We start from the raw sequence: 61,709 nt of genomic DNA, 5'->3' as shown, positions 1-61,709 counted from the left end.
CCACTGCCCTGGATGGTTTGGCTGCATCCCTAAACAATCATATAATGTGATTTGTTTTACAAAATATAATTTTTAAGATGTTAGGTGATTGTTAACACCCCACCCACCACATTTTCTGAATGTCCATGTCCTGAGTGTACATGTTGGCTTTAGGTCAAACTGACAAACCAAGCACAGAAAAAAAAATAACCAAGACATGTGACCCCCGTACAATAAACACCCTTAACTATAATTATGGTGACGGAATTGGATGAAAAATTATTCCTCGTGCCTCCATCAAGAGAATAAGGAATATGTATCCTGTGGTACACAACACATTGCCTGTTTAAGTGTTACGTCCACTGATCTATAATAGAGAACTGAGTAAAGTCAGCAACACATTCAGCAGCACAGCAATGTTTTCATCTTCAACAGAGATTCACACAGAAAACACCTATTTTACACTGTAATAATATTTCACTGTTTGAGCAGAAGTGTCTTCTTTCAAAAATATATTAGCAGTAGTGTACATATGTATTTATCTGTTTAATTTTTTTAATGACGATTAAAATAATAAAAATAGGAGGAGACTAAGATTCTTAAAATTTCTGGATAGCTAGGTTTGCTGTGTCAAGTACAAGGCAGACAGGAAAGTTTATGATAACAAAAAAGAAAATGAAAGACTTTTTTATATTTGTAATATAAAGATACATACGTGATTTTTTTGTATTTGTAACTTATTGCATGTCTGCTATATTTTGCTTGTTCAGTATATTGTTTTTTGGTCCCAAATTGTAAGCAACATCATGACAATCCAATTAGAGACACTTGAAATGTTGTAATCTTGTAGTGAAGCGAGAACTGAAAAGCACTTAATATTAAACTTAACACCTGCAAAGGTGATCAGGGTGTGTACCGTAAATACAACAACAAAAAAATCAGAATCAGAAAGAGCTTTATTGCCAAGTATGCTTGCGCATACAAGGAATTTGTTTTAGTGACATAGGCTTCCAGTACACAGAGACAACAACACACAGACAAAAAAAAAAAAAAAAAAAAAAAATGTAGTCAAATAAATAAGTGTATAAACAATTGTGCTATAAATGATAATGGAATAGGATTGAATAAGATGCAGGGATGTACTAGGATGGAGGGGTAACAAATAAATATAAGGATATTGCACTTTTGTTTGCATAAGCATAAGTGGGGAACATTTAACTGTTCATGAGGTAGATTGCCTGGGGGAAGAAACTGTTTTTGTGCCTTGCTGTTCTGGTGTTTGCGGCTCTGAGACGCCGGCCAGATGGCAAAAGTTCAAAGATGGGGTGACTTGGATGTGAGGGATCCAGAGTGATTTTCTGAGCCTTTTCCTCACTCTGGATGTATGCAGTTCTTGAAGGGTGGGCAGGGGAGCACCAATAATCCTTTCAGCAGTCCGAACAGTTCTCTGTAGTCTTCTGATGTCTGATTTTGTTGCTGAAACAAACCAGACAGTTATAGAAGTACACAGTAAAGACTCAATGACGGCTGAGTAGAACTGTTTCAGCAGCTCCTGTGGCAGGTTAAACTTCCTCAGCTGGCGAAGGAAATACAACCTTTGCTGGGCCTTTTTAACAATGGAGTCAATGTGAATGTCCCACTTCAGGTCCTGAGAGATGGTGGTGCCCAGGAATCTGAATGACTCCACTGCAGTCACAGTGCTGTTCATGATGGTGAGTGGGGGGAGAGCAGGGGGGTTTCTCCTAAAGTCCACGATCATCTCCACTGTTTTGAGCATGTTCAGCTCCAGGTTGTTAAGACTGCACCAGACAGCCATCTGAAAAAAAAAACAAAAAACGATGAGACTCATGGAGGTAGGGGCGGAGAACTCTTGAAGAACACCTGCTTTTCCATCTCTTTATCCTGACAGTTGAGGAAACAGCAGTCAGAACACGGAGCAGAACATCGGTATGACGTTTAAAAGCCCTTTGAGTGTTGCTGGAATCATACTTCTCAGCATAGCAGGTAAGATCTTGCACAAATCTATAAAATTAGGTATAAGTGTAATGTTTAAATGGCTTAAGAGTGACAATCCAATTGAATTTCAGTTGCTGGGGACATTTATAAACACATCAATAAAATAAATATTTGCTACTACAAATACACACTACCAACGTTGCTGAATTTAAGTTTCTCATGATCTCAAAACACTTTTTTGATTTAAAGTCTGATGCTTTAATCCATGGAACCCCATATTAAATCCCATATTGAGGACTAATATACAGTACACATTGTGTTTTTATTTATAATTATAATTTCGTTAAGATTATTAAGATTTATATGATGAGTTAAATGAGTATAAACCTAATCAGTAGCAAAGTGGCTGTAAGACCTGTTTCTCAGCAGCTGCACACGTGAGCAGAGATCATACAGGATGTATTTATTTAAGAACCTGTTAACAGGATGCACATCGTTCACGCAAACATAATGATACACAGTAGGAACAGAGTACACTGAGAAAACAAATGGTGTAGAAACAAATATAACTAGGAACTTGAAAGTAAATGAATTACAAAGAAACAACAAGTAACACTGAATTAAATGTGAAATTTTAAAGCAGAAAGACTGAAATAATATTTTCTTGTAAAACAATCCATTAATATTTGTTTTACTTACAACTTCAAATAAAAAAATTTGAACACGGCTGGTTGCTGATCTCGTGAGTTCCAGGGGTTCAGCTCCTTTAGCCATCCTCCACACATGTGACTGACTGCTTCCACCAACAGGAGAGTGATTACGCTCTCTACACTGCACACAACCTGAGGGATTCCTACACTTCCCATCTTTCACAAGACATGAAAAAGGGTATACATTTTCTGAGATTTTGTAACCATGAATTCTTCTTAATGACACCGGTAATCAACCCATGCCTAATTGAGATGCACCCTAAAACTGAGCTGCACACAGACACTGCACGGATGTCTGTGAACTGATGACGAGCATTACATCATACAGACAGTGTACAGACTATCATTGAATGCAAATGGCTGAAGTATATTTTGGGTTTAAGGTTGCAGTCTAAATCCCTCAGTTATAAAGTTAGGGGAACCCTTAGTGAACCTCAGGTTGCAAGAAAAAAAACAAGGGTCATTAAGTATCCCTTAAGCGTTGCTTCAAAGTCCTAAGAAACTATTTCACTTAAAAAAATTAAAAAAAATAAAAATGAAGGGACCAAAACAGCTCCCTTAAGACATCTTAAACTCAAATGTGATGGCTGATTTTATTTTTATGTTAATTATATTATTATTATCTTACATGTTCATCTAATTGTTTGTTTCCCAGGTTCTCTCTGCCAGTTAGATGGTAAGTTGTCATACTCTTAATGACCATAAAACTCCTGTTCCACAAATCTTTTATGTAACATATCATTTTAATTGGGGATTCCCACAATGTCTTGTCTATCATCAGTATGTGGTCGAGCCCCTCTCAGTAACAGGACTGTTGGAGGAGAGAATGCGACTGCGGGGGCTTGGCCGTGGCAGGTCAGCATTCATGTCTCCTATATGGGCATGGACACAGGCCATTTCTGTGGCGGGACTCTCACCAATAAAGACTGGGTGTTATCTGCAGCACACTGCTTCCAGGAGTATGAAGTTTAATGAATAAATAAAGATTAAGATATACTTGTAGATTGATAAAAGTTGGATTAAAGCAGACTTTCTCTATTTACAGGTTCAATGCATCTTACTTTGTGATGTACTTCGGTCGTCTGAACCAATCCGGCTCAAACCTTTATGAGACAAACAGGACAGCGAGTCAAATCATCAACCATCCTAACTTTAACATGTCTAATTTTGACAATGATATAGCACTGGTCCAGCTCTCCTCCTCTGTGACTTTCTCTGATTACATTAAGCCGGTCTGTCTGGCAGCGGCTGGGAGTGTGTTTGCTGGAGGGACAGAGAGCTGGGTCACTGGATGGGGAACACTGCAATCTAATGGTAAGTGAACATTTGCTTGCCAGTTAACTGAATGCAGATATTACTGTAAACCTCAACAGTTTACCTTGAAATAAAAACCATACAATGTGTCCTCTGATCTGTGTAGCAGGCACCCAGCTTCCTGACATACAGCAGGTGATGATACCAGTTGTGAGTAACAGTGCCTGTGCTAGTGCTTATGGAGGGGTCAACATAAGCATCACAAGCAATATGATTTGTGCTGGATTGTTAAATCAGGGAGGAAAAGGTGCATGTCAGGTAAGATATCACTCATTCATTTGAACCATTTTTAATCCAAATCATTGTAAAAAAAAAAAAAAAAAAAACACTACTCACCAGTTTTGTAACCAGCAAACTTTACACTCCCAACCTACACACTAAAAAATGTTGGGTTAAAAATAACCCAACCTGTAACCCAACTATGGGTTGGTATAGCACCTTCCCATCTATGGGTTATTTCAACCCAACCCATTGGGTTAAAATCCTGTTGGGTTAAAAGTTACCCAACTGTTGAGTTAGTTATTTATATTAATTAACATCAGTATTTTTATTAAAAATGACTTAATACAACCATATTTTGAAACTACTTTGTTGTAAATTACAGGTTTTATTTTAATATGCAAGTAACACATTTACAAATATATTTTAAACCATTTTATTTAAATGTACAAGAATGTGTAAAAATACAACTGACATTTTCAAGATGTACAATTGTGTCCATTCATATTTATATCAAAACACACAAATGTGCAAATACAGTTCACAGCTGTGGCCTAATGGTTAGAGAGTTGGACCTGTAACCTGAAAGTCGCAGGTTTGAGTCTCGGTGCTGGCAGGAGATGTGGGTGGAGGGTGTGAATGAACAGCGCTCTTCTCCATCCACAATACCCATGACTGAAGTGCCCTTGAGCAAGGCACTGAAGCCCCAGTTGCTCTCCGGGCGCTGGATGGACGGGTTATATGCAGAGCACCAATTCTGAGTATGGGTTAACACACTTGGCAAATATTACGACTTTCAAATAAAATGAACCTAAGATATAATAAAACAAACAAAAAAAAAATCATAAAATCAAGTAATAATAAAATATACCAGCTGCTGGACCTACTGATGATTAATAAAAAATAAAATAAAAAAAAAGTTTTTTACTGATTACTAAATACAACGTTTTTAAGGAGGAGACAGTGTGCAGAAGAAACTATTAAAGACTGTGTGTTACAAAAACTCTCAAATAGGAGCAGAGGGCTTTAGGTAGTAGATGTCATATACAAAGAAAAGTTTGAGACACAGATCGACTGTAGTATGGTCTCCTGTTCCATCGCCTCCCCATTTAAAATAAAATCTTGGGAGGTGTTTTCCTTGACACCAAGCACCAGGAAATGTGGATTCTGGATTGTCTCTTGATTCAAGTACAGCACTAATTAGTGCCAACCTTAAAATAATATTAAAAAAAAAAAAAGTTCAGTTAACATGCATTGTGATTATATTTCATTGATACACTCACTTTACAAATGAGTGAATTTAAATGAGTTAAAAGCTAAATATCTTCTTGGAATGATTTGTATTGTACAACGTGTGTCTTATACAAAACAAATAAAGGTGACTTGATTACACAGGGGACTGTAATTTTAAGTGTTGCTTTTACTTACAGATTGAATGTCAATGAAGGACCGCTTCATTTCCGTGTTTGATGTGCACACCATTTTTCCATTTGTGTGGTATGGTGCAGATGGCAGGAAGGGTTTTAAAAACAATTTCTGCACGAAGGCCTTTAAATGACAAAAGTACAGAGAAAGCACAAGTTAAAAAAATAAAAATAAAAAACTAAGCTTAGTTAAAAATGTTTACAGTCTTTGTGGGGATCTACTATCATTTGCACTAAGAGACAGACTAAACCAGTTTTCACTCCCTCCAGAAAATTTGTGGCTATATTTGCGGCTAATGTGATTAAATTTTCCCACCCTTTACCCTTTGACTGATTTGGACTTGTAGGGAGGAACAAAAGTACACTGTAAATGAAAGGAAGCTTTGTTGGATGGAATGCGAACATTAACGTAGCCGCTAAGAGAGATGTTAATAGTAGCAGCTATAAACCAAGCAACATACTAAAAAGTGAAGATAATACAAATTAGAGTCCTGCACGGTCCTGCGGGTCGGGTCGGACACAGGGAAACACGGGTCTAAACACGGGTTCAAAACAGTCACGTACAAACGTAAAAATAGGCCTACGTTCCACTTAAAAAAAAAAAAAAAAAAAATCACCACGGCGCGAACGGCTGCATGATGAGTCATAGTTAACAGACGTTAAGATCAGTTAAGATCAGCCAGTTGGTTTTTTTTTCCCATTGTTTTTGTTTTCCGTTCACACACACACACACACACATATATATATATATATATATATATATACACACATAGAATCTGAATTAAAATGTGTTTGATTTAAGCCTATTTTAACATTTGTGTCATAAAATTATATTGCGCATAACGCGATCGTAATAAAGGTGTTAAAACAACAATACACTTCCACTTGCATGTATTTGACAATCAGAATATCAGATATTTCATTCCATAGCTAACACATTTGTGAATATGGGCCTAATCTAGGCTATCCAGGGTTGTTGTTTTTTTTTACTTTGTGCAGCTCATTTACATGCACACTCTGGCGCAGATCCGCCTCTCGCGATGCTCAGCTGTGAACGATTTAAAAATGGGTGCGTTCGACTTGAAGCACAACCTCAGACGGTGGTATGATTCGCTCTTTTGTTGTTCTGTTTTCTTTCAGGATCAAAAATACAACAAATGAAAGCGTTTATCTGTATTTCCGACTGATGAAAACTATGCATATATTCATAAATCAGTCAATTTTGTATTTTATTATGAGATATTTTATTCTAATGTGATCAGTGACTGATGGACCAAACAGCACGTATTTAGACATTTGCAGTAAAAAAGTGAAATATAAATTCTCAGAAAATGCATTTAATACCAGTATATTGAAACGTCTGTTTATATAGCCTACTCCATTAATAAAGGAGTCCAGACATTGGAAAATATCAGTCCACATGCGTTTTATATTTAATATGAGGGAAATAGACATGCATGCATGCGTGATATAAAAAAATATTTAAATATTAGGTAGCAAAATATTTTTTAGTAATTCTGTCAATAAGGTACACTAAGGTTATTTCATTGTCTGCTATATATTTGCTTCTTATTTATTAAAATATGGGCAATTGATAGATAAAACATTGATCAAAATTAAGATACAATGTATAAAAAACGAATATCTTTTAAAAAGAGTTTTCCATAAATAACTTCTGTATGACCTGGCAATAAAATTCGAAAAAAGTGTGTCTAATGTGATTTGCTTAACTGATTTGATTTCGGGTGCTGGTCGGGTGTCGGTTCTATTTTAAGCGGGTCGGGTGCGGATTTTAATTAGTGCTGCTGTCGGAAAACGGGTCAGATGCGGTTCTAAACACTGCGGGTACGGGCGGGTGCGGATTTACAAAATCGGACCCGTGCAGCTCTCTGATACAAATCTCTTAAACTAAAATAACAAAAGGTAAGTATTAAAGAATATCACAATGAATAAAGAAACAAAACTACTACAGTACCAAAGCAGAACATTAAGCAGCTCAACAACCACCAACTGAGACAACAGGCTGGGCAGAACACAGACAACACTCAGAAAGCTCTTGGGGAAACGTTCTCTCCTCTCTGGTAGCTGGAGCTCTGCTTTTATTCGGACTCGCTCTTGATTGGTAAGCAGGTACAGCTGGAAGCAATCAACTACCTGCCAGGCAGTTTGAGGAGAAACCACGAAAAAACATGGAAAGAAGAAACACACATTAAAAGAAAATTTAAATCATAGACTTCGTCTCCGGATGCAACACTTATTTCACCTCATTTGTCTTTTTTCATAATTTTTGGAAGTCATAGGTCTAAGTAAAATTGAAAACTTATGTATCATTAATTAAAATAGGTTACTTACCTTGAAATGATTCAATTAACAGGCAGAAATTCTATTGTTGCAATTTTTCCTTCACAAAAAAGTCCATTGTCTAAAACATAAGTATAAACACATTTAGTACAACACATTTAAACATGTCAATCAATCTAGCTTCATAAGAGAAATTGCTGTAACTATTCTAATAGATGCATAACAGTATTCAATATGAATAAACCATAAAAACACTTTCACTGTACAATTAATTAGTGCTAGTGCACTGAGACGAATATGGCTTCTGTTTTACGCTCCCCTCTGAAAGGTTGGTTGTAGGAGTAACGTTATGTAAATTTGAGGCACTGGTATAAATTTCCGCTGAAGCAGCGGATTGCCTCACGACTGCGTGCTTTTCTTTCGTCTTCATTTTTAACTCTAACAAAAATTTGCAGGTTCATTCAAACGATTCTCGCGGAGTCTGTTGTCTGCCGCGTGACTGATGTGTTAGCTCAGCTCGAGCAGCTTCTTTCACTGGTCCGATCCGATAAATGGTCCGTGAGGCTTTTCTAGCTTAATTCTAATCATTTCGTCAAACTTTCACATTTCACCAGACACTTTTATCAACTTTAAGTAATACTTGTCTAAAAAGTTTTGCAGCTAATCTTTTAATGTATTAATGCTGGCGAACAAACAGGAATAGGATTCTTCTCTGGGGGAAAAAAACGGACTAAAGGGAATAAAAACTTTTTTAACGTATAAAAAAATTATAATTAAAGTATCAGACACATTACTTAATGTTATAACAGTTATATACATCATACGATTATATTAACAGTTACTTACCCCCTCAATCATGCAGGCTGCCGCTGATGTCCGCTGACTGGACCGTTAAAATTTGAACGGAGTGTAGCGGGAAACATATTTCACCCAACAGTTGGGTTATAACTAAAAATAACCCAACGACGAAAAAAAAAAAAATGACCCAACAAATTTTAAGATAACCAAACACATTGACCCAATATGTGTAACCCAACGGTTGGGTTTAAAAACAACCCAACGTTTTTTACTGTGTAGTTGCTTAAATAGCTTAACTTAATTAACATACTCCACCAATCATAAACTCATTCACTACTACTGCTTTTTGATACTACACCTGTGGCCAGTTGCATAAACAAACTGCTTAACCAACTGCTTAATCAAATACACTCCCAGACGGGACCTGATGGGTTCTGTTCACTCTAAAAATGGCTGGGTTAAAAACAACCCAATTGGCAACCCAGCACTGGGTAAATATTGGACAGAACACGTGCTGGGTTAAAGTAACCCAGCATGCTGGTTTACACATTTTAACCCAGCATGCTGGGTTATTGAGAAAACCCAAGATAGAGTCATTTTTATCATTTGTGGGTTTGCATTTTTATGATTCTGGGTTATTCTTGCTGTGTTATTCTCATAATTTCACTTTTGCTTAACAGAGCAATCATGGATTAGTAAATAATGAAGAATACAGGTTATTTAGACTGTTAAAAAATATTTTTAATGCCATCTGACATTCAAAAATTTGTACCAATGATAAACATGGAATTTTCCCTTTTTTTGTTTCCAGCAGATGCAAAATAAATAAAAATAACAGAATTACAGTTGCAATAAATAAGAAAATTTCTGAATGACATGTCTAGCTGTTTAACTATTACATTTTGACATGTTTAGCTATTTAAATACACAGTGAAATGACATTGACAATTAACATTCTTTAAATTTAAATGTAAAATAATTTAAAGATGTCCTTAAATGTATATCAAGTATATAGAGACTCCTATGTAGGTAGATGTTCACTGCTTAGGGTAGTTCACCCAAAAATGAAAATTCTGTCATTTATTACTCACCCTCATGACGTTACAAACCCGTAAGACCTTCGTTCATCTTCAGAACACAAGTTAAGATATTTTCTATAATATTCGAGAGCTTTCAGACCAGGATGAATAATTAGTGACAATTTTCATTTTTGGGTGAACTATTGTCAAACACTTAGAAAGATTTGAAGCAAAGATCTACACCTGAGAGCAGTGTACTCTGCTATAGAACCTGTCAACGGAAGGACAATTTTCAAAAGGAATTGCAAATTATATTTTCAATTGAGTTTTCCACATGTGACAAAATCCAAACACAATTGCAAATCTTGAACAAAAACACTGTTTCAAAAACACTGAACAAAAACTACCTTTTCAGTTTTCATGAATGCACAGTGACTGCCAAATTTCAAAGGGAAAAGCAGTCCGTTTGCAGCTGTATTTTCCATTTATTATGAGTAATAAGCCTGTCATATTGATCAAATAATGCATCATAGCAGCTTTACAGTATTAAATAGGAAAATAGTGTGTAATAATGCAAAGGGACGTAAACACTCAGTTTTCAGTTATAATCAGTTCATCATTGATTCAGTGATGTATCGTCCCTCTGTGCAATTAAGTCGATGATATCGCTTGATATTAATTGTCTCCAACTAAGGAAAACCAAGGAACCGAAACTCCATCGGTGACAGAATGGAGAAAAAAACCATGGGAGAAACCAGGCTCAGTTGGGGGGTCAGTTCTCCTCTGACCAGACGAAACCAGTAGTTCAATTCCAGGCTGCAGCAAAGTCAGATTGTGCAGAAGAATCATCTGTTTCCTGTGGTCTTGTCCTGGTGCTCCTCTGAGACAAGGTCTTTACAGGGGATCTGTATCTGGGGCTCTAGTTGTCCTGGTCTCCGCTGTCTTTCAGGGATGTAGAGGTCCTTTCTAGGTGCTGATCCATGTCTGGATACATACTGGATCCGGGCGACTGCAGTGACCCTCTGATCTGGATACGTACTGGATACGGGTGGCCACGGTGACCTCGGAATAAGAGAGAAACAGACTAATGTTAGCATAGAATGCAACATAAGAACAAGTACATGAGGTGTTATTAATTACCATGTCTGTTTTTCACTGTGTCGCACATGTTACCTGCCAAAACTCAATTGGAATCGCAATTACTTTAGCATCTGAAATTCCAATGCCTCACATTGAAAGCTGCCAGGGGCAATGCCTTCAGAACTTCACAGAGGCACGACTAAACATTTCAGAGCGCTTTCATTTTTGCACGTTTATTTTGTCGGCGGAACAGATCGATACGGATCTACGAATACGCAAAAGAAAAGGAAGAAAGTAAAGCAATGCAAAAACATAAGGAGAAAGAAAGGGGACCTTACAGGAACAAGCTCACACCAAGCGCAAAACAGCGGTGTTTGGAGAAGCTCTCGGGCAGTTCCCTGCAGCGGCACAGAGACCTGGACCATTTACCTCATATGGACATTGGGAATTATATTGTTTACGATGTAAGTCACCTTGCATTCACGCTGTTAATGGCTTTAATCTAACCCGGACATTTACATCTCGCAATCACACATTTAACTACCCTAGCTAACCCAGAACTGGTTTGTCCACTTTGCAGCCCCCAACAAAAAAAAAAACCTGGTACAGTATGTGTCATTGTGTTAAAATCAAATTATAACTAAACATACACAGCTTTAGCCTACATCAAAATATGTTGGAAACGTTCGTTTACATTGAACATCTCGTTACAATCTAGTGTTCAGTCGCAGTTAATTACTTGTCATTTTGGTCAAGAAGTGCATTCTAAATGCAATGTAATTACAATACGCTAAAACGCATGTGAATAAACTTACTTTGGCCAGTACAACACTGTTTTCATCACCTGCTGTAGATGGACCCAGCCACAGCAGAAATCCTTGTAACTTTCCAAAGACTTGTGGCTTTTAAACTACTCCATTGTGTAGTAACTTAAACAATAAAATATATAATTCCCAATGTCCATATGTGTGCATGGAGGTAAATGGTCCAGGTCTCTGTGCCGCTTGAGAGCTTCTCCAAATACCGCTGTTTTGCGCTTGGTGTAACCTAAAAAAACTGTATTCCATTGTTCCTATGTTTTCCATATGTATCGTGTGTGGTACTGGAGCAGTTTTTAACGCAGCAGTAACTTCCAGACATGGTAAAACAGTGCAGAATTGCGAGAACCTCCTCTTAACAACACATGTAAACAATCCTGTTTCGCCGCCGGTATCCTGCCAACATGGTGGAGACCGTGATATCAAGGGAGGGGCTTTGTGCTATGACGACAACTTCTCATTCTCAATAGTGATTGGCTGAAAGGTGTGCTTTCAAACGGTCTAATCAATGGGATGTTCCAGTCACTATAAATCACAGTTTTATGTTAATATATCAAAACAAACACAGTCACTGGTACAGATAAGGGAGATCACACTGCATGGGCGCACAGACATTTCTATGACAAGTCACGTTGATCCGGAGCTTTAAAACAGTCCATATATAAACACTTATAAATGTACCAAAGTGATAAGGACAAGTCAAAAACACGATCTGGAAAATTGGTATATGATGTTTACGCTCCTAAATTAGGTACATTCTGAACACAAAGTTACAAAGTGCAGCTTTAACTATAGCACAAAATAAAAATATATGTGCGTTTAAGTTACTGTACCTGAGGGTTAACGTTAGTTGATTATAACAGACAAACAATTATGTTAAATGTATAATAAACACGTACTTACCGTTAGACGCCTCAATAAGACTGCACTCGACGAGTTTTTCTCTCACAAATGTATCCATGCGCTTTTCTGACAGGAAAAAAACCCATTTTGTATTATAATTTGAATGTAAAAAGACTTTATAAACCACAAAAGCATCAAATCACGACACTAACGCAGCCTACGTCACTCGCTGTGCGTGCGCCACTTTGAACTCCGAGACGTCGATTATTTTCCGGGAATCACTCCCAACGTGGCCTCACCCTCTTGGGCATGAGTGTGAGAAGGCTCCCCCTAGTCTGGTTCTCTGTAAATTTGAAGACTGAGCTCCAGGGGCTTATTCGAGCGACCCAGGCCCAACGTGGCCTCACCCTCTTGGGCATGAGAGTGAGACGGCTCCCTCTAACGTTAGTCTGTTTCTCTGTAAATTTGAAGGCTGAGCTCCAGGGTCTTTTTCGAACGACCCAGGTCCAGCGTGGCCTCCCTCTCCTGGGCATGAGAGTGAGATGGCGCCCCCTAGTCTGGTTCTCTGTAAAATTGAAGGTTGAGCTCCAGGGGCTTTTTCGAGCACTTTGTTCGAAAATTACTGAACCGGTTTATTTGAACTGGATCGTCGGTTCTTTTAGCCCTTTGGTCCGACTATATTGTACGTTATTTATAGACGGTTTCATCTGGCGCACGCGCCTGGACCTAAGTTAACTTCCGGTCTGTGTTGTGTATATCGGTCTGGCTGTGGTGCCTTCTACAAACGCAGTTAAAGTCAAGGTGATGAGTAGACTGAAGTTGGGCTCAGGTGGTTGTGCTGTGGGATGTGTTTCCCATACATTTATTTATTTTTGGAGACTCGCCACAATTTTAAAACTGATCGATTTTCAAAAAGCTTTGTTGAATAAACATGAGTAATGTTACGTACTGCACATTTAATAATAATAATTCCTTACATTTATATGCTTAAATAACAAAACGAGGCACGGGTGTTTTTATATCGCTGTATTTCTGAAAGAAGACTTGCATGTTATATGCCTGATAAAGCAGCGTGTGAGGTACCAGCTCTGCTTTGTTTACAGCTGTTACTGGGGAAACCTCTATTTCTCGCGCTTTATGTCTATGCTTTAAAACATCTCCTGTTGGCAAAGAATGAATTAGCATTTTCATTAAGTCCGCCTGATCCACGCAGCAAACATATATTTTTTTGTTATCAAAAAATATCTACTCTAGAGGGACTTGGCTGTTGTTATTGATTCTATTTGGAAGTCTACCGGAAGTGATGTTGATGCCGTTGAAACCGTCTATATGATTTACATGTCGATATGGACAACTGCAGGTGTTTACATTAGAGCAAAAAGTCGTATTCACCTTTTGAACTCATTTGACTCACTTAAATGTCAAATTCGCTTTTTAGTGTCAGAAACGACTTTTTCCTCTATTTTCAAAGTTATTTGCATATTTCAGCCATCTGTCACTGTCTGAAACTTAATAAAACTGTATTAATCTGTCATCTCAGATATCTTAACACAATTATGCGAGTCACGTAACGTAGGTTGGCCGTTTGAGGTAAACTGTTCATCATTTAACGTAAAATAATGTTGGCCTGTAGAAGTTTAAAAGTATTGTAGCCGCAAAAAAAAGTTATAATTCTGCCAATTGAAAATAATTATTAATGAAAACATTAAATAAACGTACCTTAAAACAGTTGAAAGCCGTGGCTTTGCCCCGTTGTTCTTCCAAAATGACAGTTGGGGAGCGATTTAAACATCTTCAAGGCGCGTTAAATAACCCAGCGCTGGTCTGAAACAACCCAGCGACACAACCCAGCAGGTTTGACCCAACTCCTGGTAAATTGAAACTACCCAAAAGTGTTTAAAAAGAAATAAAATAACCCAACAAAATGACCCAACAGACTCAACCCAGCATTTTGGGTTAAAAAATAACCCAGCCGTTTTTAGAGTGTTGTGTTCAGGCTTAATTTATATCATTTTACACGGGCTCTGGTTTGTGCGTAAATGAGCGGTCATGTGATGCGTTTTGATTAGCACGAAAAAGATGCGAAAATGGATGACGAGGAAGTGAAATGGAGGCTTGTCTCTGGCGATTACGTTTTGGTAGCACCAGCAACTAAAGGAAAGTCTGAGGTGTAGAAAAGTTTTGACCATGTTTATAATGAAAATAATGAGTGAATAAATGACGCACCATCAGTGAGCGCAGGAACGCGCTGAAGACATCTATAGTGGATTCAATCATTTTCCTCCACAAAAACATATAGGCTTAGCCTAATCTCTGTGAGAAAAGGTTTTTCAAATGATAACTAAATATTCATTGAGTCTTAAATGCATAATGTAGACAGAATATATAGGCATTATTCTTTTATTAAATTTCAGCTGCTATTCACCGTCGAGTTGAGGCTGGATTGTGGAAATAAGTGGCGAAGCATATCACGCTGAGATTTTATCTTAATTTTGTTATTGCCAAATACCCATCTTAATTTATAATTGATCTTCATTTAATTTGTTAAGAAAGACTCATTTTCATTGGCACGTTGTGTATGCCTATGCCTATTTAGAGTGCTGAGATGTTTCGTTTTTACCAGAGGACTTATTTTATTTCTTTGTTCCAACTTTCAAGTTGGGCTTGAGTGGGCTGCAGCCCATGGGTCCCGCCTTGTAGGGGCCCCCGCCTTTTCCCGTTTATGTTTGTTTGATTTTCACCAGGGGACCCCTTGAAACGCGATTGGGTTAGTTTTGAGTAGCCTACCAATTGGACGGGTTTTGTCGTAAAAACCTGGCAACCCTGCACACAAGCTTTAAACGGGCCAGCCGAGGCTATAGTTTAAGACTACGACCTTCGAGTTCACAATCAAACAGCATAAATTGGCATTTATGATTATTTCACATAGAAGGACACTGAATCGCATCTGCACCGATTGTTTTATCACATGGCTACTTCAGCTCCATTTAGCCTTTAGCCCCGAAGAGCGCACATTTATAAATATAATCATAAATTGTCAAATGTTCACACCTAATTTCTTTACAGAGAATGATTTTATATTAATATATTAATGTTACACTAAATTATGCGATCATCTGATGAGTTTTGAGCGCTCTTTCTTGTCTTACTGCCATTACACATAGTGGGGAAGATATGTCGTTAAAAAGATTTGAATGAAAAAATAGCCTTTTTTTATATATCTGCAAGATCCCAAATGTACAGTAGGCTAAACAACAACTTACACTATTCTGTTTTGCTATGTCAGAAAGAAAGTAGAACAAACAGCAGAACCGCTGCGTCTCCAAACAAGTGTTTTGTTCCTCAGTGTTACACGGACCAGTAAATGATTAAATCAGGCTATAGGTACAGTTGTTTGCAAAGTTAAATGAATCAGCTTTTTAAAACAAATTGGTTGATTTGACACTCAGTAAGCCACCTACTGGCGGTTGTAGTTTCATATTAAAATAAAATAAACTTATTATATATTTTTTTATATTTCCACATTAAAATGTTATATTTAAACTTAACATTTATGCACAATCCATCTATGAATTTTGTTGACAGTGATTTATTTTGATTGTTAATAGCCAGCATGTCTTTTTATTCTATTTAATTTATTGATTAAATAAGAACCTGACATAAGAGGAAACAGATATGACAATAACTTTTATAATACTGATAAGCCAACATCTTTTTTTTTTGGCTCAAAGTTATTTCAGTGTTTTGATCTCTCAACTGAGAGAACACATCCTGTTTATTATATTATAACGAATATTTAATATTACATTTAAACTTTGAATACAACCTAGACATGTTGTATATTAATTGTACTAAGTCCTGCCCTGCTTATATCATATGTTAGTCATGAATAAATGATGTTAAAACATGTATAAATGACTCAGTCTTGACAAAAGGCAAAAGAGCTGTGTGCGTGTGAACACATTTGAATAATGTGGCTGTAAACGAGTTCAGGCTTTTAAAAAGCTGTCAATCAAAATGTACAGAATTCGGGATCAGGCCAACTTTTAAGTCCTGATTACAGCTCTATACCAATCCCCTTTTTTATACTGTAGCATCGATGGGCCTCTTTGCTTGAAACTGACCACAAAATTTTAAGTCTTGAAATTTCAACATTTCTTACTTATCACGGAATTGGGTGATTTGATGACTTTTGTCGCATTCAGTGTTGGGCAAGTTACTCTGAAGATGTAATTAATCAAATTACTGATTACTGATTACTCCTTTTAAAAGTAATAATGTTACTGTTCTGATTACTTTATTTCAAAATTAATTAGTAATTAGTTACTTTACTAGTTACATTACTTTTTTTCTCTATGAAATTCCAGCATACACGCTCCTGATTAATATTTGTTATTAAATCATCAACATTTACAGAACACTGTTAATTTTAACTAAAGCAAGCGGCTGAATGGAATTTAAAAAATGAACATAACTTTACAAAACAGAAAGTAACTTTTTCAGAAACTATCAAAAATCTGAAATTACAAAAGAAGAAAAACACAATGAAAATGAAAAAAATGAACTCAGTCGCACAAATTTAACAGGCTCTTCAAATATGCTTCATTCTTTGTTAATGTTTTTCAAATATTTGTTTTTGCTAATTGTGATTGATTCTGAATTCATTGCCTCAGGTTTTGCTAATGCTTCGCAGTTTTTCGTTTGGTGTTTTGACACAAACCTCTCATGGGGGCGGGCTTAACAGTAATCTACTCTGATTGGATAGTGAGCTTTGATGGACAGGTGCTCTCTGACCGGGAAGTACAGGCGCCACTTAGTGGCGCGCATATTGGAAAGCTCTCGCTGTGAAAACACAATCAGGATTGCAGAAAAGGCACATTACTAATAATATACAGTTAGTTCTAGGTGTGTTAGATTATTCAGATTTAATAGACAATGATGGTTTCATTTTCTTTTTAGATTATTACAAAGCTTTTGACACATTGGAACATGAATTTTTATTTCAGGCTCTACGAAAAATTGGCTTTGGCAATGCTTTTTGCAGGATGGTCCAAATGTTTTACATAAAATGAAACCGCACTTACCAAATTAAGTAATGGTACTTTACCTAGATTCTCAACTCAACTCAACTCAACTTTTATTTATAAAGCACTTTCAAAACCATTAGAATGGACCAAAGTGCTGTCCAGAAGTAGGCTGATCACTAACTCTAAAATACATACCAACCATAAGTTACATTAAAAACAAGACACAAGAAAATCAAACAACAAATCACTCACAGTTCTCAGACCTAATCAAGCGCCAAAGGCTTGATTAAATAAATAAGTTTTCAATTCCTTCTTAAAAATATCCATGCCTGATGAGGTTTTTAAAGATAGAGGCAACACATTCCAAAGTGCAGGAGCCGCCACAGAAAAAGCGCGGTCTCCACTACGCCTCAAGCGAGACCGTGGGACGGTTAGGAGCATATTCCGAGAAGAGCGAAGGTGACGTTGAGACTGATAAGGAATTAACATGTCTTTTATGTACTCAGGAGCTTGATCATGTAGTGCTTTAAAAACAAACATCAACACCTTATATTGTATTCTGTATCTAACAGGTAGCCAGTGAAGGGATATCAATAAAGGTGTTATGTGATCCCGTTTTCTGGTATTTGTTAAAAATCTCACTGCAGCATTCTGGACACACTGAAGTCGAGTAACCAGTGATTCACTTATGCCCAGATAAAGAGCATTACAATAATCCAGCCGGGTTGAAACAAAGGCATGCACAACAATCTCCAAGTCCTTGTACGAAAGAATTGGTTTCAGTTTAGACAATTTTCTTAAATGAAAGAAAGATGATTTCACAACGCTGTTAACTTGACGATCAAAGCGTAATTCCGAATCGAGAAATACTCCAAGGTTCTTTACATAACTTTGCATATTGTTGGACAGTAGTCTATTATTTCCAGCCGGAGCATTCCCAAACTCCTTGTTCCCAAACATAATAAACTCAGTCTTATCCTCATTTAATTGTAAAAAATTATTAGCTAGCCATCCCTTTACCTCAGTCAAGCACTTATAAAAATTAGTAAAAGATGCACAACCATCACACTCCAAAGGAAGGTACAATTGTAAATCATCAGCATAGAGGTGATAGTTAATATTATGCTGCTTAAAAATAGACCCCAGGGGTAACATATACAGAGAAAACAGAGTCGGACCAAGGATTGATCCCTGAGGAACCCCCCAAGAAATAGCAGCAGATGCAGAGACATAATTTCCAATTTTAACAGAACATGTCCTGTCATGCAAATAAGAAGAAAGCCACTTAAGGGCTACACCATTGATCCCTACATAATCTCTAAGGCGGTCTATTAAAACTGCGTGATCTAAAGTATCAAAGGCTGCACTTAAATCTAGCATCATTAAGGCAACACTTTTCCCGGAGTCAATACTTAACAAAATATCATTTGTAACCTTCAAAAGTGCTGATTCTGTGCTATGTTTGGTCCTAAATCCAGACTGAAAAATATCCATTATGTTATTTACAATCAAGAAATCTGTAAGTTGATTATGGACAACTTTCTCTAAAATCTTATTCATAAAAGGCAATTTCGAAATAGGTCTGAAATTTTTTAACTCATGTGAATCCAAGTTATGTTTTTTTAATACCGGCTCAATAACAGCATGCTTAAACCCTGAAGGTACAATTCCATGATATAAACTACTATTGATAATGAGAAGTATATTAGGACCAATAGTGTCTACAACCTCTTTAAACAATTGCGACGGGAGAACGTCATAAAATGAGGTAGTCGGCTTTAAATGCATTATTATCTTTTCCAACTCAACTAATGTAATAGATGCAAATTTACTTAAACAACGAGAAGGATTAATTATATCAGCTACAACATTGCCTACAGGCACAATATTCGACCGAATAAGAACAACCTTATCAATAAAATATTTTAAAAAACTATCACACAGATCCTTAGACGGGAAAGGAAAATAGTTGATAGAAGGACTCAATACTTTATCTATAGTTGAAAATAGTACCTTTGGATTATTTGCATTATGTGATATAATTCGCGAAAAATATGAAGATCTAGCGGCTCTAACAGCGTTTTGATAATTTGATAGAGATTCTCTAAGAATATCATAAGATATCTGCAATTTATCTTTCAGCCACCTACGCTCTGCAAGCCGACAAACCCGCCTCAAATTACGTGTTACATCATTTAACCACGGTCGTTTTTTAACTTTTTGACATCTCATTTTAAAAGGCGCAACATTATCCAAAATTTCAGAGCAAACATTATTAAAAGAATCCACCAATTCATCAGGTCCTACAGCTGACAATATGGTAGGCTCAATATGAAGGGCTAATTCAGTAAAAGCAGTTGAGAACACACTAGATGTAGAAGTAGTGATAACCCTGGACAAGAATGATGGAGGCTGATGAGAGTCATCTGTTGTAGAGGTAAAATTAAACCTAATAGGCATATGATCCGAGATGGCCATTTCTTCAACACAAATATTTTCTATCGTTATCCCCAAAGAAAAGACCAAGTCAAGTGTGTGGCCACGATCGTGTGTAGGACCGGAAACACATTGAAATAAGTTAAAAGAATCAACTAAATTCAAGAATTCCCTGGTCATGGGTTTACCAGGACAACAAACATGAATGTTAAAATCACCCATAATCAAAATCCTGTCAGCAGATGGAACAACCACGGATAAAAACTCACGAAATTCATCAAGAAAATTCTTATTATAACCAGGAGGCCTATATATCAGGGCACAAATCACTGGCGAGGGCAAGTCAATCTTCATTAATTGAACTTCAAAACTCTTTGAACTTTCAGCAGGCAGTAACTTGCACTTCATCATGTTATTAAAAATAACAGCCAAGCCTCCACCTCGACGATTACTTCTCGAAGTACTTAAATAGCTACATCCACTTGGTAAAAGCTCAACAAGAGGACTCATATCAGCGTCATTTAGCCAAGTTTCAGTGATAAAAAGAAAGTCCAGCCCATACTTTACATAATAGTCATTCAAGATGAATGTTTTGTTGACAACTGAGCGTGCGTTTATCAAAGCCATGAGCACTGTGGTCGACTCAACGGGCCGATTAGAGGAAGAAACAGCACTTAGCTTCACTGCCCCAGCTCGTCTCACGGAGCGCAAATTTGAGTGCACCACACCTCCGCGTCTCGTCTCTCTCCGTGTAGTCCAGCGCAATGATGTTGATGTGGCAGGCAGAACATGTAACAAATAGGAAGGCCGCGACTCCACTGTTGGTCTAGCTCCACTATTCAGGATCCTCAATTTCTTAAGTTTCACCAAGACTCCAGCCCGTATGCCTCGTCTCCTGCGGCGTCTCCTCTTCCAGCACGCACATCCAGTTACCTGACAGACTTTAAACGGCGGCTGGAACATGCATGGCTGTTCAGCAAACAATTTCAAGTTCAAATCACGGCTGCACATATTCAAGGCTGTAGAACGAAGACTTAGCAGCGAAAGGCGATCATAGATCAACTGTGAGCAATCCAAATAATTGATAAAACATAAAAGAAAAATAAATAAACAAAAAACAGACATCCTAAATGTAGAGCGACGGCAAGCCAACACACAACCTGGCGCCATCTTTTTCCCCCGTTAATGTTGGTATGCAGGATTCTTTTTTAAAGAATCGCGTGCGCTCTCTGGCTTAGTCTGCGCAAGCGCGGAAAGCCCCGAAAGTGATCTCTCGTGCATTAACGTCACTCATTGTTTACTTTTTACCACACGATACACCACCAATCTGCACTGTCTGAAATACTTAATTGTAATTGTAATTAATTTGTTTATAATGCACCGTATAATCGTTGCGATTATAATAAAAATACAACACATTACTCACTCTATTGACAGCGTGCCATTGGGTCCCTCTGGCATTGGACGTCGCCTCCAGTTTATACATGGCAAACTAAACACAACGTGCAAAACGCTGCGTCTCAACAGCAGAGAAAACTCAGGATCTTCAGTCAGGCAGGTGTGTGATGCGATACTGTCAATGTCCTCGTTGTCGTCTTGTAGTTGTTCCATTCGTGACAACATATGCTCTCCACTTCTGTTGGCATCTCACAACACTTGCTACTAAAACGCCACCAATTTTGAAGAGATATCTGTCTCTCTGAGGCTTGAAGACGTGCCGCTGCAGCGGATCGCTCCTGATCTTGATCTGTGTATTCTGGTTCAAATAAATATGGTTGTGAAAAAAATGTCAACGTTGTCTGTTGATATATTGAAATCGTCTTCCATTGCAATTTCCTGTATGTCTAAATATGTTTAGATCTTCACAGTGAAAGGTAATACTTCTGAAATCTGTGTAAACCATAGGCAGTAAGTGTAAACAATGAGTGATGTACACGCGCGAGAGAGCACATCCGGGGCTTTCCGCGCTTGCGCAGACTAAGCCAGAGCGCGCACACGCCACATCAGGAAGTACTCGCACCCTCAGATCAGTTGGACGTGGTTGTGTACAAGAGGTAAAAACAATATAAATACTGTTCGTTTTCTTACACAAACCGCTCGTTTCGTGTCTTAGGTCATCAATGTGTACTTACGATGGGGAATTGTTTAATTTGGATTCCTCTGGTGACCATAGACCTCCATTATATGAGTCACAGACAAGAACGGTTTGACCTAAAAATATCAAAATGGGAAATGCTGCGGAAATAAAGACACCTACATCTTGTATGCCCTTGAGGTAAGCTAAAACTTATCAAAATTTAATTTGAAAGTGAACCATCCCTTTAAAGGGTATCACAATTGGTAACACTAAAATTAAAATTAGTCAATTAGCGGATGACACAGCTTTATTCTTGAATGATTCATCACAAATTAAATTGGCTTTGGTATTCTTTTCTTTAGTTCGATTTTATTCTTTTTTGTTGTTGTTGTTGTTGTTTTGTGGTTGATATTATGTGATGTATGTTTATAGTTTTGTATGATTTTGTTCTCAGCATTAAAAAAAAGCCTCTCGCGGTAATTTGTATGCAATACATCGTGCTTTGTATTACTATGTAAATAATATTTGGCCTCCGATCGTCTCAGTCTGTAAAGATGAGCTATTGTCCTTCAAGGCAGCTTGAAGTAAGCTTGTGTTACTGAATGACAACAATAACCCACAACAAACTGTTGCACACTGTAACATGAAAAACTTGTATCGATGTTATTGGTTACTTCAGTAACACAAGCTTACTTCAAGCTGCCTTGAAAGACAAGAACTCATCTTTACAGACTGAGACGATCGAAGGCCAAATATTATTTACATAATTGGTAATACGAGGCACAACGTATTGCATACAAATCACCGCGAGAGCTTTCCAATATGCGCGCCACTGAGTGACGTCTGTACTTCCCGGTCAGAGAGCACCTATCCATCAAAAGCTCACTATCCAATCAGAGTAGATCACTGTTAAGCCCGCCCCCACGAGAGGTTTGTGTCAAAACAAATCTCGCAAATCTTTGTTATAACGCAATAAATATATGCATAATGAATATTTCAAAATGTCTACAATTTGTGTGTTATAATAAGAGGAAAGGTGAGCATGCATATTCCAGCACTGTAGATCGTTTGGTTAAATGATTATGCAGTTTGTTTATTGTGAGCCACCGTACTGTGTCGGGGCATCCAATCAGAATGCCCGGTGGTGCGGGGGATTGGTTCTCTGGAGTCCAGTGAATCATTTTATCCTGCCGAATCCTGCACACACACTCGTCTCTGCACTCGTCTATCAAGTCTTGTCCCGCGGTGTTCTCTGTTGCGTTGGGTCTCGCGGGAGAAGGTCTCTAATCCACTGGCACTTTGAAAATTATAACGCGCTAGATCATTTTGTTACTAAAAAAGTAATCAGATTACTGCCCAACACTGGTCGCATTAGCTGTAAACACAAACACACAAAAACCATGTACATAAATCAAATATGTTAATGAGTCAAACAAATAAAAAAAGTCACACTTGGCTCCTTTGTGGTCAAAAATGACTGGAAATTAATGGGAAATATAAAAACAATATATAACCTCAGATAATATTTTGATGGCACAAACTACAAATCAGCTTTGTTGCAAAAAAAATTAAATAAATATTACACACACACACACACACACATCAATCCTACACCTAAATCTAGATTTAAAAAAAAAAAAAAAAACGGATTTATAAATTTGTTTTTTAATCCCACAATGTCAACATTTACTGGTATTAATATACTAGTGGGAACATTTGGCCACCATAGGACATAGGATTACCAGGTATATACTCTCTCTCATACACACACACACTGGTATTCACAGGTGAGTGTGTTTCTGTACTCTCACACACACACATGTTTGTTTTTGTGTAAATTGGGTTCATCCCATAGGTGTAATGGTTTTTATACTGTACAAACTGTATATTCTATGGCCCTTCACCAACCCTACACCTAACCCTCACAGGAAACTTTGTGCATTTTTACTTTCTCAAAAAAACTCATTCTGTATGATTTATAAGCGTTTTGAAAAATGGGGACATGGGTTATGTCCTCATAAGTCACCCTCTCCTTGTAATACCTGTGTCACACCCATGTCATTATACAGAGTTGTGTCCTGATATGACACAAAAACAAGAGCACACACACACACAAACGTGCACACACACATACACAAACGCACACACACACACACAAACGCGCACACACACACACACACACAAACGCGCACACACACAAACACACACACCCTCCAGGCCAAGTACACATAAATTCTAAGGATTCCTAAAGATTCTCAATGTATTTAAATAAGGAGCTATAGTGGTTATGAAATTACATTTATATTACTTAATGCCTCCAAATGGCAATATTTTCACTTCACAACATTACATTACGACTTTAAAGTAGGGCTTTTAATTTAAGCGATAAATGTTGTCAAATTAATTAATTTCATGCCCCGGCCCAGGCCTAGGCATTCTAAAATTTTAGAATATAGAGTACCTATACTCCTTACTGCAGATGTGATGGATTTTATTCAACAGTTAATGGCGTGTTATATTTGTGATGCATATTGTCTGCTTTTTGCCGAACTGCTGTGTCTCCGAGCAACACACAGTGCTTCATTTCTCAATGAATCTGCTTTTTGAGTGAATCAATTGGGTGTATCAATGATTCAATGGCCCATCCATAAAGAGAGCTATATACTATATTTCTTTAGAGATTTACCACAACCTGCTGGCAGTTTTAGTTTCTTATTTAGAGTAAAATTTCCTTTTTTTTTTAAATTAGGGATGAATTCAGATTGACTGGGAAACTTTTCCCCCACTCATCGCAATGGCAAAACTAATGCTTTTAGAGAAACAAGATACAATAAAAAAAATACTGAGTGACATTAACCAGGGACTCCATGACAATGAAAGAAACATCCTGGGTATATGTAGACAGGTGCAAACAATGTGAGTGGGAACAGCTCTGTGCAATGAAGTGATTAGTACAGATAAAGGCTTGTGTGAAATGCAGGACTGAAGTGGGGTGACAATATGGGGAAGTGAGATCTCTAGTGGATACCCTGGGATACACAAACCAGACACTTCTGACAGGATCTGGAAATGTATGCTTTCACCACTGGGCTACATTATTGCATACTTCTGTCTGTAATAGTTGTTCACTGAATGTTTGTCAATACAGGGAGACTCTGGAGGTCCAATGGTCAGCAAGAACGGCTCCCTGTGGATTCAGTCTGGCGTTGTGAGTTTTGGTCGAGGATGTGCTGACCCCAAATATCCTGGTGTGTACTCCAGAGTATCTCAGTATCAGGACTGGATCAAGTCTTACACGGGCAGCAACCCGCCTGGATTTGTTCAATTCAACACTGACACTGAACATTCAACTATGACGACGAATACAAATACAACTGCAACTACAACTGCAACATCCAACTCCAACTTCAGAAGTGCACGCAAACTCCTCTTATTCAACCTTTCCCTCATTCCTTTCTCCCTCTTTCTCTTTTCTTAAGACTGATTGAACTGTTGTCTTGTTATATTTGTCAGTTATAATCTATCTTTTCAAAAATTTACTTTTCTTTTTAACATTATATAAGCAATATTAATAAAGTTTATTATGTATCTGTCCTCTGTTTTCATATATAGTAGCGGGAATAAATATTTTGACATTATAAGTCTTTACTGTCACTTTTCATCCGTTCAGTGCATACTTGCTGAATACACTTGTTAATGTCCTCGAAATAGATACAAATAAATAAATAAATTGTGTGTGTGTGTGTTCACCCTGTATGTAATACTGTTTCTTACTTAATGCATAACTAATGAGGAATTATTAAAGAACTAACAGGTAATTATTCATTAACACTTAACTCACTACTGTTAACTACTTAGGAAGATGTGTTAGCTGAATAATTACTATTAATTGACAACTAGTTAAGTTTCAAGAAAAATAACTAAGTATATACTAATAAATAGTTATACACAATTACATTGGTTTGTTACGCTTTCATATAAATGTTATTAGCAGTAGTAGTAGTAGTAATATGAAAATGCAATATTAATAAATTCAGTACATTTTATAGAGGTTTTGCGTGTGTAGTGAATCGGTTTGTGAGTGTGTTTTGTGAGAAATCAGCTTCCAATAGGAACCCCACCATGACTCCAGTGCCTTGAGATAACTTACCTTAGTTTTTATATTTTATATACAGTACTGTGTATGTGTGCCTCCTCAGTATATACCACATGATCAATTCATTTAATAATTCATTCCAGTATGTAAGACAATGACTGAGGGAAAGTGAAATTACAGGTAACCAATTATTAATTAATACTAGTAATAATTCTGCAAGACCAGGCCCGGCTGCAGGATGAAATGACTGAGGGGGCATGTGAAATTGTTAAGGGGGCTTAACTTTATTACACCATCAAAATGCTTTGATGGCTGTCATGTTCATCAGCTGTACTCTCAATCACACTTTCAGTGTCCTTTTTGTGGTCTGAAATACGCTGCATATACTTTCTTATGTCCATTTTTGAATATTAATGATATTTCACATTTTAGCTGAAACTTAATTGCTGTTTTTTTTTTCTTTTTGATTTGCTGATAATATCACACGTTCATATATTTGCTCGACGGACACCGAATGGCGCGGGGTTGGATAAAACCACGCCCCTTGCTTTAAATGTAAACAACTGTATTTTCCATGGCTGTGTCCAAATTCAGGGTTACATCCTTCGGAGGACTCATTTGAAGGATGTTACATCACATCGCCACGACGAAGGCTGTCCAAATTCGTAGGATCCTTCAAATGCGGCCCACAAATGCGTCCTCCTTTTCCCCGAATTGGAAGGATGGGTGTGGTGGATCCTTTCGCGTCCTACCTATCCCATAACTCTTTTCGGCAGGACGAAGCGAGGGACAAAAGATAAGCCAGCGTCATTTATTATGAATAATTAACCCTTTCACACTTAATTTTAAAATATTCTAACTGACTCCCGAGAGTAAAATTTTTCAAGGCGACGGTTATTTTAGAACGTTCCCCCTTAATGTTTCAATGCCAACGCGTCATATTTGTCACGTGAAACACCGCAGTCACAATAATAACACTGTATAACAGATGTAGGCTATCCTTCATTTCGTTTTTCCTTTTTTATTCGAAATATTCACAAACTTACTTACCATGTCATCAACTATCCTATATTCAGATTCTCAAATATGTGTAAGTGAGTGTGTTTGGTCGTTTAAAAATCTTTATAACAATAGAGTAAACTTTATAGTTAGCATTCTTCCACTGTGTTTATGTGATATGAAAAACCCACGTCGTCAAATTATATTTGAATATATTGTTTTTGCTGCTTTCACAGACTCCAAATGTAGCCTATTGTTTTACCAGTGCTTATGTGTAGCCTATTTAAATGTCTGAAATCTAAAATAAACATTATGAGGTTGAAAACACTGCATAGTTGTGATATGACAGCGCTGAGCTCGTCCATCTCTGGCTCAGCGCCAACCCACGTGACACTAGCACTTGCTTCCACAGACATCAGTGTGTATTTTACAAACTCCAAATGTAAGCTGTTGTTTTACCAGTTCTTATGTGCATTTAAATGTCTGAAATCTAAAATAAACATTATGAGGTTGAAAACACTGCATAGTTGTGATAAATGACAGCATTGAGCTCGTCCATCTCTGGCTCAGCGCCAACCAACGCGAAAGACGTTTGAATCTGGCAGTAATGTCACGAGTCACAACACTGAACATTCTAAATCCCATGGGGATAAGGTTAAATTATTATTTAACTCAAAGGGTTGACCATTTATTTTTAACCATGAATACAAAAATGAAACAGAGGGGGCACAAGTCAGATCTGAGGGGGCATTGCCCCCTTTTGCCCCCTCGTGGTGCCGGGCCTGACTTACTTCAAACCTGAAACAGAAGGCCTATTCTACAGTTAAAATATTGGGAACCCATTAGTAATTAATAAAGAATTATTAAGTAATTCGGCAGGACTTATTAAGAACCTGAAACAGTAGTCCTATTCTAAAGTGAAAATATTAGGAACCCATTTATCACAAACCATGATGCAGGCAGAGCTGGCAGTTTATTGACAAGTTGCAGTGTGACAATGAAAAGGAAAGTAGATGAATGGAAAAAACCCCGAGCTCTGGAGAGTTAGACAGGGGGAGACATCAGTAGGGAATCATCTGAGATTGTCCATGGAGATTTGAGGGCAAACAGGTTACAGGAGATGGGTCGGCCACCAGTTCAGGGAAGTGAACAGTCGATCAGCGATTGGGATCGGGCATGATTTGGATCAGGTCCGGGAGATGTTTGGAGTTCCTGACACCATTAGTAGTTATTAAAAACGTATCTAATTGTGCAGGAATTACTTAGAACCTGAAACAGTATTCTAAAGTGAACCTTTTAGTAAATAACAATTCCTACATCATTTTTGACTCAAATCAAAAATACACTCAAACAGTACACTGACTGAACTGCTGTGAAGAGAGAACTGAAGATGAACACCGAGCCGAGCCAGATAATGACTCGTTCACGAGTCATGAACCGTTTCCGTCAGACGCGTCCGATTCGTGAACCGAGGAGCTGATGATACTGCACACGTGTGATTCAGTGTGAAGCAAACCGACACACAGAGCGTCTGAACTGAACTGATTCTTTTGGTGATTGATTCTGAACTGATTCTGTGCTAGTGTTATGAGCGCGGGTAAACCGAAGGCTTGCAATCATCGCCATTTTGTTGAGCGCAAAAGAACCGGTGAACCGTTTTCTTCAACCGGTTTATTGAATCGAACTGTCCGAAAGAACTACTGGTGATCCGAAAACTGATGCAACCAGTTCTTGACTCGTGAACAAGTCAATCGTTCGTTCGTTATCTGGCTCGGCTCAGAGTTCATCTTCATCTCTCTCTTCACATCAGTTCAGTCAGTGTACTGTTTGAGTGCATGCATTACTCTGGAATATTGGTTTGTTTGAACTCAGAGGGAGTGTCAGCCACATTAAAAAAGTGAACAGCTTAAGTTATTTGTGGATTAACACTTACTGGAGACGTGAACCGTTTAAAACGATTAATTTGGATTTGGTAAACTGGTTCAAAAAGATTAGGTTACATCGAATGATTCGTTCGCGAACCGGATATCCAGCTGCTTTGATTTGAACTTTCTCACAACAGACACGGAAGAGAAGACAATGCTGAATAAAGTCGTAGTTTTTGCTATTTTTGGATCAAGATGTATTTTCCATGCTTAAAAAAATTCAAACGGACCCTCTGATGTCACATGGACTACTTTGATGATGTTTTTCTTACCTTTCTGGACATGGACAGTATACCGTACACACAGCTTCAATGGAGGGACTGAGAGCTCTCGGACTAAATCTAAAATATCTTAAACTGTGTTCTGAAGATAAACTGAGGTCTCACGGGTGAGGTCTTTTGGGTGAATTATCCCTTTAAGGCTGACAACTGGCACCAATAATAAAACCTGTTTTGGCTCAGTTCAGGGCCAGCTAAGGGTGAAAGGTAACTGGATGAGATTGGAGTCTTTAATCCAGTTCTGGGCCATTTCAGGGCCATCAGTCTTTGCGGTATTTGGGCCGAGGGAAAAGTGATTGTGTGGCCCGGATCTGGGTCAGAAGACATTTGCAATGTGGGTAATTAGAAAATAAACTTTCCTGTTCTGTCAGCCATTTTACTGTTTCTTATGGCACATGCTCTACATCACATCATCATAAATCAAGCGCAAAATAAACATACAACGTCTTAGTTCTGTTGTCAGTTAAGTCATACAATTAACAAAAAGGCGATTAAAGCTGTGAAACTGTGCATGCATGTAGGTACATGCATCATATTGAAGTTCAACTTTCAACTGCATGTTCTAAAATATCCTGCAATTCGAGATCACAATATAAGGTGCAATCTGAATTTTATTTTTTATTCATTTATTTATTTATTATTATCATTGTTATAATTAATATTTTATTTATATGCTTTTTTTTATTTAAAGGGATACTCCACCCCAAAATGAAAATGTTGTCATTAATCACTTACCCTCATATCGTTCCAAACCCGTCAAAGTTTTGTTCGTCTTCTGAACACAATTTAAGATATTTTGAAAGAAAACCAGGAGGCTTGTGACATGCATTAAATAACTCATTTTACAATCTGCCATTTATGTGCTGTGGATTTCCACCATTTTTCACATTCTTGCACATGGAGATTCAAATGGAGATTTTTTTTTTTTTCACCCTTTGTAAATAGTTCAATTAAGGTATGATATAAATGTTGCAATTAATTTATTTTGGTAATTAATAGAATGTTAATTGTCTCATCTGTGAGTATGCAGTGATGTAAACAAGTTTTTGAGAGTGTTAAGAACCAGAAGCAAGTTGACTGAGCGATAAAGCTACAGTGAGCCTTTTTTATTAAAATACCTGGACGAGAGGAATCACACAAAGCTGGTCATATATTCACTCAGTATTACTTGATCTATTTCACAACTATCTCCATTACAATTAAATACAAAATTAACTGTATTTAGTTGTATTTTAGGCACTAAAACAGTCCAGTACATTACGTTTAGTCAAACACATTTCTATATGGAAATAACCCCAGACTGGCTGCTGGCTCCTCCCTGGCCACTCTTTTAGAAACATCCTGGCTCCGCCTCTAACAGGTATCAGGAAGTACAGGTAAAGAAACTGCAGGAGGATTTCACTACAAACAAAGTGAAAGTAAAGCTAAACTCAACGGCTGCTGTTCTCTTAGTTTTTCTTTTGACCAAGTCCAGAACATGTTTCATTTAAAGAGTGTGGTTTATTAATGTTTTGTACTAGTTTGAGGCGTTATACTTGTGGTCTGTCTGGAGTCTGATTCACTAAAGATGGCGGAGGGACCTTCTGCAACTACAGGTAAGAAATATCTTCACGTAGATTTAAAGACTCTATATGTTGCTGTTGCCAAATCAGTTTTATTCCATGATGTATCGAAGTTGTAGTTTTTGCTTAATTTCTTTCTTTTGCTGGGAAAAGTTGTCTTAGTCATATGTCCTTCAGATAATTATATGTTCTTAGTCTCACAGTTCTTTCATACCAAATACGACTATATATATATATATATAAAGTTATAATAATAAATAAATAAATAATCAGACAAATGACAATTTTACACCAAATACACAAGTAATATCCTTTGGACTAAAGGGAAAAAAATGCAGTTTTCGCAGTAACACCGCCCACACCTTTAAACTGATGCCATCAGACGGCCAGAAAAACAAGCAGAACAAGTTTATGATACAGCCATAACATGTACTTAAAGAGAAACTAGTATGCCACTTGTCACAAGATGTAATATAAGTGTGTCTGTGAAGTTTCAGCTCAAAGTAAGTCACAATTGTTTTATTATACCATTTAGAAAATGTTGGGAATAAAATTTAAATTTCAGGTTCGGAATAAAAATTTGCAGTTTTTGTGTGTCCCTTTAAATTCTAATTGCCTAAGTGGCAGGTTTTATTTTTAAATTTCTTATCTCCTACTTTTAATTGGCTAAGAAAGTAAAAACATCCCCAGTGTATTCTACGCCCATGGCCTTATATGTGTATGTATGAACCAGAGTCAGACACTCATAAAGGAGAGACGCAGGCAGTAATAACTGTCTTGAGAAGGAACAAGGAAGTCTCCAAATGGTTATTTGATGAAGTGTTTAGTTGTAGAGTTTTTTTCAGCCATTTGCAACGATAAATGAGCAATACACACAGATCCTGTTACAATGTTTGCTATGCACTATAACAAAACAACACACACACAAACATGTTAAAAACCATTTTTTTGTACTGACCCTTGTTCACAAAGCAGTCTGGTTTAAAATGATTCATGCAAACAAACACATTTAGGAAGATTGGAGTCACATTCCCTTCAAAAACAAAAGTCAGGAGTAAATGTTGACTGTTATGTTCATTCTTACATCCAGAAACAAAACACATCAGTCACTTACGAGACATCAGACATTTCTCAATATGTGTTCTTAAGTGATATTGTGTCCGTGTTCTCGTTCTATGTCATTATTATCTGTCAAAGTTCAATTGCAATAATCAAGAATGTAAGTACGGAGGAGACAGGAAAGTGCCCGGATGTGTTCTTGATATGGAGGATGCATCGAATGCAGACTTGTGAGAATCAAACGTTAGAAATCCCAGAAGACATTGGGGCGCTTGACGTACAGAAGATTGTAAGCTTTAAACTTCTTTCTTGCTTAAGAGATTCCAGCTGCAAGCTCGCAAATGTGACAGCTGTGAAAGTAAAAACTTATTTTACATAATTTTAAGACCAAGAGAAAGCCATTAGCATTATCATTGATGTATTAAAAATAAACTCAACACTGACAAAGCATACATAACAAAAATACATACTAATTTTCACAAATAAACATGGTAAAATAATAAAAAGAGATATAATCTGAAAAAATGACAATATAAAATAAATGTTATAATAGGTTATGACATTTATTTGTGATGTTATGTTGTATTTATTGTACTTTGGCTATATTTATAATATGCCTGGAAAGTCAGTTGAGCAACAAGATCACAGCACATCTCAGTTCTCTCAAAGATGCGTTCTGTGTTCTCGCGTCCTTCTAAATTTGTTCTTTCAAGGCATCCACAAGAACACAACCCTGTTCTTTAAGTTCTTGGAATTGAGAAACAGTCATTCCAGTCACTATAGCTGCTATGACTTTGATACAATTTGTACAACTCGGTCAGAGTGGGGTCTATGCTAATACAGCAGTGTTAATCAACAGATCCAAGACACTGCTTATGATTTATGTGGGATTAAAAAAGAAAACAAAGGGTGGATTTTTATCATCATATAGTGGCTGTATACACACACTGTCAACACGCATTTATGTTCCAGCAACATGAAAAAGTGTTTTTTGCATAATAATGTATGTGTCCTTTAATGTTTGAAATCTGTTTTTCAGTGCAAGTGAGGCAAGAGCAGCTGCAGATATCTGTGTAATTTCACAGATCTCGATTTTGTATAATAAAAATGTTGAAGATGTATTTTAAGTTATGTTGATGTCTCACTAAATAATTAAAGCATCATTAAGCATCATTATATACAGTGGGTACAGAAAGTATTCAGACCTCCTTAAATTTTTCACTCTTTTTTTATATTGCAGCCATTTGGTAAAATCATTTAAGTTATTTTTTTTAGGGGTGCTCCGATCACGGTCGGCTGATTGTTAATGCGCATCTCGTCAGTAAAGCCGGTTCTTTAATCAGCGGTAAATTCCCTCGGGTGCATGATTTCACATAGAGCAGCTGTTACTACACAGAGCCGAAGATGCGCAAATCCACTTCATTTTTAGTTTTTCTGTGTTTTTCTGTCAGTATGGGATGATATGTACATTGAGGGAAAAAATTAACTTAAAGAGCCAGTAACATGAAAATTCTAAGCTTCCTATCACTGTTTATAAGTCCTGTAAAACAGGTTTAAATCCATCCAAGGTTAAAAAACATAACAATAACAAAATTACCTCAATTCTCAGAGATCCCCAAACGGTTCGCGCAAAGCTGTTCAAAAGATTCAGTTTCCTTAAACCCCACCTTTCTGTAGCATACTGTGTTCTGATTGGTCAACTAACATAGTCAGTTTTGATTGGTTGTTCCGCACATAACTTCATGGTAAACAATGTGTTAGCATCTTTTTGGGGTGAATTATGTCTTATTCCTCTCATCGCGAAGCAAACAGTAAAATAAAAAAAACTTGAACAGTGTCGCTGCTTTTTCTTCTGTGTGGGTGTATTCAAGCCGCGTGCTTCAGTTTGAATCTGAATAGAGCGTTCAGCGCGGGGGCGTGGTCACATTAGATATAATGAAGGGAGACATGAAAAACAGACATCGCGTTGTTTTCATATGGATTACTTTATCACAGAATATCTGTTTTAAAGTAGACATGTCAAGCTTTCTATAGATATCTCTCTCATGTCTCTTCGTTGAGTATTCACAGAGTTAGAGTTCATTTTAATGACGTGTTTGTACATGAAGATCAGCGCAGACAAAGGCTGCAGACAGCACACCTTGTTTGTTATCTTTATTTTATAAGTGCACAAAGTTATATCTGTATCCCAAAAAAATAGACCCTTTAAATATTCGATTGATGTATTGCTCTTATCTGTACGATGAAAACTGAAAGTGTAATTTAATTTTTTTTCGGAGTTATCAGGGGAAAATGACTCTTAACACGTATCCGCGTTAATCGACTCCATATAGTGCTAGTGCGACATACTGATAAGACGCTCTGGAAAAAACAAACACATAACTTCATAATCATACTTGCAGGTTGTGATTCGGAGATGCTCGTTGGTCCAAATAAAGTTGGTAATGAACCCTCTTTTATGGCCAAACGCTTTGAAAATCCCGCCTTGAACTCACCGAGATTAGAAAAGCAGTCATCAGTGAAATGTTGTGAACATGACAAAAGGGATTTGTTGTACTGGGGCCCATTCTTCGTACGTCGCTTATTACATCCGAGATCAAATGACACATCCAAGATGATCGTGCTAATCATGATCCGGCTAATTGGGTTCTTCGAACACACCTGTTGTGTATGATTAGTATCGCTGGATTGAGTTATGTGAGATAATTGTGCGTTCATGTGTTGGCTTAAAAGGGGATATGTATCAATACTCGAAACCATGATCAGCAGTGCAGCGATTGGCTGGTGGCAAGACGGCACTGTAATGACGTCATATAATTTAAAACGACACCTGACGAAAAACTTGACAAATTTATGGACTTTTATAAGGAAACAGCCAAGCAAACAAAACTACATAAATGTGATAATAGATAAATGAAACAGATAATAGATACATGTTTTTATTTTATTAGAATTTTTTCATGATTCCTAATTATTTAGATTCGCAATTTATAATAGTTGTGCAGTCTTTACATTTTTATTTCAATGTAGAAATTATCTATTCATTTCATTTTATATTTGGACAGATTTGTTTCGTGACAGCATTAATGAAAGTTTCTAAAGGGTCAATATCATGATATCTGCATCTCCTGCGCTCCATCAAGCCACTCTTATAATATCATCATCACTCAAAATAATGCACGACTCTTTTATCTGTATAGCATGTGTGTAAGACTCTAATACAATTATGAAGTAATACTTTTATGACAAATAAATATTTCAGTGAGTAAAACTGGCTGTGTCTATAGTAGGCTGTTATGGACTACACAGCATTTTTATGAAATATGAAATATTTTTTTTAATGATTATTATTTTAAATTATTGTCCCTGGATCAGTAGGATACTCTTGTAATAAAGTAGCGGTGGTAGCAGACATATTTTGAGTATCAGTTCTGGTTGAAAAGAACCGATCTAATCCTGTTTACATGAAATAAGCTGCTCCCGAGCAGGTTTAAGCTAACGGACCTGTTGCTATGACAGCAGCTCTGGGATGAGCTTCTAAGAACCAAATGATCCAAGATCACGCCAAATCGTCAACATTCAAATCCAGCAAACTGAGTTAGCGACGTACGAAGAACAGGCCCATGCTCGGGTATTGTGGTAAAAATGAATTTTAGCCGTTGGTTCTTCTGATCTTCATTCTTTGGCAATTAAAATAAAACAAACTTGCCTTTACAATTAAAAACACACTGTCTCCTCGACATGATGCTCTCACACCAACCAGAGCGTCTGTGTGTGGGGGGGCAGTTCAGAGGTCAGTTTCTCTCAACACGGTAGGCGGAGATTATTATGCAAAGTGTTCCTAGTGATGTACATAGAGATGGGCAAAAGATTTGAAATCTATAACGACTCGTTTCAGCGATTCAGAGTCGACTCCTTACTTTAGAAGCCAATAACTTTATAAATCGTGTACTTTTTGGTTTAATTACTTTGCACATTGTTTACACTGATGGACAGCTACATCATACACTGTAATACAGGTAATTTTTGATTTCCCATCTGTGTGGCTCTTTAAATGATTTTAAATGATAATGGCTGAAATATAACAAAGAGTGAAAAATGTAAGGTTGCCTGAATACTTTCCGTACCCACTGTATATATATTTAAATTATTTAATCAGTTTTACTCTGATTTAAGATGTCATCTTAGACTTGTAAAATTATTTAGTTTTTTATCCTATACTTTTCCTGCTTCAAGAAAAACTTGACTTTGCCTGTATATGTATCTATAAATAATAATATTTTCACACATCATACTCCATATTTTCTGTCTGTTTCAGAGATGTCAGCGAGCAGCTCCAGCTCAGATGATCCAGTGATCCGGATTCTTCTCATGGGCAGAAGGGGTTCTGGGAAAAGCTCATCTGGAAACACAATACTGGGAGAAAGAAAGTTTAAAGTCCAAAAACATAAGAAGAAAAATGAGTCTGAAGTGTGTGAGGGTCAGACTCAGATCAGAGGGAAGCAGGTCTCTGTGATTGATTGTCCAGATCTACTGGATCCAGATCTGAATGAAGAGCAGCTGGAGAAGATGAAAGAGCAGCTGCTCTCTGGATGTTCAGCAGGTCTCAGTTCAGTTCTGCTCACCGTTCCTCTGGAGAAACCTCTGCAAAATGAAGAAGAGATCCTGGATTATATTAAGCGTTTGTTTGGTCCTGAAGTTCAGAAGTACATCATGATTCTATTCACACGAAGAGATAAACTGGATGGAGATAAACTGGAGGATCTGGATCAGACCATTGATGAATATCTACAAGATCACGCAGATCTCCAGCGACTGGTGACTGAATGTGGAGGAAACTTCCACTGTTTCAATAACAAATGTAAAGGAAAAATTCAAGTTGAAGAACTTCTGCAGAAGATTGAAAAAATGATGATGGAGAATAAAGAGACATTTACCTTGAAACAAATGAGGAGGAGACCAAGCATGGAAGTTCCTGATGTCATGTGTAAGTGTCTTTCAAATGCTGCCATTATAAATTACTTCAAAAACACAAGCATATGGCAATTTGCTGACCAAGTGTAAGTGTTGACACACTGTTCTTTCTGTTGCAGTTTCAGGAGACTCTCCAGCAGCAGATCCAGATGAGACTGGTGTGATTCCTGAGAGCAAAGACCAGATCAGACTGGTTCTGCTGGGGAAAACTGGAGCTGGAAAAAGTGCCACCGGAAACACCATCATCGGCAGAAATGTGTTTGATTCTTCAGCCGCTTCAAAGTCTCAGACCAAACAGTGTCAGTCAATAACTAGAGTGAGGTTTGGTAAAGAAATAACAGTGATTGACACTCCTGGACTTTATGATACTGAACACAGTGAAGAGGAGATAAAATCTGAAATAGGGGAATGCGTAACGTTCACTTCTCCAGGACCACATGCTTTTCTCATTGTGATTAAAGTGGGCCGATTCACCAAGGAGGAGAAAAATACAATAAAGAAACTTAAAGAAGTTTTTGGAGAACAGATGGAAAACTACTCCATGCTCATCTTCACCCATAAAGATCAGTTGGACAAAAAGCAAACCATTGAGCAATATCTAGAAAAAGGTGATCCAGATCTTAAAGAACTTGTAGAGAGTTGTGGAAACAGATTCTTCTGTCTGGACAATAAGTCCACCAGTTTCCCACAGTTCAAAGATCTGATCAGTAAAATAGAGACCATGGTGGCAGAAAATGGACACTTTTCAAATGAGATGTTTGAGGCAGCAGAGAAAGGCATTCAGGAGATTCAGAAGGAGAAACTCGATGAGAAAGAAAAGCAGTTCAAACAGAAGCACAAGCGAGTCCCTCAAACAGAATGGCAGAAAATATACTGGCGTTTAGCAAAGGAGTCACGGCGTGAGGCTAAGAAATATTTTTCTCAGTCGTTCATGGCAGAACTTCTTATGTATCCTCATGTTAAAGGATCAGATATACGCAGAGCAGTGGAGATGGTGACCCTCGAGGAGAAAGAGAGCACCATAAAGGAAGCTGAGCGCAAAGGATTCAGACATGCAGAGGCCGTTCAACTCGCAATCAGTGCTACACGGAAACTAGCAAAACAGAAATTATGTTCAATTCAGTGAAAAACTTAATGAGACAGAAGACAAGTTCGCCATAAACAATATTTGTGTCCACATTAAAGGCTTAAAAATTTTTCGGGATTCCCGCAGGTCACGGGAAACAAATTCACTATTAATCACGGGATTGGGACGGGACAGGAAAAAATGTCAGTGGGGGTGCGGGACCGGGAATACACTGATCCCCAACTTTATACACAAATATATCCTACCTTTTATGTAAATAAACTATAAGGGGTGTGCGATATGACGATTTTTGATCATGGACGATAAAAATGTCTCCACGATCTGCTTTTGACGAAATATCGTAGTATTGTATTATTCTACAATCTCTCTTCTTATCTCACTAATGTGCTGAGATTAGCTGTAAAACATGCCCTGAGATAACTCCGCATTTGATACAAGCTGTGTGTTTTGGTTTTATGAGAAAACGTAATCCCCCCAAATCGAATGACGTTGCTTTTGAATCTACAAATAATATTTAAATGTTAAAGTTTTTTTTTTTTTTTTTAAGGAAATTTGACCAAATATTGCGTTAAATAAATCTTTGTTTTACCAAATCTGGTTTTAAATCAGATTTTTAACCCATCGCTCTCGGATGATTGACAGCAGCAGGAACCAATCAGCGTCTCCTTCGAAAGTGAAAGTAAAAACGGAGAGCAGCAAAAAAACAACCTCAAACAACATCCATACAGGTACGAACAGTCACATTTATGATCATATCAGCTGTTTTCTTACAGATAACTGTGAACAAATGTGGATCTGAGAAGAAATCTCAGAAGAAATCAAGAGTTCAGTACTTTTCTGAACTCTTACAACATGTATTATATTCGAGTTAAAAATGGCTCATTATTTGGCAGGTATTGCATTAAAATCAGCCTTTTTATTCATGCATTTATAACTGCTTATCAATGATTTATAATGCATTTGTGAGTTATTAGTCATTTATGAGCACCTTTATAAACCCTCATTAGACGTGTGTATCTTATGTGTGTGTTCTGTTCAACTCGTGATAATATCTGAACACGTTTGTTTCAGTGACTATATTTTTAATTTCAAGGTCAAGTGAGCTTTATTGTTAAAAGGTGAACCTGAAGTGTTCCTGATGTTGTTCTTCATAGACTCCTCCTCTCACAGCTCTTACCAGGAAGAGACTGACGTGTCATCTTATCTCCTTTCTGAGAAACTGACTCTCTTCTCTACTGACAAAAACAAGGGTCATCGCCGAAGAATCAAGAGAAACTCTTTCAAAAAGGAATTGAGTTTAGTTTATTTCTGAAGAGACAGACTGAAGATCTTTGTGATTCCAGTGATTCGTTTTTCAAACGCACTTCATCCAGAAAGTGAAAGTAAAGTTTAGATTGTTGCAGCTCAAAGAGAAAACAATGGCTTCACAGTCTGAAGAAGATTTTATCTGTCCTGTGTGCTGTGATATCTTCAAGACTCCTGTGTTTCTGTCATGCAGTCACAGTGTCTGTAAAGAGTGTCTTCATCAGTTCTGGAGAACCAAAGGAACTCAGGAGTGTCCCGTCTGCAGAAGAAGATCCTCAAAAGATGATCCTCCAGTTAATCTAGTGTTAAAAAACCTGTGTAAGTCATTCCTGAAGGAGAGGAATGAGGTTCGTTCATCAGGATCTGAGGAGATCTGCAGTTTACACAGTGAGAAACTCAAGCTCTTCTGTCTGGAGGACAAACAGCCGGTGTGTTTAGTGTGTATTAACTCACAGAAACACGACAATCATAAATTCAGACCCATCGATGAAGTGGTTTCATCATATAAGGTAAGAGAAGGGAGTTTAAACTGTTGAAAAGCATTCTGAAGAGTTGATCTGATTGAGCAGGGCTGCAGTGATCAGGACTGCTTGTGTTTAGTCAAAAAGATGGACGACATGTCACAGGTCGGGGGGGTCTAGCCAGACACCCACCCCTAAACCCGAGACCACCTCGAGGAGTGTGCAAAGACCAGTCAGACAGACAGATGAAAGTTTAACAAGTTTTATTAAATAATTTAAAAGTCCTAATGAGCTTCTGGGTCCCCCAACAGGGGCGGGGGCCGAACCTCCGACACCAGGGAAGGCATGGAATTCTTCAAGCCACTCGTGCCAGAGCGTAACGACTAGGAGAGGCAGAAGTCGGCCACCGGCCCGACAAATAGGTAAGTATCCAGGGAAGCAACACTTCTCGGACCGTCAGACTGTCAAGCCGTGGCCGGCACAGGAGCTAGTGGACAGAAGGGGGAGATCTTTTACCAGGCAGATGAATGTCCAGGTACGTACACCTTCTTAAAGCACGGAGCGGGACAAGGAAGGGGGGGGGGGGCAGCCCTCTGCCAAGCGAACAACGTGAGTGCTTCCAACACGAGTCTCTTCCTTTAAGCAGACCTCCACCTGAGGAGCTCTGGCGGAGGGATTCCTTTACGAAACAGACAGAATAAGTTATCCAAGTACAAGCAGGCTTTCCCACAGTGTAGAGCTTACAGCTAGAGTGTGTTTCTGTAACGCAGTTGGGGGTGTGTCCAATGAATGTCTCTCTCTCCTCAAGCAGGCATCACAATAGAGGATGTTAACAGAAGAATTCTCTATTTAATAGCCAGAGTGAATTATCCAAGTACATGCAGGTTTTTCCTCAATGCAAAGACAAGGGCTTACGGCTGGAGTGTATTTCTATAAAACAGACGAGGGTGTGTCCAATGTGGTTCTCCTTCAGGCAGGCATCACATAAGGGGGCGTTGGCAGAGGAATTCTCTATTAAACAGACAGAGGATGTTGTAAAAGTGCAGTTATGCTTTTCCTCAGTACAAAGATAAGAGCTTACGGCTGGAGTATATTTCTGTAAAACAGACAGAGGTGTGTTCAATGTATGTCTCTCCTTAAGCAGGCATCACATGAGAGGACATTAACAGAAGAATTCTCTATTTAATAGACAGAGGGAGTTGTACAGGTGCACACATTCTTCCAACAGGTAAAGATGAAAAGTCCACATTCAGCACCTGAAATCCCTCTTCAGTAACAGCAAATAAGAATAAAATATGGAGAGTGCACGGCGGTCAATACATATAATCCCCACACACTGCAATCTCACTTCAAGCCCATACGGTGTGACACATCAAATCAGGCACTGCATATCCACTCTCTCTCAGTGTAATAAGGCCAGCACTCACCCAACGATCAATCCTTTCACTGTCGTACGGAGTCAGTTCTCATCTCATAACGAGGGAATTCGGATGCCTCCTTACTGGCACAATTAACAGAGCTTCCTCAGCATCGCTCACACCCAATCCAACCACTCTCAAGTGACGATTACACTAGTAATTAATACGCTTCACAACTTCATCTTCAGCTCAGTGCGGGTGCATACATTCAATCAAAACTGATGTCATACTACTTATCTCCCTTCCGATGATGATAGTGTTCTCCAGTCTTCACTCAAATCTCCATATCTCACTCGCTTTCCAGCATTTGACATCTTCAACTTGTACTCACACAATCGCCGTTGCACCCTCAATACAGCCGCGCTCACACAACACTTCTCCAGAAACCTGCCCGAATCGGCGACACCACCCAAGAACGACTTCTCTCCAGGGAGAACCACCCAACTGTCTATTCCCTTTCCCTTTTGTACACTCCAATTGCCCAGCCTAAATCCCCCACACCTGATGTGTATCGGCAGGGTCCGAAATGACTTGGGACTCTTGGGGGGTCCCCTAAAATGTAATTATTAAAGGTTCTGATGACTGCCTTGCTACACGATATATTGTAGGCAAAATTATATGGACCAGTGTTGAAGGTGGGATAATGGTCTCGGGATGTTTTCCCTTGCCCTGCTGCAAATATCTAAATACTTACATTGCCATCAACCCCTGCCATCCCACCTCTATAGGCACATAGAGTAAAAAGAAATTCTGAAAAACTATCACTTCTTCTTGCTTTACTACTCCTTCCTCTTCTTCCTGAAAACCATTTCACCTGATGATTTGAGTAGCTTTTTTTGTAAAATTCTAAGATGATTGGGGTAATTTTGTAGGGTAGGCCAAGTGCCTCTGCATAGAAAATAATAAACAAAGTACAAGCATATATAAATGCAATAGAACAAAAATAAATGTGAAATAAAGCAGTGCTTTTGGTTTCTCGGGTAAATTAACTGTATTAAGTTACAGAAACCGAATAATCAAATGTAAAATAACACTGCCTTCACTGTATACATTAAATATGGTTCATACTATTAATACAGTTTACCTTTAGCTACAATTTTTTTTTTCTCTTTCTCTTTTGTTTTTTGATAATCTTTGGTGACACAAACAGCTGCAGGTATATTGGGTTGCTGTCCCTTTAAGACGAATGCATGTATCTAATACTGGTAATGGCACGCATCTCTTTTCTTTCTCTGACTGCGTTTACGAGGAAACTCGTTGAAACAGACACTTTGACTTATTTTTTCGAGCACATCGTGATTCGTGTTTTGTTCAAACACAAATTGATAAGAAAGACAAGGGAATACGGTGTTCACGAACGTCTGTCTGCGACTGCGTGGCTCTGTGCGCCGACAGACAGACCAGTCTACATTTGGATGTTTAACATAAATATATAACCTACTGATACAGCAAAGACAACGTCGGCAGTATTGAAGGCAAAATTGGCATATTTCGTTCTGTATTGACAGGGAGTTTTTTTAAGCAGAATTTCATGAGAATTTGATTCAGACACCATAGAGAGTAAAAGAAACACTAGGCGTGAGGCGCCGAAAAGCGCGCTGTTTTTGCATCCCTGATATCTACAATTTCCCCCAACAACAGCGATGTTATCACATAAGCACAATTTACCCTATAAAAAAAGTCGGTGATATTTCTTTTTCCTCTTTTTCTCTCCATGTGCAGGATTCCAAATTAAGAAAAATAATATTAGATTCTTTACCAAGCTCTCATGTACATTCATGATCACATTCACTTTAATCAACTCACAGACTTCAATTAAGTCCTGGTTGTCTTTCGTAATCACTGACTGGACAAGTAGATTGTTAAGCTAGCTTCGAATAACTTGTCTAGCTGCTCGTTCTGCTGTTAGCTGGCAGATCATTTGGCTTCAGACACATAAGTTACAGCTAGCAAGAAACGTTGACAAACGTACTCTTCTAATCATTACACTGGGTATCTAGTTAATGCAACTTTTGATATAGGAACTCGAACTCCTAATATTTTACTATAAGCAATTATGGAGATATAAACACAATTGAAGCACTTACAGGATTTTCATTCAGGATTTCACTCTTTGTGGTGTCTCGTTTTGCCGCGTTCATCTAGTACGTGTCTGCGGGTGCACCACACAATAACAATCTGTGATGCTGAACTCACATTTAGCTAATAGCTGCCCTGATTGCTGCCTCGCGCTAGGAAATAAATTAATTACTGTTATAACGTCACTAAAACTTATAATTTTCACAATATTTTTTTTATGTAAAAATATTTTTTGGGGGGACCCCCCAAAATCCAAAATGGAATTCTTATGGGGGGTCCTTTATGACTTATGGAGGGTCCGGGACCCCCCCCCCAGACCCCCCTCATTTCGAACCTTGTGTATCGGTCATTATCCGACGTTGTTATGGTGATAGATACACAACCGGAACCGTCCTGATGTTACAATGGCACCGTCCCGGAGGGAACACAACTTCCACAGAGCTTAGTTCCGCTTCAACTCTGTCACTTTGTGGCACGACACACTTTCACTCGTCCTCTGAAGAACAGTAAAGCCACCGATGTTCGGATAGAGCTCGAACATATTGATCTGATTCGAGACCAGAGTCTCTGGAGTGGAGACGTGTCCCATTATTATATTTTAAGTGATATTTTATCATTTAGCTTGTCTCATGTCCCATTAGATTGCATAGAGAGGGCGGGTCAATGGCTTATACTGGGGTGATCGAAACATTTTGGCTTCACATTTCAAGACTTGTGCGGCACACTTGGTTTAGTCCAGCTTTAGATTGTTTTTTCATATTTCTGGGTCCATAAAACTTTTTGGCATACAAACTAAAAAACTAAGTTATGTAAAATCATAAACATTTAATAGACATTTTCTAAACATCTATTTTACAACTGACAGGAAACGTCTTAGAGACATTGCAGATGAGCAACACTCTAAAAAATACATCTCGCAGATGTAAATGCAGACATTAAACATGTATCAGGTGCTCTCAGGATAGTAAAAAAAAAAATCATAAACACATCATAAACAAGTCATAAGTCACAAGATCTTAAACTCAAAATGTAACATGGTGTGCTATGTTAGAGATAAAATCTAAATTACCCTGTGCAAAAGAGAAGTATCGAAAACAGTATCATTATATCTGTTAACTTTGTAACATTGTGCATGTGTTGAATCTGTTAATGTTTGTGCATTTTTTGTGTTCATGTGTATATGAAGTGTGCGTGGCTAACAAGCAGTGTGGCCAAAATCACCACCTTATGTTGTACTGTATTAAAACAAATACTTGTTTTATGACAGGTTTTAACTTCTGAATTAATTAAGTATGGTCACGAAAACAGAATAAATCAGTATATTTTTGCACTAAATTCATTACATAATATTATCACTGTATAGTCTTCTTTTTTACTGTAATCTGATGTTTTATGTCTTTTTGTTCAATTATAGGAGGAGCTCAATACAGCACTGAAAACATTACAAAGAAAACTGAAACACAATAAAACAATGAAAGTAGAGTTTGAGGAAACAGTTGAAAATATCAAGGTGAGGAAACAGAGTCCAGAGTCATTTTCATTACAGCTGCAGGATCATTAGATAGAGTTCAGATATATTTAATAGAATAGACTCCGGGGGTTGTTTCTTAAAAGAAACTAAGAATAATTAAAGTCCAAAACCTGAATTGAATGACCTAACAATCGGTCGGGGCTAAAGCGGTTCCATAAACAACAATTTAAGTTAACTAATTTGATCCAGTTCAATGATTCAAGATCATTTGATGTTCAGGCATATTAAACAGCCCTTAATGTCAATCATGGATCAAAGCGATCCACCATGACAAACAGCCAATACAGGTGCATTAGAATGTCGTGGAAAAGCTCATTTCTGTAATTCAACTCAAATTGTGAAACTTGTGTATTAAATAATTTCAATACACATAAACATTCACTGCCAAAGAAGCTGGCTACTCACAGAGTGCTGTATCTAAGCTTGTTAACAGAAAGTTGAGTGGAAGGAAAAAGTGTGGAAGAAAAAGATGCACAACCAACCGAGAGAACCACAGCTTTATGAGGATTGTCAAGCAAAAAACGATTCAAGAATTTGAGTGAACTTCACAAGGAATGGACTGAGGCTGGGGTAAAGGCATCAAGATCCACCACACACAGACATGTCAAGAGATTTACTGAACCACAGACAACATCAGAGGCGTCTTACCTGGGCTAAGGAGAAGAAAAACTGGACTGTTACCCAGTGGTCCAAAGTCCTCTTTTCAGATGAGAGCAAGTTTAGTATTTCATTTGGAAACTAAGGTCCCAGAGTCTGGAGGAAGCGTCTCAATCTATTGAGTTGAGTTTAAGATCAGAAAAAAGCCATCTCACTAGAGGAACATTTAGAAGGGACTGTGTTATTAATTTCAGGAAAACTGCTTTTAGTCAGTCTGCCTTCTCGATTAAAGCCTCGAAAGAATGGAATGACTTCCCAACGTCAGTTAGAGAAATAAATAGTTATAATGAATTTGTTCTTCTTTTAAAACTTGGCTTTTTAGCATGCAAATTTGTCAACATAATTTTTTTTTTTTTTTTTTTCTGTTGCTTTCGGAAACTGTAGGGTCTGGTGTATTATGTTATATTTTGTTATGTTTTGATTAAATTGTTGTATCTGCATTGTATTTTTAGGTTGCCTGTTGTACATCTGGCCTAGGACTGCAGATGAAAACTAGCCTCTTGGCTACCTCTGGCATATTTTGACTTGTCATGTTAATATGCATTGTCCTTGTAATAAACTAAACAGTAAACATTAAACTACTTCAGTCTGTGTGCACTTAATTTATTTTATATTTGAGCTGAATTACTGAAATAAATGAACTTTTCCACACATTCTAGTTTATTGGGATGCACCTGTACAGCAGTTCTGTTTAATGCATTTGAGACGTTGTGTTTTCCTCACTGTATAACTGACACGTCACAGGTATATTTTTCATCTATAAATGTTAGAAAGTCATGCAGATATATATATTTTGATGTCAAGAGTGGACGAGGCTTACACGAGTGAACGAGCGCTGCTGTGTGCTAAACTGATTGAACGCAACAGAATAATAGTGCAATAATTCCAATAAAATATGCATTAAATTTAAATACATTAAATGTGACACATGTAGAGTCTTAATCCTACATATACATGTTTTTTTTTTTTTTTTTCAATGATAGCAGTAACTGTGAATCAAATGTAAGCGAGATAACACAGCCCTCTCTCAAATGAGTTAATATTCCCAACTGAATACAAATGTAGCACCATGTTAAAATATTTGCAAATATCTTAAAACAAAGTAATTAAATATTCAGTTTGACAGCATGTGCAGAACCTCCTTAACACGCCCCTCCAGCCGTTAGTTTGCTATGAGTGAGACGGAGACCAGGAGCGCAAACAAACCATGCCTGCTAATTAGTATTCGGTTTAAACTGGAGATATGTCACTACTCTGAAATAAAGTCAGCAGCAACTTCCGTGTCACGTGGACTTTAAGATGCCTGCTGAGCATTGAGCCGAATCTTACCTACGACTCAAATTAAAGGGTCCATATACACATCAGCTTGATAGATCCAGTGTTCATAATAGCGCTAGTCCAAAAGTAAGCCATGTAAAGATGGGGTGAAAGCAGCGGTTCTCTGCATCTGCAACCATAGAATCCCTATTGAGTAAGAAGCATTCAGGAATAGATGCAAATGAAACAATGACTGAAAAGATTAAAGCAAAGGATTATAACATAAATTGTTTTGAGGTATTTTTTGGGGCTGGTTAGTAAAGGTTTGCAATCACTATGGCACATCCGGTTAGAATGCAATGACTCTGATGTTTCTTCTTTAATTTTTATTCTCCACTGTAGATATGTGGGTATGTGTCTGAAAGTATACACACAATAATGGTAAATAAAAGGTACACAATAATAATTATAACAACAATAAACATTTACAAAAATATTATATAGTTACAAAGGCATTAAATAGGATTAACTATATTCAATGTATAATTACAATAAATCAACATTATGTACAGACTGCTCTGAGCGGGACTCGAACCCGCAGCCGTAACATTATTAGCGCCATTCCGGCGGTCTTATGTAAACAAATGACGGTGCAATTTTAGAACGTTAATCTTGAGGCATTTATAGGTACGCATGCAAATAAGCATATAATCCACATAACGGGTCTGATAAGCATATAAACAGCTGTCATAAACTATCATAATTACATTAATTCACACAAAAGGAATGGCAATTGCTGAATCTTTGTACACACGCATACAGTATTGCCATTAATATCTGAAGTCTGGGATTATCTTAAACTGCAACAATACACAAATGTATTAATAACAAAGATGAGAACATTTGAACTTACTTCTAGCTGCACGCACACACTTGAAATAAACTTTGGAGAACACTCATTAGCTCCGCACTAAACTTTCTGATGCAAGACACTTCTATATCCTTTGGCGGAACTACTTTCAGATAACGCTAAAGCTGTACTGATTCGTAGTTTCAACTGTCAATTAAAAAGCCCACCAATAGCATACACTGTCCATTGTTTGCTATCACAGTCCTTTACAACAGCCGCCCCCGAATTTGCACAGTCAAATTCGTCTTTATGTAGAAGGACTTTTCTCCACTTTATCAGTGTTATGGATGCATGGTAATTTAATAAGACGAGCTACTGGTCTTTTATTTTCACCTCTGCTGTCCTAATCCGTCCATCAGCTCCAGGCAAGACATTGATGATCTGTCCTACTGGCCAGACAGCTCTGGGTATTTGAGGGTCTAGGATCATCACGATCATGCCAGGCTGTAAATTATCAGTGTCTTTTTTCCACTTGGAACGGGTCTGTAGGTTAGGAAGGTAATACTTGATGAATTGTCTCCAAAAGTGATCCGCAAGGACTTGTGTGTGCCTCCATCTGCGACGACTTAAAAGTTCTGATTCATGGTAGACAGCCTGGGGGAGCGATGGATCGAGCCGCCCCATGAGGAGAAGATTGGGTGTGACAGGATTGGGGTCTGCAACATCAGTTGATGCATAACCCAGAGGTTTGGAGTTTAAGATTCCTTCCACTTCTATCAGCACTGTCGTTAATACCTCCTTGGTCATGCTTTGACTTTGCAAAGTGGCATATAGTGCAGACTTGATGGATCTTATTTCTCGTTCCCAAGCTCCTCCAAAGTGTGGACTACTGGGGGGGTTGAATTTAAACTGAATTTGTTCTTTTGCCAGTTGTGCTTGCAACAAAGGATTCAAAGCTTTAAAGGCTTCCTGGAGTTCTCTGTCCCCACCTTTGAAATTAGTGCCTTGATCTGAAAGTAGCTCAGAAGGCTTACCTCTACTAGAGATAAAACGACGCAGTGCCATCAGAAAGGAGTCCGTATCAAGACTGTGTAGAAGGTCTATGTGGATGGCACGAGTGGTGAGGCACTTGAAAAGGATGCCCCAACGCTTTTCATTGCGTCTTCCTACTTTCACTGTAAAGGGACCAAAACAGTCCATACCAGTAGAAAAGAAGGCAGGCTTAAACAGTTGCAGCCTAGCTTGGGGTAGGTCTGCCATTAGGGGCGCAACTGGCTTGGCTCTCCATTTTTGGCAATCAAAGCAAGAGTGTTGTTGTTTTTTAACAGCTGCTCTACCTCGAAGAATGCAGTTTCAGCTGCATCCGACCACCTGAACGGAGTACTGGGGGAGGTCAAGGCCATCAGAGGTGAGTCTAGCTGGCTGAAGTTATGAATGAAACGTCGATAGAAATTGGCGAACCCCAGAAACCACTGTAGGGTCTTACGGGAATCTGGAGATGGCCAGACGATATACCCTAGGAAAGGAACAGACTGTGCATGAAATATGCATTTCTGCACCTTGACAAAAAGCCCATTCTCAAGTAATCTCTGGAGCACTCGTCTGATGTGTTGAACATGTTCCTGGAGAGATGAAGAAAAAAATCAGTATGTCATCCAGGTAAACATATATAAACCGATCTACAATGTCTCTCAACATGTTATTAACGAGTGCTCGGAAAACCCCTGGCGAGTTGGAGAGCCCAAACGACATCACCAAATATTCTAAGTGCCCTCTAGGGGTGTTAAAGGTGGTTTTCCATTCATCCCCCTTCCTGATGCAGACCAAATGATAAGTGTTATGTAAATCCAATTTTGTGAATATGGATGCTCCCTGTAACCTCCCGAAGGCTGAAGACATCAACGGTAACAGATAGGTGTTCTTTATAGTGATGTTGTTAAGCTCTCGGTAGTCAATGCAAGGTCGCAGAGAACCCACAAAAAAGAATCCCGCCCCCGCTGGAGAAGAGGAAGGGTGGATGAACCTCGATGCCAAGGATTCAGAAATGTATTTCTCCATGGCCTCCCTCTGCGGAATAGAAAGAGAGTAAAGTTTGCCTTTAGGCGGAGGCTTACCTGGCACTAAATCTATTGCACAGTCGTAGGGACGATGCGGAGGAAGAGAAGCAGCACGGGACTTACTGAACACCTCCTTCAGGTCCAAGTACTCTGCGGGCACGTTTGATAACACCATGTTCTCTTTCTGAAAGACATAAACAGGCACAACAGGACAAGCAGAAACCAGACAAGGCTCATGACAACTTTCACTCCACAATGTGACAGTGTTGGAACCCCAACGTAATCCTCGTGGATTATGTTTGATTAACCAGGGGTGACCTTAAACAATGGGTGCTACAGGGGAGTCCATGAGGTAAAAGGATATGGTTTCACTGTGGTTGCCTGAGGTGAGCAGAGTGATGGGTTCAGTGTAGTGGGTAATGTGTGGCAGTTCCTGGCCATTGAGTGCGGTGACATGGATGGGATGAGACACAGGAAGGTTCAGGTGACATGCAAGGAGAGAGTCAATGAAATTACCAGCCCATGCAGGAATCGATCCAACTGCACCGCCTCGTTCCACTGGCAAGCGGCCGCCAGGGTGCGGAACTGAATGGAATAGTCCGCCACTGATGATCTTCCTTGTTTCAGGTCCGAGAGCTGGTGAGTGGCCTCCCTGCCGGCCACGGCTCGATCGAAGACCCGTTTCATTTCATCGGAGAGGGAGTGGAATGAAGCGCAACACGGATGTTGATTCTCCCACACCACCATCCCCCATTAGGCGGCCCTGCTAGATAATAGAGTAAGCGCAAACGCAACCTTGGACTCCTCTGTCGCGAAGGTGCGGGGCAGTAATTCAAAATGCATGGAACATTTGTTAAGGAAAGTCTTGCAAAAGTTTGGCTCACCAGAGTAACTCTTCCGACAATGAAGTGGTGCTCGCTGCTTCCATGGTGGGTGAGGGCATTCTGTAATGACTGGGTGAAGGAGTGGCAGGAAGCAAATGCAAGGTTAGTCATATTTAATGAGAATAATGAGACAATACAAAACTGAGACACAAATCAAGCTCGGAGGAATGCACAGTCCAAGATGGTGGTGAGGAATGATGAATCCGGAAGGTGGAGGTGAGTTGGCAGCAGGAGATATATACCATTATATAGGCATGGGTAATGAGTGACAGGTGTTGCTGATGACAATTATCGGAGACGCCCACAAACTAATCAGTGCTGACGCATAACACACAGACTTCACCCACAAAGTGCAAAACCCAGAGATCATGGTTTACCAAGCGTGACAATATTGAAATGTAATTACTTGCCGGACAGATTGCCAGTTGCACTTTCTAAATTTCATCAGCAGGCCCTTCTTGTTTGGAAGTTATGCTACACCCACAATTTTTCACCTCATAAAACATTTCTTTGGAACAACTCTAATATAAGAATTAGGAATAAATCTGTTTTTCTCTCTTCTTGGTTTAACAGAAATACAATTGAAATTCTCTAAATTTTTGATAAATCTGGTAATTTTTTATCTTATGAAGAATTTATGTCTATTCATAATTTCCCTTTACCATTTAAAGAATATAGTGCAGTGCTTAAAGCAATTCCTTCTGGTCTAAGTCAACTTGTTAAATGTCATCTAACATTTAATAAGAGTATCACCAAAGAACCTGATTTGATCTTAGATGGTATAAATATACTTAGTAAGAAATGTAATAAAAGCATATTCTACATATTTTTCAGAGTAAAAAATATAATGTTGCTAAAGGCAAATTTTATTGGGACTCTTTTATTGGACATATAGACTGGAAGGAATCCTGGATGTTACCTCATAAGTATTGTATTTCAAATAAAACTAAGAAAGTTCATTTTAAGATCTTACATAAAATATACCCAGTGAATGATACTGTTGCAAAATATATGAATGTTGACATTTCTTGTTCATTTTGCGGGAATGAGGATGAAACACTGATTCATTTATTTTTCCAATGTGAAAAAAACTAATAACTTCTGGGATAGGCTATATCTTCATATTGGCAAGCACCTTGTTTCTTCCAAATCCTTTCAATTAAATGATATAATATGTTACTATAAAGAAGATAAAGCTAGAACCTCAATTAATTATATTGGTTTTTTTAACACAAGCAAAAATTATCTAAATCGCAGCCTACTTTTCCTCATTTCTTAATTGAAATTGATGCATGTCTGAAGTCTCTAAGGTTAATTAAAAACAAAAAAAGTGGCAGATTCCTGAAATATTATGACAATATTTTTGGAATTACCACTGATTCATAATGTTTCCTCTGTTTTTTTTTAATATATTTTATTATATTTGTTTTATATATGTGAAACTTTACATATACTTGATATAATTTAATTCCTGTAGATGTTCTATTTGTTCTGTTCTTTATTTGTCATTGTTATCTAATATTCAATAAAAAAAGAGAGAGAGAAAAAAAAGGAGTCTACACACTTCAGTTTGGGACACCCTTTGTCGCGCCACTATGACGCATTCGCACTTCACATGCGCAGTTCGGAGTCCATGCACTTAAGTTTGGGACACAGCTTGTCTCTCGTGCAGATGATCAAACTCTTAAAGGAGACAGCACGCATAACTGCATCATAGCAAAAACGTAAAGGGGAATATCACCAGGTGAATTAAATATGGGGCTATTTCTGCCCCGGTTACATATAAATGTACACTATAGTAGTCAGCATTTGAAGAGGATAATCAAAACCTTTAATTAAAGTTGTCCTACAACCAAAACAATACCAGTTGTTGTCTTAGGACAACTAACTTTTTTGATCCACTTCAAATGTTGACTACTGTATAAATTAAAATACATTTCTTTTAAAAGAATAGCAGAGTAATGAGGCAGCAACATATAATAGGTAATACTAACAAGAAAGGCTATTAATAATCTTTCATTGTGCAAAAGTATTATAATAAAAATATTATAAAGGCTCTAAATACGGAGTGGCACAAAGTGCTTAAAGCACAAAGTGAAGAGATATTGATGCCAAGTTTATTAAACATATGCATTCATGGAATTAATTAATCCATATATGTTTCAACCTCTGCATTACATCTTGCTATTCAAAGAAATATATTCACTCATCATTTACTCACCTTTGTGTTGTCCCAGATGTTCATAACTTTCTTTCTTCAGATGAACACAATAAATAATTTTTAGTCTGTTTAATGCAAGTGGACAGGACCACTTCAGAAACCACACAAGTTTAAACTATTGGTATTTTTTATTTTTTGTATTATCCTTTCACTTAAGAATACACTGATTATTAACAGGGATTGTATTAGTTACTGTCTATCATATTCATTTTTGGATGTCCCATTCACTTGCATTAAACTAAGAGAGATTTTAATCCCTTTCCCTGTATTTGTGTGTGTATGTGTGTGTGTTCCACGGTGCTGCATTTTAAAGCAATTGTAAGTTGCTTTGGATAAAAGCTTCAGCTAAATGTAAAATGAAGCCTAAATGTTGCTGTTTTTGACCTGTGCATTTTGATTCATTTTCTCCCTTTAACAAAACTTCTGTATATCTCTTAGGAAAAACAGTATGTCTACTTTTTTAGTACTTGAGTACAATTAAAAGTTGTACTTTTTTAAACTTTTACTTAAGTATGTTTTTGGCCAATTTCACTACTATCTGTATCTTTACTTGAGTAAAGATTTTGAGTACTTTTTACATTTCTTCTTTTCATAGTTATGGTCCACGCACTAAATTCAAGAGTCAAACTACTCAGAGTAGATTGAATTAACTCAATTCAGCAGATCTGTCTCTGAAAACTCAAAGTTTCCCATCACAGGGTAAGTCAACTCAGAGTTCACTTGCATTTGAACCTCCTTATTGAAACGGGCCCTGGTCTCTGTGAATACAGTCAGAGGAAACTGTAGCTTTAGCCATGTTACCCATGCTTCATTCCAACAATCACACAGTCCCAAACAATTTGTTTTTGCTTACACCAAAAAGCATAATATAATAAATGATCTGTGGGGTATTTTGAGCTGAAATACACAGACGCCTGAGACTTATATCATGTCATGTAAAGAGGGGCATATGTGCCCTTTAATGTAAAGTGTTTTTTAATTAATTTATTTTTTATTGTGTTTTACAATTAGACATGCTTTGTAATCATTTTTCCTGCTCCACCATCCCCAATTTTATTTATTTACACAATTTGTCTTAACAATGTCTACTGAGAGTTTCTCAGGGATACTTAATTTAGCAATTGTTAATAAAAGCTGCTTCATTGTTAAATCAATATCACTTTGCTGTTTTGTTTAAAACACAGTTTTGTGTGTTTTATATAGTGTTATTAAACATGCACAAGTTAAATCTACTAAAGATTTTAACCATTGCATCCCTGTGAAAAATCCCTGTAAAGTGGGATGATGAGCACAGTTTTACTCAATGCTTTGATTTATTAAAACAGAAAGTCCGTACAGGACATATCAAAAATGTGTCAGAAAATATCCGGTTTTGATACCCAAAACCAGTCAAAATGTTTTTTATTATTTATTTATTGATTGATTTATTTTATTTTATTTTAGTTTGGTATCCCAAACCCAAAAGCACTTTCTTTTGTCTGATTTACAGAACTGTATTAACAGTCTTCTTTCAGCCCAAGAGGCAGACAGAGGAAGCTGGGAAAGATCAGAAAACAGGAGACAAATTTATGATAATAATGAGCCGGAATAATATTAGCTGTGACTCTTTAAGTGCTCAGTCGGACCTTGTCGACTACATCCAAACTTCTTCTCAACCTTATCTGAACTTTGTCTGACCAGTACACATCCAAAAAAACAGTATTATATTAAAGCAAAAACAATGTTAAATTACTGTTCCACAACATCGACCAATGCCTTGAAATGCAGACATTCTCTTACCTTTAACGCATGAAGACAAATATACCTAACTCCATAATCATAATCATACAGTTAAACAATGACAAGAATGGCAAGAGCAAGTAAATAATACAAAATATAAAACATACAAATCTAATAAAAATGAGTACATAGTGAAATGATAAATTATTATAAATGAAATTATGATAGCAGAATAGGGAACACATTCACTATTAACTAAGAGTTTTCCCTGACCAAACTCCTAATTTGCTGCTTATTAATAGTAAGTTAGTTGTTAAGTTTAGATATGGGGTGGATTAAAGGAGTCTAAAAAAAATCATGCAGAATAAGACATTAATATGTGCTTAATAATTACTAATTAACAGCCAGTATGCTAGCAATATGCATGCTAATAAGAAACTAATTAATAGAGAGAATTGGTCTTTAAAATAAAATGTTACCAAAATTATTAAATTAATGTTTAGGGGAAAAAAATACAATTAGAAAAATAAAACAAATGCTGGGTTCCTCTCTTGAAGAGGCAACACACACACAGGTTGCTATTATGAATCTCAGATCTTTCAGTTTACCCCAACTGGAAAGCATATTGGCACTGTCTGAATCCTCTCTTTGGTGTACTATATTCCATTCCTCATATAGAAAATAATAAATGTGTGAACAAGTGACCGATTTCAGATGGAGCTTTAGAGTATTTTTTATAATGTACTGTAGAGCGAAACTGCATGGTTTTATTTAGATATTGTTCTGTGAATAAGTATTCTAAAAGGGGGGTTATGCCTGATCTATTCCATTAGTTTATATTATTAATAAAGCATTAACCCAAACTTTGAATTGCATCTTGTTTTGTGTACTTTCTCCATTGTTCTGGAATCTCACCCTGACCCTGGAATGTTTTTTTATAATGCTTTTCCAGATCTTTCTGGAATCTGCACACAAACCACTTCCAGTAGGACACTTGAGAGAGATCAGGGGTGATGCTCCACTTCGCATAAACTCCTCCTGCTCTTCTGTATTCTCTCCAGAGAACTGTATAATCTGAGGAGTTTGGATAAAAATACCAGTCACTTGTTACTGATGATGTACAGATGTTACTACACAAGTTTGTTGTTCCTCTGTAAAACCACCCATTCAGTCCATTATTACGATGGGAAGGAGCATTGTGATCTTCATTATGGTTTTCTATGGTGTTTGTGCAGATGGTGCCACAGAACGGACACTGAACCCAACAGCAGCGACAGAGGTGATCAATCAGAATCTCATCTGGTCTAAATTTGAGGTCCAGACTGACTGGAAAAGTCTCTGTGTTGAATCTCCTGCTGATGTCAGACATCATATCAGGAAGTTTATCTATTATCACATCTTCTAGGAGGTTGAAATCATCAACATCATCATGTTTGACTCCACTGAGGTCTTTCTCAGAGAAAATCAACTCATCTGAGAGCTGCTGTGTGAAACTATTCAACCACAAACCAACATCTCCACTGTTGACTCGAACATGTTCAGTGGATTCATGAGCTGCTTTCATGATCTTCTGCTGCAGGAGTTTAGTGTTATCCTTCATCTTGGGTAAAACACTAAGACTGAACTTATCAGTGATGTACCAACTGACTTCAGCTCTGATGAAACTCTTAAAAATGATCTCTGGGAGTTTTAATGTATCTCATGTATTTGTTAAAATTCAACTCTTCTGCCAGTGTCTTCAGGATGTGTTTGTCCAGATTTGATCTGTTTCCATTCATTGAAGGACAGTTTGTTCTCATTTCATCTGTCAGATCTCTGGCAGTCTTTTTGTAGACACTTTGCTCAATGGGCTCTTTCAGTTTCTGACAGATGATCTCACCAAAAATAACAGCTGATGTTGCTCCATGACAGTATTTTTGGAAAATACTATAGTACTCTTCTTTCTTCTTCTCAATATATATTCCAGGGTCATTGGCTTCCCTGAACAGTCTGTGTTGTTCAGTGATCTTTTCTTTTGCTCTCTTACAAATGGAAAGAACTAAATCCACGAAGAATTCATTCTTGAACACATATTTCACTCGTCCTTCCTCATGTTGTGCTACTCTTGCCTTGATGTAACCTGTGATTAGTTGAATGCAGCTATTGTTGTAGCCCATTTTCAAGATGTTAAATGACTGAATATCTTTATCTGTCTGCAGAGCAACATCTGAGATAAATGATCTTATTTGAGCTTCGTCTTCTGGAGACAGAATATTAACAAATATCTCTTTAGCTGTTCTGTAGGCATTTTTCAAATGTCCTGTTATTCCACTGGATTTCTTTATCTGAACATAATCTGAATAACTTGGCACAGTGAAAATATCCCTGCTCTTCCTCCAGTGATCTACAGGAACACTTTCATAGATGTCACTGAGGATTTCTTTCACATCTCTCATTATGTCAATGTCTTTGATTGCAGGACTGTCTCTGATGATCTCCTTCACACTCTGCTCCCAAAACAAATTGAACTCTTTCTTCAGTGTTTCTTCATCATTTGTTTTGTCTCTGAGTTTTAAGGCAAGTTCTTTGCTCTTTTCCAAGAGAGTGTTTTCATGATTTTTCCTCTGATCATCAATCTTTTTCTTTAGGTCTCGCTGCTGAAGAACCTCATTTAATTTCCTCTTTGTTTCTCTCAAAATGTTTTCCTGAAGCTCTTTGATTTTGATTTCAAATGAAGTTTTCCACTGAATCAGTATATCTTTATCTTTATCTTTGTCTTTATCAAATAACTCTGTCATAGATTTTTTTACTTCTTCGCTTGTCTTCTTCAGTTCTTTTTGAAGATCAGTTTCATTAACCTCATGAATCACATCATTTTCTATTTTGTTGTGTAGTTTGTTCTCAGTTTCCATCATGGCTCTTCGAAGACTCCAGGACCATTTGCTGTATTCGGTCTCCAGTTTCCTGTAAGCTGAGATCTCCAGAGAATTTCTGAAGCTGAAGACGAATCGTTCATTCAGTAAAGCCTCCCAGAGATCTTTGATACGATATTTTAAGTCTTTCAGCATTATTCCATTTGATTTTGAGGCATGAGATATAATAGTTTCTTTTAGTTCTTGAATATTCTCACAGTAGTTTGGGTTTGGTGGAGCCATTGGTGGACTGCCCTCCCAGAGCTGAGCGAAATACTTTACATCATTCTGAACATCAAATCTAATGACATCACTGAAACATTCTGCATCGCAAACTTCATCTTTAGCAGCGAGTTTTGTCATCTCATCCAGTTTCTCCACCAGTTGTCTCCTTCCCTCCATGTTTTTCTCTACAGCTGTCATGTCTGACACGTTCTGATGCACAAACACACATCTGGGATTCAGTCTGACCTTCTTCATCCTCAGGAAGGCCTGAACAACAATCTGAAGAATGTCCTGCATCTCAGATGGGTTTTCTCCAAAGATGTTGATCAAGGTCAGGTTTCCAAGACCTACAACAAATGTGGCCAGTTCATTGTCATGATGTCTTGTTGATCTTCCAGCCAGTTCTAGAGCACGAAGACCCTCAGTATCAACAACAAGAATATAGTCAGTGTTCATCTGTGTTTTCACCTCGTCTGAGACTCTGATCAGCTGCATGAAAGCTCCTCTGGTGCACCTCCCAGCACTGACGGCAAACTCAAGTCCAAACATGGCGTTCAGCATGGTGGATTTCCCAGAGCTCTGAAGCCCTAAAACTGACAGCACAAAGACTCTCTGGTCTCCCAGTCTATGGACGAGTTGATCTAGAACAGCAGAGATCCAGATCACAGGAACATGAGCAGCATCTCCATCCATCAGCTCCAGTGGAGATCCAGAGATCATCATCTCAGCTGCAAGACTCAGGAGAGAAGAGAAGTGAACCTGCAAGTCTTTCTTGTTTTTGTTAACAGATGAACATGATTCATAGATCTGACCGATCTCCCTCATGATGTGCTCCAAACCAAAGGTTGCAGCTTTGAAGATCCTCAGACATTCTCTCAAGTTCAGTTTGTGCATCTTTGAGTTTTTGAGACTTGAGTTGTTCAGGTTTATCATTGTTCGCTTTCAGTTTTAATACTGTTGACCACTTTTCATCATACTTGTGATGTAAAGCAGAAAGATCAGCTGATGTATGTTCATCCAGAAGGATTCTGAGCCATTTAAGGAAAAACAACTTTTCACATTCATCATTTGAGATCATTTCTTCAATAAAGACCTTCATATACTGACTTATTTCAGTTACATGCTGATTTTCACGGATTTTATTCATTTCTGTGTGTTTTTTACTTATTTCCATTTCTATCTCATCTCCTCGAGGCCGATGTAGTTCTTTGTTCTTCTGACTCCACTGATGCCAGAGTTTCCCCTGATGAGGCAGAAATGATTCTTTGATTTCTGTCAGATCTTTCTTCTCCAGTAAACCCATCATCTTCTGTGCTGCTTCTCTTCCTCTCCTGCAGTCATCATCATCTTCCTCATCTACTCTGATGTCTGAGTGTCTGGACACATCTTCAAGTCTGAAAGTATGAGGTGATTCTGAAAGACAATCATTTAAAGATCTTCTGAGTTCTTCAGATACTTCTGACTGATTCCTGTGTTTCAGACCAATCTTGATTTTCCCTTTCTTTGGCTCAGTTATAGCAGATTCATCCTCAGTAAAAAAGACAAATGAGTGGCTTTCTGTCTCTGTACAGGTTCTGTATCTTTGCTGCATGTTTGTCATTCCTGTCCAGTTGTGGTAGAAGGACAACATTAACTGAGCTCATTTCAGTGAGGATCTGCAGCTGTTTCTCATGGTCTCCTGCGTCACCGTGTAGATTACAGAATGCTACACACTCAGTGAATTTATCTGTGTCTCTTCCAGAAGGGCAGAACCAGGCGATCTCCACCACTCCATCCATCAGATGTCTAGATCTGCTGCTCCCGGGACAGTTCCTGTGGAAGAACGTGTTGTGTTTCTCATTGATCAGACTGTTCATCAGCTGAGACTTGGATGAAGACACAGAGCCAAACCTGAAGAAAAACACCATTGGAGTTTCTGCCTTGTAGATTGGCTGTGTTTGACTGATGATCTCATTGTTGGTGTTGGTCATCTTCCAGCTCTTGTTGATTTGTCTGAATGTCCAGAGAGGAAACTCAATCTGTTGAGTGAATGGATTAGGAACAAGCAGAGGCAGAGCGTACTGACACTGGGACAGTTTAGTGACCATCAGCTGCTTCAGGAAACCATCAGCACAATGAAACACGGCCATCTGAACATCCATCGGGTGAATTCGATCAGACTGACTTGTTACTTCATGATACAAGGTTTTGTTTTCAAAAAAAATCATCAAATATGTCACTCTCAGATGAATCATTGTCTTCTTGTTTTAATCGATCCCGTTCATTGATCAATTTAACATGAATATATCTTGCTCTGTAGACCATCATCAGTAGCTTTTGTATAAAAGTATGAACCAGCTCTTCTTCAACACAAGACTCACGAGACTGTAATGAATGTTCGGTTATCAGAAGAACATCTGCAGCTCTCAGTTTGTTGTGGTGCCTGTCTTCAAGATGAAGTCTTTTAAATAGATTACTCTGTTTTTCTGTCTTATACTGTTCATCTGCATGGACTCCTGTTGTTCCCAAATCCTTGTTTTTTTCCCTGTTAAATTGATAAAGAACATCACATCTACTAAAGTCCTTTACTTTGGTTTTAAATTAAAATATGATCATTGTAGTCTGACATGTTAAATTTTGTTTGAATGTTACCTAAATTAACTTAAATTTAAGGAACAATGAGTACCTTTAACAAAGACTACTGATTCATAGTGAACATTGTCAACATAATGAGCAAGATAGAAAATCTCAATGTTTTACACTTGAGGACGGTAAACAGGTTTACCATGAATACTATTAAAAAGGGAAACGATGACATTAGCATGTAGTTGGTTTTATTACTGCAGATTGTACTAATAAAATGTCCAACTAGTCAAACCAAGGCACTCACCTTCTGCTTTTCTATAGTCTCTGATATCCATTTGTCCTCCATTCTTGTGAGTTTATCACCTTAAAAAGAAACAAAACATATGTAATTTGAAAGAATGTATTTAACCTGAACAACAAGGTAGACTTACTGCTGCTAATGTCATCAAAATGGTTCCAGCCATGTCCAAGATATAAAATCAGCATTTCATCTTTTCATCAGACCATCATTTGAAAAGGATGTACTTGAATTGAACTTAGAGGGTAGGCGTGTGTATTGGGATGGTTGGAAAGACTTTGATGTGACTGACTTGCAAGCCTACATTGCTCAACATTAAGCCTTTGGAAAGCTGACACTGGAAGGGCAATATGTCGCCGCATAATGCTAGCGACAGATGGGTCCCTAACCAGCTGGGGTGTGGTCATGAGTGGCCACCTTGCCCACAGTCTGTGGAGTGGCCGCCATCTGACATAGCATATCAACTGCCTGAAGATGCTGGCCGTGCTTTTAGCACTACTTTACTTTCTCCCAGACCTAAGAGGTCACAATGTGTTGGTGCGCACTGACAACGTCTCTTATATCAACCACCAAGGGGTCTGTGCTCAAGCAGTTTGTACAAAATAGCATACCATATCTTTGTGTGGTCCCAGGGCAAACTCCTCTTTCTGTGAGCAGTTCACATTCCTGGGCATCTGAATATGTGAGCAGACATCCTGTTGAGGCAGGGGCTGAGGCCCACGGAATGGAAGCATATGGGGAATATTTAGTCAGGTAGATCTGTTTGCGACTCAGATAGATTGCACTGTCCCCTTTGGTTCCCTGTCAAGGGAACTTCGAACTGCATCCTCTAAGGGTCGCTTTGGGGAACACCTCAGTCTGAAGCATACACTGAAAAAACACCAACTTGTTGGACGGCGACAGCCTCCGACGTCACTACCAGCGCAACTATAAATACAGTGAGCATCGAGAGAGCACGTCATTATCTTCTTCATCTTCACTGTTTTGTTTGAATCATGCATCTGAAAGAACCGGTAAGGGGTGATCTTTCTCTGTTTATCATGGCGACAACAAGTGTTTAGATGATGTGTGCATCCGTGTCGGCGTTATTTGACTCCCGATGACACACGCGATCTGTGCGTCACTTATTTGGGTGAAGAGCACGCACGCAATGTCTTTGAGGAGGCAATCTGTGTGCATTGTGAGCGTTTTTTCAATAAAAAAGCTCCGCTCTCGCTCGTCTCTCTACTGAAAAAAAAAAAACAAAAGGCAGCCATCTGCTTTCCGCGGTTCAGGACCTATCCGCGCTGAGGCGTGGAAGACAATGAGCT

General features: G+C 38.0%; 4 protein-coding genes and 1 pseudogene across 4 annotated transcripts; 4 read left to right on the top strand and 1 right to left on the bottom strand.

The window, feature by feature from the left end:
* The first annotated feature begins 1,846 nt into the window (after positions 1-1,846).
* Positions 1,847-4,085, top strand: LOC113084872 (prostasin-like). Its single transcript, XM_026255013.1, has 4 exons — positions 1,847-1,983; positions 3,301-3,321; positions 3,427-3,604; positions 3,691-4,085. Exons 1-4 carry the CDS (start codon positions 1,929-1,931, stop codon positions 3,965-3,967), a joined length of 531 nt encoding a protein of 176 aa, XP_026110798.1. The 5' UTR covers positions 1,847-1,928; the 3' UTR covers positions 3,968-4,085.
* On the top strand, positions 3,933-25,736 carry LOC113084873 (trypsin I-P1-like). Its single transcript, XM_026255014.1, has 2 exons — positions 3,933-4,217; positions 25,150-25,736. Exons 1-2 carry the CDS (start codon positions 4,044-4,046, stop codon positions 25,477-25,479), a joined length of 504 nt encoding a protein of 167 aa, XP_026110799.1. The 5' UTR covers positions 3,933-4,043; the 3' UTR covers positions 25,480-25,736.
* A 10,504-nt stretch (positions 25,737-36,240) lies between these two features.
* LOC113084871 (immune-associated nucleotide-binding protein 8-like) lies at positions 36,241-38,020 on the top strand. Its single transcript, XM_026255012.1, has 2 exons — positions 36,241-36,913; positions 37,014-38,020. Exons 1-2 carry the CDS (start codon positions 36,241-36,243, stop codon positions 38,018-38,020), a joined length of 1,680 nt encoding a protein of 559 aa, XP_026110797.1.
* Positions 38,021-39,199: 1,179 nt separating this feature from the next.
* Positions 39,200-44,845, top strand: LOC113084870 (E3 ubiquitin-protein ligase TRIM21-like). Its single transcript, XM_026255010.1, has 2 exons — positions 39,200-39,795; positions 44,659-44,845. The coding sequence occupies exons 1-2, from the start codon at positions 39,400-39,402 to the stop codon at positions 44,803-44,805; spliced, it is 543 nt and encodes a 180-aa protein (XP_026110795.1). The 5' UTR covers positions 39,200-39,399; the 3' UTR covers positions 44,806-44,845.
* A 10,060-nt stretch (positions 44,846-54,905) lies between these two features.
* On the bottom strand, positions 54,906-59,850 carry LOC113084874 (interferon-induced very large GTPase 1-like; annotated as a pseudogene).
* Positions 59,851-61,709: the final 1,859 nt, after the last annotated feature.

The sequence above is a fragment of the Carassius auratus genome, unplaced genomic scaffold (genome assembly GCF_003368295.1).
Source record: "Carassius auratus strain Wakin unplaced genomic scaffold, ASM336829v1 scaf_tig00040804, whole genome shotgun sequence".
Classification (NCBI taxonomy): domain Eukaryota; kingdom Metazoa; phylum Chordata; class Actinopteri; order Cypriniformes; family Cyprinidae; genus Carassius; species Carassius auratus.
This window is presented reverse-complemented; position numbering and strand designations above follow the sequence as displayed.

What these genes read in the sequence shown, in the direction of transcription:
- LOC113084873 (XM_026255014.1), top strand. Translation starts at nt 4,044, where the DNA reads ATGTGTCCTCTGATCTGTGTAGCAGGCACCCAGCTTCCTGACATACAG. An exon ending in GAGGAAAAGGTGCATGTCAG is followed by an intron (nt 4,218 to 25,149) that starts GTAAGATATCAC and finishes TTGTCAATACAG; the next exon opens with GGAGACTCTGGAGGTCCAAT.
- LOC113084870 (XM_026255010.1), top strand. Translation starts at nt 39,400, where the DNA reads ATGGCTTCACAGTCTGAAGAAGATTTTATCTGTCCTGTGTGCTGTGAT. An exon ending in AAGTGGTTTCATCATATAAG is followed by an intron (nt 39,796 to 44,658) that starts GTAAGAGAAGGG and finishes GTTCAATTATAG; the next exon opens with GAGGAGCTCAATACAGCACT.
- LOC113084872 (XM_026255013.1), top strand. Translation starts at nt 1,929, where the DNA reads ATGACGTTTAAAAGCCCTTTGAGTGTTGCTGGAATCATACTTCTCAGC. An exon ending in CATACTTCTCAGCATAGCAG is followed by an intron (nt 1,984 to 3,300) that starts GTAAGATCTTGC and finishes TTTGTTTCCCAG; the next exon opens with GTTCTCTCTGCCAGTTAGAT. An exon ending in GCAGCACACTGCTTCCAGGA is followed by an intron (nt 3,605 to 3,690) that starts GTATGAAGTTTA and finishes CTCTATTTACAG; the next exon opens with GTTCAATGCATCTTACTTTG.
- LOC113084871 (XM_026255012.1), top strand. Translation starts at nt 36,241, where the DNA reads ATGTCAGCGAGCAGCTCCAGCTCAGATGATCCAGTGATCCGGATTCTT. An exon ending in TCCTGATGTCATGTGTAAGT is followed by an intron (nt 36,914 to 37,013) that starts GTCTTTCAAATG and finishes TTTCTGTTGCAG; the next exon opens with TTTCAGGAGACTCTCCAGCA.